The sequence below is a fragment of the Papaver somniferum genome, chromosome 5 (genome assembly GCF_003573695.1).
Source record: "Papaver somniferum cultivar HN1 chromosome 5, ASM357369v1, whole genome shotgun sequence".
NCBI classification, from domain to species: domain Eukaryota; kingdom Viridiplantae; phylum Streptophyta; class Magnoliopsida; order Ranunculales; family Papaveraceae; genus Papaver; species Papaver somniferum.
Window position 1 is genome coordinate 71,466,472 of NC_039362.1, and position 72,089 is coordinate 71,538,560.

The following is a 72,089-nucleotide window of genomic DNA, read 5'->3' on the forward strand; positions in this document are numbered from 1 at the left end:
GAAATTTCTTTTATTTTTATATTTAGGCTTATCTTGAATGTAAATTGGTGATCATTATGATTTTTACAGATCACATATCGGGTGAAAAGTGGAGTTTTTCTATTGGAATTTTTAACAATTTGTGAATATTAAAATTTCACTAATCGCGTGGATGATTCATCACTGGAATTTTCCCCAATGTTGGTGATAATTTGAGTTGTTTTTTTACCAATTTGTGAAAACTCTAATTCCCACCGGTTTCATACGGTGATAATTGGAGTTATTTTAGGGGTGATAATTGAAGTTTTTCATACAAGGGCGATAATTTGAGTAATTGAATTTGAAGGTAATAATTTAGGAGAGGTTTCTAAAGGAGTGTTTTCATGTCAGTTATTTCACCAGAGTATTTTATGGGAGATTTTGTAGGGATTATTTTTTTAAAAGTTAATTACCTAATTTAGTTTGTAAAAGTTTATTTTTGTAATCATGTCATATTATATCTAATTATAGGTTCTTAATATATAAGAATTTATCGATGGATTTCTGATATACCAAAAAAAAAAAAAAACTAGAAAAAAATTCCCCTTCCACAAATGTGTAAGGATGTTCCTCACTTGTTAGAGCATTGCTCAGTTGAATCCACCAAGCGTTGATATGTCAAGGTTGGTTGTCATATTTAAGTATCAAAACTCATAAGTCATTTGATTAGATTACTAAAGTCAACTTAAGTTAGACTAGGAAGTATAGAAATTTTGAGATATAAGTATTATCCGGAAGACCTGAATATTCCGAAGACGTATCGACATCAACGGTGACATCATTGATAGGTGCCAAATATTGCATTATTTCTTATCATTTTATTGGCACTTATCCCATTTTGCATACCATTAATTAGCCGTTTATAAGGAATTCTGTATTTTACTCTCCTCAAAGATAATTACTTAATATTGTTTAATTTTGTATTTTTAGGTGATAAATAAAGACTAGATGAGTTACGGAGCCAAAAGAGCAAAGACACGGGAGAAAGCCGGTGGAAACTCTAGCGGAAAAGAAGTGAAGAATGTGTTATGGAAGACTCAAGGATAAAAAATGGGCTTAAAAAGGAAGAAATTGTTCTTAAAGAAGAAGTGGGCTCAGCTTATCCCAAGCCCAAAGTCATTTCCCAAACTCAAATCCATTTCCTAATCCTAAATTCAAAACCCAAACCCGTTTCCCTTCTTAACCGTCAGATTGGATCCATTCCATCATCTAACGGTCGCTTCATCAGATTACATCGAGCTTTGAAGTTCTTGTCTAACATCATAGTACCTAACTCCATCTTGGACCGTCAGTTTTGATGTATATCACATCCAACGGTCGCCCCAAACCCATTTCCATCTCGCCGTTGGATCAATCCATCATCTTCTCATCCTACGGATTCCCCTCACCAATCATCAAAACTTGATGATCCCGCTCAACACCACAACACCCAAATCTATTTCACCCAAAACAAACAACCCCTAAAACCCATCGGGTTCTTCTTCTTCACCCATCTCTTCTCTGCAGAAACCCACGCCTCCGCCACCAACTCCTCCTGCCGCTTCTCCAACCACCACCAAAGCCATCAAATCCATCAACCACTATAACCCATCACTACCACCATCATTACCTGCTTCCTCAACCAATTCAGCAACCTAATTCACTAATTTTTCACGCCTCTTCTCAGAAACCTTAGGCGTGTGAGATTAGTAAATTAGGTTGAGAAAAAGCACGCAATTGGAGCAGCAGTTGGACGACAAGAAGCAATAGAAGCATGGGTGAAGATGATTGAGTGTTTTCAGAGATTAGATAAGAGTTAATTTTATTTTTATGAAACCCTAAATTCACTGTTTTGGGGATTTTTTGGGGAAACTCATGTAAACTATAAATAGATGCTTTGGGTGTTTGTATTGGGAGGGCTGGGACTAGTCAAGTACCAAATACTTGCGTTCTCAGTAGAAATTTCATCTTATTTTCTTGTCCTGTTTTTGGAGAATTCTCCATGTTATTCACAACTGCTAGTAACATGCTAGGAGCTGTGTTCATGTTCTAAGCTTCATAGCTAGGGTTTAGATGAAACCCTTAACCTTAATTTTAGGTTGTTTATGTTAATTGCTTTTGTTCCTGCTATGCTTTACTGTCTAGGACAGATTTAACCTAGTGTTCAACATATTACTTTCACCTTGAATGTCAAGCATCCTAGGTAGTTAGAATCATTCTATGTTGTACTTCACTTGTATTCAATTGAATGTTATTGATCTTTGATTAGTTGTTCTTTAAGCAGACAATTAATTCTATGACTTAATATATTAGTTGATGTTAAATTGTTCATCTAAGGAGCTAGAATAGTTGCAATAGCTAAACATTCTATTATAGGTTAAGTGGTGAATTCAAAAACCCTAGTTCCCCTTTATCAAGTCTTTATACCCTCAGTTCAACCATCTTTATTGCTGTTTCAACCCAAAACACTCTTTTGTCACTGTTTAGAGTCATACTTTAGTAGAGAACAAAGAAATAACATATTTTGCATCCTCCAAGTCCCTGTGGACTTCCCCTTACTTGCACACTAGCTGCTCTTGGCCTTGTGCACTTGCAAGTATCATTTGAACATAGTTTAGGATCTCTTTCTGTACCTATCAAGTTTTTGGCGCTGCTGCCGGGGAAAAACTTGATAGGTATAGAAAGAGATCCTAAACTATGTTCAAATGATACTTGCAAGTGCACAAGGCCAAGAGCAGCTAGTGTGCAAGTAATGGGAAGTCCACAGGGACTTGGAGGATGCAAAATATGTTATTTCTTTGTTCTCTACTAAAGTATGACTCTAAACAGTGACAGAAGAGTGTTTTGGGTTGAAACAACAATAAAGATGGTTGAACTGAGGGTATAAAGACTTGATAAAAGGGAACTAGGGTTTTTCTATTCACCACTTAACCTATACTAGAATGTTTAGCTATTGCAACTATTCTAGCTCCTTAGATGAACAATTTAACATCAACTAATATATTAAGTCATAGCATTAATTGTCTGCTTAAAGAACAACTAATCAAAGATCAATAACGTTCAATTGAATACAAGTGAAGTACAACATAGAATTATTCTAACTACCTAGGATGCTTGACATTCAAGGTGAAAGTAATATGAACACTAGGTTAAATCTGTCCTAGACAGTAAAGCATAGCAGGAACAAAAGCAATTAACATAAACATCCTAGAATTAAGGTTAAGGGTTTCATTTAAACCCTAGCTATGAATCTTAGAACATGAACACAGCTCCTAGCATGTTACTAGCAGTTGTGAACAACATGGAGAATTCTCCAAAAACAGGACAAGAAAATAAGATGAAATTTTTACTGAGAACTCAAGTATTTGGTACTTGACTAGTCCCAGCCCTCCCAATACAAGCACCCAAAGCATCTATTTATAGTTTACATGAGTTTCCCCCAAAAATCCCCAAAACAGTGAATTTAGGGTTTCATAAAAATAAAATTAACTCTTACCTAATCTCTGAAAACACTCAATCATCTTCACCCATGCTTCTATTGCTTCTTGTCGTCCAACTGCTGCTCCAATTGCGTGCTATTTCTCAACCTAATTTACTAATCTCACACGCCTAGGGTTTCTGAGAAGAGGCGTGAAAAATTAGTGAATTAGGTTGCTGAAATGGTTAAGGAAGTAGGTAATGATGGTGGTAGTGATGGGTTATAGTGGTTGATGGATTTGATGGCTTTGGTGGTGGTTGGAGAAGCGGCAGGAGGAGTTGGTGGCGGAGGCGTGGGTTTCTGCAGAGAAGAGATGGGTGAAGAAGAAGAACCCGATGGGTTTTAGGGGTTGTTTGTTTTGGGTGAAATAGATTTGGGTGTTGTGGTGTTGAGCGGGATCATCAAGTTTTGATGATTGGTGAGGGGAATCCGTAGGATGAGAAGATGATGGATTGATCCAACGGCGCGATGGAAATGGGTTTGGGGCGACCGTTGGATGTGATATACATCAAAACTGACGGTCCAAGATGGAGTTAGGTACTATGATGTTAGACAAGAACTTCAAAGCTCGATGTACTCTGATGAAGCGACCGTTAGATGATGGAATGGATCCAATCTGACGGTTAAGAAGGGAAACGGGTTTGGGTTTTGAATTTAGGCTTAGGAAATGGATTTGAGTTTGAGAAATGACTTTGGGCTTGGGATAAGCTGAGCCCACTTCTTCTTTAAGAACAATTTCTTCCTTTTTAAGCCCATTTTTATCCTTGAGTCTTCCATAACACATTCTTCACTTGTTTTCCGCTAGAGTTTCCACCGGCTTTCTCCCGTGTCTTTGCTCTTTTGGCTCCGTAACTCATCTAGTCTTTATTTATCACCTAAAAATACAAAATTAAACAATATTAAGTAATTATCTTTGAGGAGAGTAAAATACAGAATTCCTTATAAACGGCTAATTAATGGTATGCAAAATGGGATAAGTGCCAATAAAATGATAAGAAATAATGCAATATTTGGCACCTATCAATCATCCTTCTACTTGAGGTTAGTAATACATGACTTGACTTGTTTCCATTTCTATACCGAAAGCTTTCAAGTCGTTTTTGATTGAAAACATAACATGCGAAGTTATATACATGAAATTCTAATATAAGAGATTTGATCATCATATTATGATCAAATTGTCAAGGAACAATATATCAATAGTTTGAGTGTTTTATATTGGTATATTGAATTATAAAGTATAATGCTTATCTTTTGAACTTTGTAATTGAGACATCAACATAATCTTTGTAACTCGTTTCTAGATTTTGTAGTGAATATAGGTTTGATTTCATGCCTAGAAAACTATGTTTAATTACATGAGTTTAAGGAAGTAGATGTACGAACTTGTTTCGCATTTGAAAAAAAATCAAGAGGATTAAAGTCCGGTTTTCATTGAAGATCTTAAGATTGGACCGATCCTAACCTATATAGGGAAACAAGGTAGAATTGATCCTAGATTATGTTGGGATCAAGGTAGAACCGATCCTAACTTGTTTTAGGAGTCATGGTAGAACCGATCCGAATAGGCAAAACCGATTTCTCTAAGCCATGTACACTTTAGATGATTTGGAAATTGGATTTGCAATATAGGAAACTTCAAGATGTCTACATAATGAGTAATTTGAACATATGCTGAAATCTTATTTCTTAATTGTTCAAAGATATTTGTTGATACTCAAGGTGAGATCCCAAACCGAAATAGTAGAGAATCTTTTTGAGATTTTCGAATTAATATGTTTTGTTTTACCAACAAAAAAACATATCTCTGGAAAGATATATTAGTTAAATGGTAGCTAATATTGAGTTATCCATGGAGATTTTGGTTATACTGTTGGATATTGGTTGAAATTAGAAAAACTCGAATTTAGATGCTTTATTGCATATCTTAAGAACATTTTTTATTATGGAAATCAATGGTGTCCAAACTGCCTTGGTCTATAAATAGTGAAGTTTGTTCTTCTTACAAACATATCCCAAGGCAGGCACTTCGTTTCGTAGAGTCACTGCTATAACCGACTAATAAAATTACTTGTTATACTATCTTCGAGAGGAGAGTAACCTAATTAGGAGAAATCTCTTAAGTCCGCTAGTTTAAAGACGTATTTGGGATCGAGAAGCATATACTAGTACCGTTGGTAGGAAACTAGAATTGCATTGTCATTTAAGTTTTCGATAATTGATTTGATTGACTAACAGTTGCTAACACTTGATTGCACTTAGTTCGATTATTCTTGAGAGCCTTCTGTTCTGACGTAAGGTCACTCAAACTAGATCAAAAGATTAGCGGTAGTTCATATATGATTTTAGATATGATGTTGACTTGTGATCATCCATTGTTAACAGACTTCGTTCTGTGCATGATCGATCATAAGTCGAAATCGATTTAGTTATTGTGCAGGTACAAAAGACTATTGAAGATTTGAAGACAATAAGATTTTCCTTCTTGGTTTTGTATCTTTCTGATTTGCTTTGTGCACAAACTTGATCGAATGAGATCCGATTAGATCTGGTTTATCTTTTGATAGACTTGTTATTGCTAGTCGTATTTAAATCAACAAGCTATCATTTGGTGGTATTCTTCGGTATCCGAATCTGATAGTTCTGTTTGATTCGATCTTCTTCCAAGCAATTCAGTGTATCTATTGAATTTGCTTTTTGTATTTTTCCCTTTTGAGAGAATATACAGTTGAGAGAATATACAGAAAATAGATCACTAGACCCAAAATTGAGATGAGCTTTACTATTTCCGGCCATAGTTTAACGTGCAAGTCACATCAACAATACCGTGTCAAAGGACTCAAAACACACCTCAGCGGCTCTATCCCGTTTCTGAGAGAAGAAGATTCTACTGACGTATAAGCACGTGTAGACGGTTAACAACTATCTTTCTCGTGACTTATATCACGTGTTAGGTAGGACCCGCAACAACACCCTTTCTCTCAATGATCTTTCACTTCTCAATCCCACCACCGTCGTGCTATTTTTGAGTGGAGTTGAAGGGTGGTGGTGGTGGGGTTTGCATTGCTTCCCCACCACCTTACAACGACCTCCTCATCCCTATGGGTTACTGAAAGTGGTGTTTTTGGATTGGCCTTTTCTTGTTTCTGTTTTAGTGGTTCTCTCTCACGTGTTGATTCGCGTGCCATTTTCCCCCGGACCGAATTTACGATACGTGATCCCACTCATTGACTGACATTTGTTTCAGTGTCTTTATATAGCAGTGCACTCGCCACTAGTGCTTTCTTTTTTGTCATCTTATATTTTCATGGCATTTTAGGACTAAAAATACACGTGAAGAACTTTTTTTGCTTCTGCACTACTTGTGTTGCAAGCAAACATGACCCACAGGGTTGCTGTTCGACCATTTATATCCACACCGACATTTTCTTAGCAACGCCAGCCACAATCGTAACAGAGTTAACTGAATTTTGTTTTGTAGACACTGTGTGACATTTCGTTAGGTTTTGTTTTTGTTTTTGATTCATTAATTATCGATTTGTATTGCTGTTTAAGATTTTACTAGTTGAATTGAAAATGAGAAGCAGTTCAGAGTCTTATGAGTGCACTACGAACTATTAAGGATGAAATACAACTTGATATGAACTTTAGAGAAAAACAAACCAACATTGAATCATATTGTGAGAAAATTTTATGTATATTAGAATTATTTTTTATATTAGAATTATTTTTTATTTTCTAATGGAATTATTATTTTGTATAATATTTGGGACCTATTAACGTTTAAGGAGAATTTTTGAAATGTATTATATTATGATTTTATCGAATTTATTATTTTAGCATTAAGGGTCCTGATCGGGATTGAAATTTTTTATTATTTTAGCGAGACTATTATATTATCGAGTATTATTCTAAAAAAGTTTTACTGTGATGTTGTGCATGATAAGTTCATAAATATAACACTTCCTACACCTTTTCCATTTTAACTTACACCACTTAAGTGGTTTGAGTTCCATAAAGAACCCGTTCTTTAATTCTTCCATTTTTTTATTTTTTTTTTTGCCTAGGAAAGGAGAAATTTCATTGATAAAGCAGAAAGATTACATGAGATTTAGACCGAATGGAGTACTATTGTCCAACCGTTCTCTCGAGACATTAAATCTTCTATGATATCTGGCCGCTTTGTCAGCCCAGCCGTTGAAGTCTCTACTAACATACTCAGCTTTAAGATAATTAAAATCCTTAAGGGGATAAAGACAATCCTCTAAAATATAATGATTAAACCAGCTAATCTGGTCAATATTATTATTAAGAAAGGAAATAACATTCTTGGCATCAATTCTAAGACAAACTTTGCTTAGATTTCTTGCTTTTGCCCACTTCGCTGCTTCGAGCAAAGCTACGCATTCCGCCTCTTCTGGATTCATGGCACGACCTGTGACTGTCCTGCACCCTTTGCATTCATCTGTTACATTGTATATTACAATACCAACACCAGAGTTGTTAGTATTCTTGTCAAAAGATGCATCGCAATAAATAATATAACAATCTTGTGGCAGTTCTTCATTAGAAGGAGAAGCTTGCTCATAAATAACTGAAATTTGACTGTTATTCTGATTAGAGACTAAAGATTCATTAGTATCACTAACTAGATTACTGCTGCAGCATGAAGGCCGACGATGAAAGGGAACTGCTTTTTAATAAAATGATACTGAAGTTGATCGATTTCAATCGATCTGATGGCCATTTTAAAGAAATTTGAACTGTGAATCTGTTTGTTTAATGGTGTTTGACTGAAATCTGTAATCAATTTGATTGATGATCCCAAGTTTGAGCTTAATTTCATGAAATTGTGATTTCAAAAAGCCAATTTCAGTTTCTCTGCACAAACATTGTGACGGACAAACTCACCATTTTTTCATCACTAAGGAACTCCTCCCTTTGGTCGTCGTCCAATAAGTCTAACAACAAGTCTCGATGTACTCAATGCATTAATAGGCTTTTGTTGAAAAATATGAAAACATATATCCCTCCACAGACACCAAGCAGTAGTTAAAATTGTACAATAAAGGTCATTGTTGGAAGAGAGATATTTGTTAATCCAGTCATAAATATTCGTATTAGATTTAACATCTTGAAGAACAAAGTTACCAAAATGCATTGAAGTCCAAAAAGCTTTAGCAAACGTATAGTGAAGCAACAAATGTTCAGTAATTTCAGGAGAACTAGAATCACACATGCTGCAAATAATATCCTGATTAGGTTTGAAAGCCGCCAATCTAGACTTAGATAGGCAGAATGCCTTCAATACATTTCCACAAGAAAAGTTGGATTTTAGGCAAAAGAGCAACCTTCCAGAGACTCTTATAGATGGGAGTAACCTGATGATTAGTACTAGCAGAAGGTAGGTCACCAGACAGAAGTTTATAAGCAGACTTAACAAAAAAGTTTCCATTTTTCGTAAATGTCCAAATCATTCTATCATTACCTACCATGGGAATCCTAATATTCATTATCTTTTGGCTATTGTCTTGTGTGAAGTATGTTTACACTAGGTCAGGGTTCCAAGTTCTGGAATCTACATCTATAAAGTCATTCACACACATATTAGGATTAGATAAGAAATGCATAAAGGAGAAGACAAGTTTGGAACCCAATTATCACGAAAAGCATGAATATTAACTTCATTTCTGACTTCCCAAATAGAATGTTGCCTAACAATGTTAATACCATGGCTAATACTCTTCCATACCCATGAAGAGCCCTTGATTCCATTATGAGCAAGGGATGACAGTTTCTGAAATATTTGCATTTTAAAATTTTAAACCAAAGCTCATCAGAAGAATGAATAAGCATCCAGGCAGTTTTAGCAAGTAAAGCTTCATTGGTAAACTTAAGATTCATGAAACCTAATCCCCCTCTCATCTTATGAGTGTAAACGATGTCCCATCTTTTAGGATAAGAACCTCCACTAGAATTTTCCCCCCACCAGAAATCCCTTTGGGATTGTTCCATTTTATAGATAATATTATCTGGTATTAGGAAAGAGTTCATATGGTAAATGGGAAAGGAATGTAAAACATTATTAACCAAAACCGACCTCCCAGATTGGGTTGAATGTTTTGCCTTCCACTTGGCCACCCTTTTATCAGAATGATCAGCAAGATAGGAGAAAGATTCACTCTTGGATCTTTTCATGAATAGAGGAATGCCTAAGTGTTTGTCATTAGGATCAACTTTTTTAACATTAAGTGATCTAATGAGGAAGACACAATGGTCTGGATGAACGTTCTTACTAAAGAAGCATCCAGATTTTTGAAAATTTATCACTTGGCCGGAGATAAGACTAAAATCCTTAATGAGAGACATTAAGTTACTAGCCTCATCATGGGTGGATTTCGTGAATAAGAGACAATCGTCAGCAAAAAAGAGATAAGATATACTAGGCGCCTCTTTGTGGACTTTAAATCCGTGAATAAGATTACAACTTTCGGCATGCATCAAGTATCTAGAAAAATATTCCATACATAAAAAAAAAACAAGTATAAAGATAATGGCTCACCTTGTCGAAGACCTCTGCTAGGTTTATAAACTGGACAAGGAGACCCATTAAGTAAAATCGAAATACTAGCTAGTGGCGCTAATGCACTGAAAGATAAGTTCACACCATGAATCAAAAAAACCAAAACTTTTGAGAACATTAATCAAAAAAGACCACTCAACTCTATCGAAAGCCTTGGACATATCAAGTTTTAGACCCATTATACCACATTTGTCCTTTTTCCTTTTCCTATTCATAAAATGAACTAGCTCATGGGAAATGATCACATTATTCTGAATATTCCTATTGGGGACATAAGCAGATTAAAAAGGTGATATAATTTTGCCTAGAAGTGGTTTCATTCTATTAAAAATTATTTAGAGATGATTTTATAACTAGTGTTGCGTAAAGAGATTAATCTAAAATCAGCAGGAGTGACACCTGTTGACTTTAGGTATCAGAGATAAAAAATGTATGGTTTATTTCTTTGAGCAAGTGTTTAGAATGAAAGAAACTTTGAACAGTTTGAAAGACATCCTTCTCAACTAGCTCCATGTTCTATTTGTAGAATCCTGGTGGGAAACCATCAGGACCCAGGGAAGACCACGAAGCCATTTGCTTTATTATATCTCCGGCCTCTTGTAAAGTAATGGGACTCATTAACTTTTCATTATCATCATTAGATATACAAGGGTTTATGCAATTTAAAAATTCTCTATTTTGAAAAGGTTTTGAAGTGGTACTAATTGAACTGAAATGGGAAAGCAATAGATCTTCAAGTTGATCCCTATCCTTAGACCATTGGCCATTGTTCAATTTGAGGGCATTAATATGATTGAAATTCCTTCTCCTATTCACATAAGCGTGATAGAAGTTCGTATTTAGATCATGACCCTTAATATACTCAACTCTAGACTTTTGGGCATAAAAGTCCTCTTGGATTTTTTGCCAATACTCTAACTGTAACTCAACTTGTTTAACAACATCAAGGTTCTGGATAGTATTAGTCTGACTACTCAGAGCTTGCAGTTGAGAGCCAAGAGTTCTCACTTTATGATCAATATTACCAAAATGGGAAATTTTTCTACTTTCAAATCATGCTTAACATTTCTAAGTTTATTAACAAACTGATAAGCATGAGACCCTCTGAGTGATATAGAAAAAGCGTTTTTAATCACATAATGCGAGGAAGAATCGCTAAACCAAGACTTGTAATATCTGTAGGGCCTTTTACCTTGGTAAGTATTAGTATTTGTCACCAAGATAATTGGCAAATGGTCTGAGCCTATAGAGTCAATATGGAAAACTTTAGAGTTCACATAATGACTTAGCCATAAACCATTTACCAAGGCCCTGTCCAATCTTGCTCTAATATTATCATCGCCAGATTGTCGATTTGACCAAGTAAATTAAGATCCCACAAAACCTATATCAGATAAGTCGGATCTATCAATTATTTTTTGAATTATATGGAATTCTTCAGTTGTGGGGCTGGTGAATGTAGACCTCTCATGGGAAAACATAGTTATGTTAAGATCGCCGATGAGAACCCATGGGATATTATCACGTTCACGAATCTCACTAATGTAATTCCATTGTTGTAACTTCTCATCATGGTATACGAAACCATAGAGAAATGTTACAAGGAATTCAGGCTTGTTTTGGTCATAGGAAATGATTGCATTTATCATCTTATCGGTATTCTGCATAATTTCTAAATCAAAACCACTATTCCACATTAAAGCTATGCCACCTGAGAGACCAGCAGAGGGGAATATCCAGTTATTAGGATAGTTGAATCTTCTCATATATTGGCTCATTTTAGTGGAGACATTTTTGGTTTCGCATAAGAATATCACATCAGGATTCTGACTCTTAATAAGATTACCTAGAGAAGTTCTAGTTGTAGGGTTGTCGAAGCCCTGACAGTTCCACGACAAGATTCTCATGATGATCGGAGAATAAACAATGAGACTAGAACTGCTAATAGGTGTCACTAATATAAACCTATCGGGGCACAACTGCTGATACCACACTATGAATGAACAGAGAAATATGAACCAACTACCAATACAAATAGAACTACTTATGGGTGAAATTAAGCTAAGACTATCGATAGGCAGTTGGAAGGTAACAAAACTCCACAGAATTAATAAACACACACAGATGAACCAATAATAGAGAACAACAAACCCACAGAATCAATTGAACAAGTTATTAGTGTGAACTAGAAAATTATCATACAGATTAGAGTGTTTACCCATGACAATTAAATCAAGGGGAGAAAGGTAAACAGAACAAATACTGCAATTGAACAAATTTTGGGTCTCAAAAGATGACTGAATTAAAGAAAGCAAACAATCAAATCGATCAATTGTTCTAATTAGGTGTATCAATTTTGAGGATGGGAACCCTAACAAAAATTGTAAAACCCTAAAATTATAAATTTTGAACGAAGAAAGGGAAGAATTTAAGCGAATTAAACACAAAATCAAGATGTAAATATTAAGGGTTTTGAAGAGTACCTAATTTGCAGCCACCAGTTGGACCTAAGTTACTCGATTCTCAGTGGTGGATTCAACTCCTATTCCTTCCATAGCGTCCATATCAATATCAGTACTATTGAGGAGGAAATCAACATCTTCTATACGGAAACAAGAGTCAATAGTGCCCTCTCTGTCAACTGGAAGCCTATAGAGAAACCAATAAACTGTAAACCCTAGGCTATCATCTTCACTTCTAGCGAAAAGGGGATTTTCAAGAAGAAGGGTGTGATTTTGATGGATGGAGTTTGTATTGAGGATTTCTCTGAGAGCGGTTGTGGTTTGAGAAGAATGAGATGGAATCGATGCGGTACCATTTCTGCTTCTTTTATTTCTCTGTTCGGCTCAGGCTTGAGAATGTTGAGGCCCATCAGAAGACCCTACTACAAAGCTTTGCGATTCAATGACCATACACTCATTCACAGAGCTATTTGAGTTTGCAGATTGATTCAAATTAGCTTGTTGAGCTTCAGACTCTCGTTGTTCTTCCATAAAATGTTTATGTTTAGCATAATAATTTTTTCATTAATTCCTCTGTACTGAACCTCAAGATCATGTGTTGATGAGCTAAATCTTCACAATCTTCTTCCTTATGAATTATGAAAAAGAATTTAGGACATATTTTCCTTGGCTGCTTGTCACAGTGGTATCTTATCCAGACTTCTTGCTTCCTAGCATTTAGTAGCCAGGTACCTCTTTTGAGCGGTTTACTGAGATCAACTTCAATCTTAGCAGCGATAGTTTTTCCCACTTTACTTCTTCCTCCCAGGTGAATTTTTTCCATTGGTCTACCAATATCTTTGCACATCTTCTCAACGATATCACTATCCAGATGTTCCAACTCCAGATTTTTGAATTGAACATTAAAAACTTGGAGCGTGAATTTGTAATCAGATAGAATCGTATTAGAGGTGTAAACTTGAAGTACCAGAAAATGGTCAAGGATATTCCATGGTTGATTACTCCAAACTTCATCCATATCTTCTTTATTGCTAAACTTGAAGACAAAGAGATTTATATCCATTAATTTAATCTCTAAGTTTTTGTACCTTCTCCAGATTATTGCAACATCTTTCTTTATTTTCTGAATGTCTAGTTTACTATTTGATATGATTTTTCCTATGAGGTTGTGAGACCAATTGGATGCAACAACATCTATTTCCTCATAAGAGTTAAAAGTTCTTCTTGAAGGAATTGGTAAATTCCCATGGATGGTATTTCTTTACATGACTTTTGAGATGGTTGCAATTTGGGATTGAGAACTTGAAGCCATTAAGCACAATGTATTTCATGTGTGATCAAGTTTAAGATGTTCTGGCCCTAATAAGAACTTAGGATTGTGTTTTATGAGATTGAATGGGAAGGAGAAATTTCGAGAAGGAATATGGAAGGATTTTAGGTAACTAACATGACATACATCCAGATGATTTGCCTTTAGTTTAGTAACTGAAGTTTCACATTTATGGATTGGCCATAATTGCGGCAAGGGAGGATTGCCCAATTTACCCTTGTCTTGAACAAACATGCAGATGGAGGATGGATTCATGGTGAAACTCCCAATGGTACTAAGAATTTCATTTGACTGATTGCTTTTGAAGAAAAAATCATGAGCCTTGGAGTGGAGATCTAGGTGGTTGATAGCATAGAAAGATATATTAGAAAATAACACAATTGTTATTACTGAAACACTGTCATCAATAATACTTTTGTTGAAGAAATGGAGTGACACAACTGTTTATGAAAGAAACACAACTGTTTATGAAGGAAACACAACTGTAATAGGAAAAGCACCACTGCTGCAAATCCACTACTGGAAATACCTTCTAAGGCAACAACTGAGGCTACAAAGCAAGAGATTAGCTTTCCATTAAACCAGAATTAAAAATAAAATGATAAAAAACAATTGAACAAGTAATTGATAGTAAGATCAAGTAACTTCCCTATAGAGTTCTTAAAGGAAATAATTAGTGTCGTGCTTAATCAACATTAAGACTTCACTGTTCAAGAACCAATCAATGTTTCAAAATAGTTGAAAACCATATATTCAAATAAGAGGTATAAGTTTAAATCTATGTTGGGACTTACTAGTTGCACTTTTGTTCATATGTCAATGGCGAAAGTTAGCCCTTGTGTTTTGGAGATATTATCGGAGGTATTATTCTTCCATTTGCCCTTCCTTGTTAGCGAGAGGATTTTTACTAGCCTAAAATGAAAAAGTAATACGGATAGTGATGGCATCTTTTTTTTTCTGGTAACCGAAAGTGTATTAAGTAGAATAAGAAAATATGTATTTTAGTTCTCGGTTGATAAAGGTGGGTAGCGCTATTAGAGGGTCAAATACCAATTTGTATAATATAAGATATTCCTGGATGTTGGTTCTGCATTGGTATCCGTCTTTAGTAATCGTGGCACCCGCCTTAGCAAGCGTGTTTTAGTTGATCATCAAAAAAACAAGATGTCTCTTAGCGCATCTTGTAGCGATCTTCATAACAAGGATGAAATGTTTTATCACGAAGAAAAGCACCCACCTTTAGTACAAAAACGGTATAGTCGAAGCTCATTGCCCATTTTGGAATGTGATGTGAAGGTCGTCTGGTTTAATAAAAAAAAAGCTTTACTGATAACTTTTTTCTTTCTCTTTGACTTTTTTTTTGAAGCATTTTGTTATCTTTGACTAGTGATGTGGAAGGATAGTTTTATTATCTTCTTCTTGAAAGTGTTACAACATGGAAAAATATGAAAAAAAAAATTGTTCTTTGAAAGGAAAAGAATCCGTTGACATAGTTATTGTTACGTTATCTCACAATTTCAAAACATTTTTTTTATAAAACCCAAACAATAATGTTAGCGCGAACACTTCGTGAAACCCGCAAGAATTGGTATGTCAAGTTTATTTTCAAATTTAGATGCCAAAACTACTTGTTGATTCAGCCTAGTGTCAGCTTCTGTTTGGATTAGAATAGGTAATAGGGTTTTAGAATTGTTCAAGTTACTCAAAAAGATTGAAGACCGAAGATCACTCGATGACATCAATTTGAAGAATTTCATCAAGGTAAATGACGAAGAATCTTTTCTATTTTATCTATCTATTGTAGCAAAGTCAAGGACTTTAGTAACATATAAAGAAGATCTTATCACGGATTAGCATTTGCTAAGTCCAGTGAAGTTCCGACTCCAAGCTCTTACTTTTTGAGAACTCGAAACTAAGGTTGAGAGAAAGCATAAGTATTTTAATGAAAATTTAGGGCTCGCAAGTTCATCCTCGAGTTTGTAAAGTTTTAGTTAGTAGATTACTACCAATGATTTTCAATCACTTGAGTTTACAAACCTAACTGTAGAACTCAAAGGTTTTTCGGTCATTTGAGTTCGTAAACATAAAACAAAAAAACTTCCACTGATGGAATTTAGTCATTTGAGTTTACGAACCTATTATAGAGAGTTTCATTAACAACTTTTTAGTCTACGAACCTAACAAGATTTTTATGTTGATGTTTGCTTTTGTCATATGAGTTTGTGAACCTATTAAGTCTTACAAATTTCTATTAATTGTCTGTTGACACTTGAATTCGCAAGCGTAAATTCTTGAGTTCGTGAACCTACTAACTTTTGAACATTTCTTTTTCTCTTGTAAGTTCATGAATCTTAAAGATATATGGGCAAACCCAATATTTTATGGGCTTTGGGCTCATTCGTTTTTTTGTTTTTTAAGGCTAACTTTTCTGTCTTCACACTCTTAAGAATTATTATTCTTATCTAATTCCTTTGCTTGGAAAGTTTTAGTTTTTTACAAGAATTGATCTAACTTGAGATTCAAGTTCTTTCTTCGTTTGAGCAATTGCCACATTTTGTGCACATCGTCTACTTTTGGTAGTTTGAAATTATCTTTGGTCGTAATTTTTCATAAAAAATTTACTTGAGCTAAATATTGTCTACTACTTCAAACTATGTAAAGAACATATATGCAAGGCAAATTCTAACTAAAGAAACTGATTTTCTGTATCTTAGGATATGGCAATTGAGAAATAACTTGGCTTGAAAAAAAAAATTCATTGCTACATGAAGACGTTAGCAACACATAAAACTAAATCCCTATCTTTGAGATCTAAGGTACGACTTTGAAAGACTTCAGTTGGGATTCGTGAAGCACAGGTTCATATATCTTCTACAAATATATTTTCAAAACATGTATTTGTTTGTGATTCTTTTCTATTCTAAGGTACTTACTTCTCTTCTGCTATAAGGTTACCCAAGAATTACTGATCAAATTCATAATCGATAGCAAATTTCAAACACGATAGAGTATAACTCTTATCAATTAAAATAATATTTAGAAGCTTTCCACAAGAACTTATCTTAGATTAAGTTCTATTTTGAAGTTCTTGTGAAAATAATTGATTAGGTATATTAATAACTTTTGAAGAGTGTAAAGTCTTGTCTAGATCAGGGAATAAATTTTTGTCTCTTTGATCTTGGATCAAAAAAAAATCACCAGATGTCTTGTTTGAGGTGGGATAGTGCTAGTCTTCACGACATACTGTCGAACAACTTCTAGGCATGTAAAGGACATCATATAGGGGAATCAAGTGAATAGGTTCTTATAAGAATGAAGAGATATGGGAAACAAATGCAATGGAGTCGCCTAGAGGCTTTCTTCTATCTCAACTATATTCCAAGCCGAAGTCATGTAATAGGCTAGTGTTTGTAGTGGCATAATGTAGTGTGTGTTCAAATTGGACAAAGACCCGTTGTTTTTTTTTGCTTTGTAGTTTAATTTCCTTGTTAACAAAATTTCTAATATCTTGCTTTACTTTTTATTATAAATATTATATTATTTATAATTAAAAGCATAAACGGGCTCTACGTCAATCAATTCTTGGATTTAAAAATCTCATATTGAGATCATCCAAAGATATTCATTATATATGTCTTTAACTATGATTAACCTACATGCAAGGAATTGTCTATAGTTATCGTAATGACAAAGTTGGTGGTGTACTTGGTACCATCTAGATGAGCGCTAAATATTTTCTTACTATGTGATATCATCTAAATAAAGTTGATATGAGGAGTTACATTTTAACTATGTTATTGTGTATTATCTCAAACTTCCTTAAACCTTGAAATATCTTTTGGTTGAATTTATTACGATCCCATCATTTTCGTACCTTTGCCAATTTTTGTTGACAAAAAGGGGAGAGAATTAATTAGTAGTTTCGCACTGCATACATATGGTTTACAAATCAATATGTAAGGGGAAGAGAATCAATAAATCTATAGGTTTCACCTATTATGCAAAATATGTAAGTATTAATTAAGGGGGAGAAACATATCACCGTAGTATTACTTCAAAGTTGTGATAAAATTGAACTTTGCAGAAGATAATAATACTATGTTTTTGTATAACGACGATTGAGAATATCTGTTTTCAAAAGTTGTTATCGCTATGGATACGGATCTTCAACAACAATGAGGCTGAGTTGAATACGTTCAGAATCATTGCAACTTAAAGTAATAAAGAATTCAAGGAATTGAAGAAACCAAGGAAATCAAGCATGATGGATTCGAGAAGTTTTTAAACCTTTATTTTTATCCATATGTATTTATAGTTTTTTCACTAAAATTGACAAATGGGGATATTTTTAGAGCATTGCTCGGTCAAACTCACATGTGTTGTTATCTCAAGCTTATTGTCAAATTTAGTTGTCAAAACTATATGATGATTTCTAGTATACAATTAGTTAAGTCTCAGATTAGGATAAAAGATGTAGCTGAGAAACAAACATCACGAAAGTCATCATTGAGTTTAACCGTTTGAAGGCGAAGACCAACCTAAGCTTTTGGAAAACTTCTTCAACAAAAGGTAAGTGAAGACTGAACCACCTATATCTCAAGTTATATTCATCTCTCTATCTATGAGACGATGTCGCATAACTAATTAGACTATGGTAAGCATATCAAGAATTACGCCAAGTTTATCTTGGTAATTAGTTCTCGAAATATATGACTAAGCTTAATAGACATTTTCATACTTGATGAATTTCGGTTAAGGAAAATCTATTGTTCGTAATCTAAATTATGATTCAAGATTAACATTCGAAAATAGTCTGGAACAACGATATGTATCACTGATGTTATTTGGGAATGTGTAGAATTGATTTAGAGATAAATATGGAACTACTATTATTCTCGGATACAAGTCTTACAAACTAGGAGAACTGTTATAGGTCTGAAATCGTAGTACATGTACCTAGTATACGTACTGAATTAGCTATATGTCGACAACAACTTTTTGGTACGCATACCAGTATGCATACATTGAAAGATCTGTGAACTCGTGAACCCGGAACGGTACACAAACCAGTGCACGTACTGAAAAATATTTGTCGGTTTTGGAACAAGTGTGGTATCCATACCAGAAAATTTATGTATGTCCGGAACTTTAAATTGTCTTAAGGGTACACGTACCCGGTATATGTACCATGACAAATAAGTTCACGAACAAGGTTTAAGTATATGTACTTTCCTTGTCGAATAATTTCAGGTGCACATAAAATTATTTTTGTGAAATAATTAGTGTTTGAACAATCTCTAAAAACACCATAAACATATTTGATCACATGATTGCAACTCAAGATTAAAGTCTTAAGTGGTATATGAAAATGCTCAAGCTCATAGTTCAGTTGCTAGTCTCGGCTAACCATTCATGAACGTTGTCTTCGTACACGGTTCGGTTATGGTTCATCCTAACCAGAGTATATTTCTTGATATGTCAATCATATTTCAAAGATTCATCTAACAGTGAATATTGATTGCTTAGTCCCAAAGCTATCTTAGCTTAAACCTAATGCAACCTATGATTTGAAAGTCTATAAAAGGGAACCTCAAGCAACTAAGATCTTTGAATCCCGATACTACTTTTGTGTGTGTCCTAGTTGTAAACTAGAGTCGTCCTCTTCCTAAAATCCTTTTAGGGTTTAGCGACTACAAAGACTTCATAGGAATTCGTGATGTCAGGTCTAGCTATTGTTTGTCTTGAGATCTCGAGTATCCTGATATTGATCCATTGTTGAGATTTCTCCATCAATCAAGATAGATAGAAATCATCAAAGTTCTCTTCATCTCAGACTTTGTTGATTCCACAAGTTTAATACTTAGTGAATAATAATCTAGGCTGTTTTTCGGGAAGCATAAGTCCGCATTTTGAGGTTATCTAGACTTTGTCTATTTTTATTATTTTCCAGTCTCACCTTGATCTATGATCAAAAAGGAAATCACACATATAGGCTTATCCGTGGGAGGAAGTTTGGTTGAAAGTCTTCAATTGAGTTGAAGCAACTCTTAGGATGTAAAGGACATCAGCTAAGGGAATCATTTGCGCGGAGTCCTGCTGGGATTCAAGAGGCGTAAGGAGCGCGACTGTAACTGAATTGCTGTGAGGGTTTAATTCGGTCTCAACTACATTCCAGTCAGAAGTTAATTGGTAGTAGGTTAGTATCTATAGCGGCTTAATACAGTTTGGTGTTCAATCTGGACTAGGTCCTGGGGTTTTTCTGCATTTACGGTTTCCTCGTTAACAAAACTTCTAGTGTCTGTGTTATTACTTTTCCACGTTATATTGTTTATCTTTATAATTGAGATATCACAGGTTGTACGTAAATCCAATCAAGTAGATACATTCATCATTGTTTGTTGGATACGACTTGATTGATTACTTGGAAATTGATCTTTGGAATCTCCCAAGTACTCTCACACGTAAATCAAGTTCACGTACTAGTCTCTGTAAACTTTCTGATTGTGAGAGAAATAGATATAACTCTAGATATTATTTCTTGATTGAGATTCATTAAGTTGAACTCTCAAAATTGTATTTAAGTTTGTCCATACAGATTTCCTAAGAAAAAGTTTGTGGTGTATTTTGGTACCCCCAGTGTTTTCAATTAGTATCAGAGCAGACAAACACGTTAGGACCTAATAAGTCTGTATTTGAAGCAATCTGGATATTACCAACGGGATATGTACACATGTTATTATCATGATAGTCGGTTAAAGCCGATGTTACAAACCCATATCTAATTTCTGAGCCATGCACTATCTTTTTCCTTCTTATTCTTCATCCATAAAATCTTTTCCTTTTCTATATAATGTGTTTGAGATAAAATGGATTTTTTTTGAAGCATGCATTTTATTGATAGGAGATTAGGTTACAATTTGTCGTTGGTATGTGGTACCCACTGAATCAAGAAATAAAATTTGACTAGTAAAAAACGGGATTGCCCGGTCCCATATTTTGGTTGATAAGTTTCCTATTTGGCTTCCATCTACTGCATGATTGGAAAAACCGTCTGCCGCTTGGTTTCCTTCCATGTAGTTGTGTTGAATGGCCACCCGTGGGATCTGTCTGAATCTCTTCTTTATTTCCTCAAGCATCACTGAGATGTGCCAAGGAGGGGGGGGGGGTAGAGGATGTGATGAAGCGCAAAAGATTTTCTGAGTCAGTTTCAAAGAGAACTTTTGTCCATTGTCTTTTTGTTGCCGTTATTGAAGCCAAAAGAAGAGCCCAAGTTTCTGCGATTAAGGCAGTCGTAATTCCTAAAGGTTGAGCTAGAGCCATTAAAGTTTGTGCGTCAGAATCTCTGCAGATGAATCCTGCTCCCGCAATACCTGGGTGCCATATGGATGCTATGTCTGTGTTAATATTAATCCAGTTGATGTTTGGAATTGACCATCCTACTGATATTGTAGATATTCTTTTGTCTCCTCTTGGATGGTTATATATTGGTGCATCTCCTGGTAGGACTGGTGGTAGGGAATCTTGTGCCGCAGTGAATTCTTGTTGTAGCTTTTGAGCCCAGATTAAGATTTCAGCTGAAGTTGTTTGTTTTTGGCGGTATATTAGGTCATTCCTAGCTAACCATGGGGTCCAAAAAAGGAAGCAAAAGGAGGAGATTACGGCTGTTGGTGCGGATTGTTGTAGGATTTGTGATATGGATGTCTGAGGGGTTAAGGTGAGATTGAGGGGATAGTTGGAGTTTGGTGTATTTGTAAGTTGAGTGATCAGGGTGTTCCAGGATGTAGTCGCCGTTGGACAATGAATTAGAAGATGACTCGCCAATTCTGGATCAGCATTACATCTGGGGCATATGTCGGAGTTGGTCAAGTGGATATGATGTGGGAGAGAGAAGGTTGGTAATCCTTCAATGATTGCTTTCCACAAGAAAAGCCGAATTTTTGGTGGACATGGTAAAGTCCACAGGAATTTGGTGGGTGGAGAGGGGAATGAGTTGGTTGACCGTGGGTTAGACATTTGTATCCCGAAGATGTGGCGTAATTTCCAGATTTTGAGTGTGGCCAGATAATTTTATCTTGTGCGTTGTTTTGGGGAAGGTGGATGTTTATGATTTTTTGGGCTATAGGATTTGGAAGGGTGTTTAATTTTTCTTGATTCCATGTATGAGAGATTGGGTCGATGATTTCTGCTACCATTCGGATTGGGTAGAGTTGTGCTGGGTCTAGAGGTGGTGAGTGTGGGATCCAACTGGCTTTTATTGGAGTTGATAACCCGTTTCCAATTTGATGGAAAATTAGTTTTTGCATGGCAGGGACAATTGATGCTAGTTGTCTCCATTGGGGACTGGAAGAGGAAGGTATGGTATGGATGCCTTGTAGAATAGGTTGTTGATCAAGATATTTTGCACTGAAGAGACTTCCACAAATGGAGTTAGGTTGTTCATGTAAATTCCAAGTTCTTTTCATGAGGAGAGCCTTATTATGATCACTGCTTTTCCTTATGCCTAGCCCCCCTTCGGATAATGGTTTTGTTACTTTATCCCAACCTATAGGGTGAAGCTTTTTGATTGTTGAGTCATGTCCCCAGAAAAAATTCTTAGTGATACGATCTATTTGTTTGTGAACAATATTGGGTAGGTTTTGTGTTTGCATAATGTGGTTTGAGGTGGGGATAAGTGAAGTTTTGATGAGAGTGAGTCTTCCAGCTGGAGTTAGGCATTTTGTCATCTATCCTTTAGCTTTTCGGGCTAATCTTTGTAGAAGGGATGCGAAGGTTTGATTGGAAGTTCTTCCTTGTTTGAATTGGATGCCTAGATAGGTCGAAGGTTTTGATGTTGTTGACATATCGAAAAATTGTTGTAGTTCACTTACCTTGATCGGGTCTAGTCTTGGGTAGTGAATTATTACTGATTTGGAGGTATTAATTACCTGTCCTGCAGAATTGCCATAGGCTTGGAGAAGGGTTTTAAGGTGATGGTTGCTCTGATTCTAGGCTTTATAGGTAATTAGTAAATCATCCGCATACATTAGAGGAGAAATGGATGGTGATTTTTTGGAAATGTTTAGTCCTTGAACTAACTTTCGGTTTTCAAGATTTCCTAGATTTGTAGATAGGATTTCAGCACAAATGATGAAAATATAGGAAGATAATGGGTCGCCTTGTCTGATACCTCTAGTTGGGTTAATGTATCCATGGGGAGTACCATTTATGTTGATCGAATATGTAACTGATGTGACACATAGCATAATGTAATCTATAAAGGATGAAGAAAATCCAAGTTTTGTAAAGGAGGTTTTGATGAAACCCCAATCTAAATTATCATAGGATTTCTGGATATCTAGTTTTGGATCCTTGGTGAGGTTTGAGGTTCTGATATGGTGGAAGAGTTCTCCGACAATTGCTATGTTATCGTGGATTGATCTTTGTGGCACAAGGGCACTTTGGTATGGGATTATTAAGAAAGGAAGAAGGGGTCTAATTCGGTTGATTAGGATTTTTGAAATGATTTTATATGTGATGTTACAGAGTGCTATGGGTCTAAACTGTGAAGGTTTTGAAGGATGGTTTACTTTAGGTATTAGTGTTATGTTTGTGCGATTCCAGAAAACTTTGAAAAACTTACTTGTGTAGCCATATGGACCACGAGCACTTTCAGAGTTTATGGAGAAAAGAGCTTGTTTGACTTCTGTTGTAGTTACTTCCTTCGTAAGCAGGTTTGATTGTCTGGGAGTTAATCTTGGCCTAATATTTGTGAAAATATCTTCATTTATCACCATAGGTGGGGCCATATATTGTTGAGAATAATGATCCAGAATGAGTTGAACAATGTCTTCTTTCTTGTCAACCTAGTTGTTTTGTGGGTCTTGTAGTTGTTGTATATTGTTACAGGCTCTGTGAATGGTGGCTTTAGTATGGAAAAAAGTCGTATTGAGATCTCCCGATTGCAACCATTGTATTCTGGATCTTTGCTGCCATTATGTCGCATGACATTGTAGTAGCTCATCATGATCGGTTCTTAGTTGTTTTTCTTGGATCAGCCAAAATTCCAGATCGCCGCCCGATTGTGTAGCACATTGATATTGAGCGTGTTTTATCTTGGCTGTTGATTTCTTGATCATGGTTGGTAGGTGGCCAAAAGTTTCTTTGTTCCATTCCAATAGAGTTTTTCCGGTTGATATGAGATTTAGTTGGAGATCAAGGGTAGGTTCGGTATCTTGTTGTTGTTCCCAAGCTGTTTCCACCACTTGTTTGAGCTGTCGATGAGAGAGCCATATGTGTTCAAATTTGTAGTTTTTTGTTCCCCGCCAGTCCATTGCTTTCTCTTGTAGAAGTATTGGGTCGTGATCAGATGTTATTCTTGGAAGATGAGTAACTGCTGCATGCGGATTTGCAGTCCGCCAATGTTGTGTCGCCATTGTTCTATCTAGTCTTTCTAGAATGTTATCCTGACCCATTTGATTGTTTGTCCAGGTGTAGGGGTCTCCTCGGAAGCCCAAATCAATAAATCACATCTGGTCCATTAAAGAGAGGAGAGGTTGAGATTGAGCATAGGTTACTTGCCTTCCTTTTTTTTCTGATTGATCTAAGACGTCGTTAAAGTCTCCTAATAAAATCCATGGCTTGGACGGGTTGATGTTGTTGAAGATTGTTGGAAATTCTTACCATAGACTTTTCCTGATATCTGGGTGTGGCGGGCCATAAATACCCGTGCAGAGCCAAGGTTGTCCAGGGGGTGGTGGTGTAACTATTGTATGAATGAAGTTTTGAGAGTGAAATAAAATCTTGATATTTAGGGAATCTTTCCAAATTAAACAGAGACCGCCTCGCCTTCCAATTTTTGGGACTATGGAATATAAAATGGATAATCTTCTTCGGTCAACGGAATCTATTGAATATAAAAAGGAAAAAAAAAAGAAAAAAATATTGCAGAGAAGACCAATTGCATGTGGTTACGATTACCCCTCTAAATAAACCACTATAAGCGATTGTCATCATCACTCTCTTACAAAACATGGTAGAAAATAATAAGCGAGAAAAAAGATCCAATAGCATAAGTAACACATTTGGAGCGAGTTGACACTAGAAAGAAATGAACGATTTTTTGGGGGGACCATGGTTCTATTTTTAGTAAGACATTTAGAAGTAAATCTAGGTCACCCCTTACCTAAACTACTCTCCTGATTAATTTTGGGTAATGATTAGTTAGTGTAATGATTAGTGAAATGATTAAGTTAAAGATAATTAGTGAGATTAAAAAATCAGGTGAGTTTTCTTAAAAAGAAGTAGAATTATTGAGTAAAGTTAGGGAAGATGAAGAAGAAAAACATGGAAAAATAAAATAAAAAATGAGTTCACTAAGCTTGAGTATTCAAGTGATGATTCAATTGAGGGCTCATCTAAATCATGTAACCGAACAAAACCGGAGGAAGAGTATTTGGGTACCCAGGTATGCTTCAAACTTAGATAATGTTGGTTGAATTGCTCCAAATTTTCAAATAAATGTAAAATTTTGAAGTAGATTTGGCCTTGTTCGGTTACCTTATGTGAAGAACATGTAACCGAACACATCTGAAAGTGTAATTTGGTTACTTTTTCCAAACATGCAAGTTACCGAACTTGCTCGTTAATGGAGGTTTTTAGTCGTTCGGTTAACAGACATGTTACCGAACTTTGTTTATAGGATTTACAGAGTAATGTTCTGTTTGCCCGCAATGTTACCGAACTTTAGGGTGAAGAAGTTCGGTTGGTTCGCAAACAATATCTAACCGAACTTTACATGAACATAAGGCTTTACCAAGTGTACATAGTTCGGTTGGTTCGCAAACTTCATACCAACCAACTATCTAACCGAACTTTACGTAAAAAAATTTTATACCAAGTGTAAGAAGTTCGGTTGGTTCGCAAACTTTTACCCAACAACATATCTAACCGAACTCAATATCAAAGTAAATTTCGGTTAAAGTAAAAACTTAACAATTTTTGCAATCCAACCGAACTGAACTTGCAAATGCCTATATAGAATTAGCCCATAGTTCGGTTACAAAGAAAGCTTAACATTTTTGCGAACGAACCGAACTTTTGGACTTTTCATTATTTTTGTAAACTAAAGTTCGGTGATATCCTTATTTTGCGAAGGAATCGAACTGATGGACTTGTGTTGTTCTAATACAAGGAGTTCGGTTAAAAGTATTTTTTGCGAATCAACCGAACTGTGAGTTCGGTTAAGAAAAAAATTAATTCGTGGTAACCGAACTTTTTGCGACGAAACCGAACTTTTTGCGACGTAACCGAACTAAAAGTTCGGCTGAGACTTGTTTTTTGCGACGTAACCGAACCTTTCTCTGGAAAAAAAACCTCCATTAAACCTCTTTGCAACTTCCATTTTCAACTCATTTTGATGATTACTTCTCATTTTTCAATCAAAAACAAATTACAAGTAATGGGTTTGTGAGAATATCTTTGTTAATAATTTAAATTAAGCTATATATATAGCGGTGGTGGTGGTAATCGGTGGTTGGTGGTGGTGATAATCGGAGATGGTGGCGGTGGTAATCCGCGGTGGTGAGCGGTGGTGGTGGGAGGAGGTGGTTGGTGGTGGTGATAATCGGAGGTGGTGGTGGTGGTAATCGGCGATGGTGGGCGGTGGTGGTGGGAGGAGGTGGTGGGTATATATATATATATATATATATATAAGTGGTTATTAGGTTGATTTTAAATTAAATTAGGTTAAGGGTAGGTTAGTCATTTCAACGCTTTAGGACACCCCTTATAACTATAGGGTAGCCTAATAAAACCATGGTCCCCTCAAAAAAACCATGGTCCCTAAAAAATCGTTCAAAGAAAGTTGTATCCAATAACCAGTAAACCAGGAAAACTTTTGCCCAAACTTTACTTCTCAGGCCCGCAAGTCTTTAAGCCATACGGTAATAGGCCCAATCTTTTTCTTTCCTTTACGAGAACTTTGCTGTTTAGTCCAGTAAACTCGACCCGAGTTACTGGCTAGTCCAGCGACAAAATATATTTACTCCCTAATCCAAAAAAGTTTTGAAAAGAGTAAAATTACTCTACTAACCCTAACCTATAATATTATGTATATTAATACATATGTTACTACATATGTAGTGTGTAGTAATAACATATGTAGTATACTTAGTTACTAGTATACTAGTATAGTATACTACTAGTATATACTACTAGCATACTAGTATAGTATACTACTATAGTATACTAGTATAGTAGTATAGTATACTACTAGTATATACTACTAGCATACTAGTATACTAGTATAGTATACTACTAGTATATACTACTAGCATACTAGTAGCAATATGTTATATATCGTCAATATGTAGTATGTAGTAATAACATATGTAGTATGTAGTACACTAGTAGTAATATGTTATATATTGATACTACATATTAATATGTTCTATGTTATATATTAATACTACATATTAATATTGATACTGCATATTGATATGTAGTATGTTATATATTGATACTACATATTAATATGTAGTATCAATATGTTATGTTCAACCCTGTTATGTTATGTATTGATACTATATATTGATATGTAGTATGTTATATATTGGTATGTAGTATGTTTGATATGTAGTATGTTATATATTGATACTACATATTGATATGTAGTATGTTATATATTGATATGTAGTATGTTATGTATTGATACTACATATCAAAAAATTGTTATGTATTGATACTACATATGTTACTACTAGTAACATTTACATGCGTTGATACTAACTAGACCTGAAAGGGTATTTTAGGCATTTAAAAAATACACTTTATAATTTCCACAAGTTTTTGGACTAGAGAGTAAATAATCTAGTACTAGGGAGTAAATGTTTTTCACGGGTGGACTAGCCATTAACTGGGTCATGAAAAACTGGACTAAACAGTAATTCCTACTTTCTTTTATTCTTTCTTCTTCTTTTTTGTTTCTTTTGGAAACTTTCTTATTACTACAGTACTCGTAATCTTGTTACAGAAATAACAACTTTCTTAACCGTAATCTCAACCCCTTGATCACCTTCTCAATTAACCGTAATCCAGCCACGTGTCCCTTTTCCCGCCCAAATTTTTTCTCTCATTGCATAAATCCCCAATTTCTTCTTCTTACTCTTCATTCTCATTCTCATTCTGTAACAGAAAAAACCCTAGAAACGAAAGAGCTTATGAAAGGTTTCATTAATGGTGAGTTTCTCCTTAGCATCACTGATACTCTTCACACTGTTTCCACTTTCAGTACCAATTCTTCCTTCTGAAGTCATTACCACCGCCATTGAAACACTCTCTAGTTTAGGTTTCGTTTCCATGTCATTAACACTTCCAATCGTTGCTCAAACCCTAATATTCCCATCACTAACAACAACAATCTTTGCTCCATATGATATTGTTTTTATTGATTCAGGAAAACCGAATCTAAATATTCTTCAATACCATTTCTCACCACTCAAATTCACAATCAAATCCTTAAAATCGCTTCCATATGGTACTAAGATTCCTACATTGATCCCTAATAGAACCTTGATTGTTACCACATCACCAGGATAAACTGATCAAATCTCTATTAATAATGTTCGAATCAATGATTCCGTTGTTCTTGATATTGGATCTTTAACCATTTTCGCTATTGATCGTTTCTTTGATCCTTCTTTTGAAGATTTCTTTACTCTCCAGCTGTCTCCGACTCCAATCCCTAAGTTCGATCTTGGATGCAAGAATCCATTCCCAGATGATATTTCTTCTTCTTCAAATTCTTCAATGGCTAATGTTACTTCATCTGTGATGAGGTTGTGAACACATAAATCACGAGGGCTAATACGTGTTCACAAACAAAGTTCGCACATACAAAAAACTCTTGAATTAAATGGCACATGCATAAAATGGATGATACTATCGGTTCATCGACTCAAAGCCCTCGGGCTCATCACTGCCTAGTCGAATAATATCAGGAAAATGATCGTATGAAGAGTAAGACTACAAATACGAACATAAATATGAATCATAAGGGATATGCGATGAATATAAAAGTGCTGAAATATAAATAAGATGGAGATATACGTGGTTCGGCACTAAGGCCTACATCCACGGGGGTTGGTGTTTCACTATGTATTGAATGTTTACAAAGATGAATGAATTTTGAGTATACATTAGTCTGCGGAAGCAGGGGATTTACTTACTCTTCATATTTCTCTCTCTTATGTTCTCTTCTAAGGATTGTGGATTGGTCGACCCCTTCTCTCTTAGTGGAGAGGGGTATTTATAGGGTTGAAACATGGGTCCTACTTCTGAGATGCCGTTGCAACCTTATCTTCTTGTGCTTTGTGCCCATTACGCAGAGGTCTTCGGTATATGCTGCGGTCTAAGCTTGAATACGAAGAGCTATCCTCGCTTATTCCACGAGATGATTGACGCATGTATATCTCTTGGTATTTAATGTGGGCAGTTGGACGTCCGCTCGTGTCAGACAAGTGTCTCTTAGTCTGGTCACATTCGTGTCAATCAATCCCTCTCTCAGCCGTTGATCTTGGATCTTCCTCGGGATAGGATGTACTAACACCCGAGGGGTATTATCTGTTCTCCTCTTTGCCATCATACCTTTGTGATCCTCAGTCCTTGACCGTCAGATCTGCTGACCGGTGATATTTTCTGATGAGATGCTCCCCTAGGTTATGACTGATTGTTATCATGTTTTGATGTCTCGCTTTGCATGCTTTCCACGTGTCTCTTCCTGTATACGTGGTGGATAATGAAATGTGTACATACAATTTGCCCCTCTTCTTCTGACCTGGGCGTATTTTGCAGTTTAGAAGAAAAAAGATCGTCATACACGTTTTATCTCTCCTGAAATAACTTCCCTTATAAATACGAGCACGTTTCCCACTTTTGCATTAACTGCTCCTTGGTACGAGGGACATTTATTGTCTTCTCTAGCTTTATAAATAGGAAAGAGAATGTGAAAATAACTTTCATTCTCTTCTTGTCAGTGTTCATCCTCTTCTTGTCAGTGTTCATCCTCTTCATGTGGTTTTTGTTTTCTATTCTTGTTCTTTAGTCATTTATTATCGTCGTCCTTGTGAGGAAGATAACCTATTTTCAATTTTCTGACTCTTTCGCTTTCGACAGCTGCTGCCCATATATTAAAGATAACTTGCTTTTGATATCTCTGATATTTCTATCTTCGACTGTGGTTGGTGCTTGTCGTCCTCTTTTATACAGGTATGGGGTTTTTCATTATTTCCATCATTGATTTATCTATTTTCTGTTGTTGTATTTACCCGTTTGTCTTCTGCTGCTGTACTTTTGGCTTTGTGACGAAGAACACATATGTCGAAGCATATATGCTTGCCCCTGTTCCTTGTTACAACGTCTATAAGTCTGTATCTAAGTGTCATCTCTGGAGTCTGATGGGGTATTTCTGATTATTTTCAGATTTTAGAGTTTTTGATGTTAATCCGGATGAACCATCAGTTTCTGGGTTTTTTGATCTTTAGTGATCCCCTCGTATTCTCCTCTAAACTGTTTTTGTGTTTCCTTGTAGCTATGTCTGATCATCCGCGGGCTCCTTACCAGACCCCGCCGTCTAGTCCACCAAGATCTCCTCTGCGTAGGTATTCTGATAGATCTCCACTTGGGGGAGGTTCCTCTAAGTCTTCGCAAATGGATCCTCGCGGTCATAGGGTTTCATCTTCCTCTGGTACGAAGGTTTTGCCTACTAAGAAAGGGGATCCGCCGAAGGGTCCTTCTAGGTCTAGGTACGCTGTTAACCGCGCTCCTTCTCGTCCTCGTGAAGATTCTAGGAGTACGTAGGCTCCTCCTCCTCGTGATGATTCTAGGAGTGCGCTGGATCCTCCTCCTCGTAGAGAAACATTGGATGTTCCGCCCCTTCATTCCATGGCTCCTCCTTCAGTGTCCCTACAAAGTTCTTTGCCGCCTCCCCCAACAGTTTCTTTCAAGGGGAAGTACTCCAAGAGTACTACCTTGAAATCTGATCCACCTAAAAATCTTCCTTCCAAAAGGAAGGCTTCAGAATTGAGTCCTACGCCAGATTCCGCAGACGAGGGAGAGGCTGCCCCAGTGATACGCAACGTTTCAGTTGGTAGGAAGAAGGTCACGTTCAAGCATATTGATCTTGAGATGTTCCAGGAAAAACATGAGTTTCAAGCCTTTGAGGTTCTCTTCTATGCCCCTGATGATAATATCACTTACGAACTCATCTCAAAGTATCAGTTTGATGAGTTTCATCTGTTGACTACGGTTGGAGCCTTCGAGGCGGGTCTCATGTTGCCCCTATATAAGTCGGGTGACTCCTTTTATTATGATGTGCTGGCTATTCATGAAGGTTCTTCCACAAACACTCATAATCGTTCTGTGTCGCAATTGTCTGGGAATTATCTTCGTGCACTGAAGGAATGTTATCTGCGGAGCAAGGGGGAGACGACGATGACCTGCTACGTTCCAAATCCTGCTGAGAGAGAGTGGTACACTCCTCAAAATTTTAATAGCTCCTTTGGGGATTATGTCAACAGTTGGAACCGTAAACCGTGGAGTGTTAGTCTTCGTAACATTTTCGCTCCTCGGGGTGAAATTCGTCTTTTAAGTGAGGTGAGCGATGCCAAGCTGAAGTATGTTCCTGGCACTGAGGGATATGCTAAACGGAAACTATTTCCTGCTCGTTAAAGGATTAAGCGTGATCATGATTATGAGTGGCATGCTACTGTCATTGAAATTGTTGGCCCTTGGGCTTACGGTTGGATTCCTGGTACGCGCGGTTGGCATCCTTCTGAAAACAACAAGCCTCGTGAAACTCCTCCTGCTCGTTATGGAGATTTCTGTCCTTGGCGTCTGAATTTTGCGGGCATGAATTTCCCTTACGCTCTTGATGTCGTTGATGGAGATGAGGAGGGGGGTTCTGGTGCTACCCTTCCACCGAAGAGTGCTGCTACTGCCAAGGTACAGTTTCTTCTTATATTCTCTATTCTATTTGCCCCCTTTTTTTTCTTGGTTGAAAACATTTTTTAAGTGAGGGAGAAAATGAGCTTTTTTTGGGACATGTACTGGTTTGTTAGGTGTCGAAGAAGAAGAAAATTGGACCCAAGCAATCTTCTACTGTTATGACTGGTGAGGCTGAGGCTTATGAGGAGGTTACTAGTCCTGTGAATGAAGGGTTTGCTGAGGATGAAGAAATGTCCGATGGAGAAGAACGCACTGATATTTCTCCTCCTGATGACGAGGGTGGTAATGGTGAAGAAGAAGTTGTCACTGGTGGTGATGGTGAGGCTGAGGGTAATATTACCACAGGTGGTACTGGCGAGGAGGGATCTGCCCCTGTTGGCGGTAATACTGGTGGTGTGGGTGGTGAAGGTTTTGCTGCTGGTGGGAATGAGGTTGTGGGTACTCTGCCCGTTATTTCCATGGAGTTTTCCTTTGGTAGGATATATTCCTCAGGGGAATCCTTTGATGTAAATGCCGCCATGGGTCTTGCCGAAGACTTCTCATTGCTTTCCCCCAACGATGATTGGGATGTGCTTGGGAATCTTGGTAAAGAGGGTGCCACTGGTCAGCAGGCTGAAAACGCAGGTGATCAGGCTTAGGGTTGTGATGTCGAAACTTGCGCGGATGAGGAGATAACAGCCAAGGAGAAGTCTGCGGTTGAGTCTCCTTCGGAGGATTTCCCTCACTCGATGATGCCTGAGGGTGAAGATGCCATCTTAGCTTGGCTTAAGAAAAAGAATCTGATGTTCGTCCCCAATCCTGCCCCAGTAGTCACTGGTGAGAAGAATTCTGACGCCTATACTCGTCAGATGATGCAATTGTCTTCTGAGGACCGTGTTGCTGAGATGTGGGAGAAGAATTTGAGAGCTTCGGAAGCTAACCTGGTGGTTGACCCTCCATCCTCTGTTGCGGATATGATGGCTATAGCTGATGAGTACCAGTACGGTTTTCCCCAGCAGCGTGTCTTGGAGGTAAATCCTTGTACTTTTTTTTTCTTCGTGATATCCGAACCCTTTGGTGTAATAATGTTTGTTGTTTAAGACATAGATGATGAGGAGCGAATATTGTAAACATGTTCTGTACCAATTCTTCAAAGCAAAGTCTTTAAAGTTGGAGGCTAAGCTTCGTCATAGAGAAGAGGAACTGTCTTCGGCTGAAGTGGAGATAACTGAACTGAGGGGCCCTCTTAAGAAAAAAGAACAGTTGGGTAACGCTGAGGAGAGTCTTCGTCCAGAGCTTGTTGCAGTCCCCAATGAATTGGAGCAGACTCGCATAAATGTCTCGTCCTTCACAGGTTCGTATTTTACCAATCTTTCACTCCTCGTGATTCCCTATTTGTACTTTGGTGTTCTGTCTGAGTCTCCCCACCCTATCTTCAGTGGGTGGAGTCCCCGAGCTGATATGGATTCGGAAAGAAAGGGAACGATAGAAATCCCGTACTGCAGAGTTGGGGGGGAAGTTGAAAAGCGAAGCCGTAAAGTGGAACGCTCGTGCTGATGAGCACAACGCCTTAGCAGCTAAGTGGCGTGAAAAGCGAACACAAATGGTTGATATGCAAAATAAGTACAACCATGACCGTCGTCTGTTCAATGGTACGCTGTTATGGACGCGTGATAACCTGCGGGAAGCTCGAGGACATGCTTCGGACTTAGAGGCTAGAGTGCGCCTTTTGGAAGAAGAGTTACGACATGCTCGTTCCTTCTTAGGCCCCGAGGTTAGGGATAGTATGCTGCGTCTTACCGAATAAAGAGATAATGCTAGGGCTGAGGTCGACGCTCTTAGTAAAGCCCTAGCAGCGTCTCGAGCTGATGTTGCCCGCCAAGTGGAGTCTGAGAGAGATCTTGAAGTAAATGTGTATCGACTCCATAAAAGGATGGGGGACGCAGTTGTTAATGAAGCAGGTAGACTTAGATGCGAGTCAATTTGCTCTTACGAACCTTCAAATGAATTATAAGAAATTATCCGACGAGTATGACTTTCTTGATGAGGCACGGGACGCAGTTGTTAATGAGTATGAAGAGGCTTCGGCTAATGTCTAAGGTATAACCTCGTTTTATCGAGTGTGATTCTGTTATTTCTTTTTTTTAACCCCTTGGTATTTCTTGTTTTCAGCGCTCGAGGGACAGCTTCACGCAACAAATGATGAGCTTAAAAAAGCTCAATCTGCCTTAGTGCAGCAGGAGGGACAAACCAACTATTTCAAAGGGTTGGCCGCGTCTCGTGAGGAAGCAGCAGAGATTGCCTCTTAAGAGATGGAACGCCTATCTTCATTGCTGTCTCAGGCCCACCAGCGGACCGTTGTTATCACATATAAAGCTCGATGTCAGTTAGCTGAGGAGACCAACAAAGTCCTAGACAAGATTGAACTTGATCTTAGAGCCGAACATGGTCTTCTCAAGAATTATCCGCGTCGTCCCCCACCCGCGCCCTTGTCTGGTTCTTCTGGGCCTTCTTCAGGTGGTAGTGTACCTTCATCTCGCAAAGACAACCCTGCTGATGGAGCTGTATCGTCCAAGTAGATTTCTTTTATTAGTCATAGAAAGTTGATCCTTATTGATTATATAGTTTCAGATCAATTTTTGATGTGTTTCTTGCTCTATATTATTTGCTGAACTTGTAATCAACTCTTTATGAAATGGATCATCCTTTTGGCATACCTGCGTTATCAATTCATTTTTATTTTAAGTATTGTGAAGCGTTAAATTAGAAATAACTTTCTTTGTAAAAAGTTAGAGTGTTTGGGTGCGACACCGAAGGTAAGTACCTTCGTGATCGTCTTGAGACCTGTCACCCCGCTGGCGAATCCTGGGCCAGAGGATTCCCAAACGGTGGGGGCCGAGGCAGCGTTCTAGGATATGGGATGCTTTTGAAATATTTACATGCACCCATTCCGTCGACCCGCTGCCTTAAAATTGGTTGGGTATCTCTTTCTGCTGGGTGCCTTCCCCATGGTCATACACTCATAGACACTGATAGGGGAGCCCTGAGAGATTGTAGATTAACTACTTTCCGCAATATTGTTAATTTATTATGTAATGTACATGCGTTCACCCAGCGGGCCTTTTGACCATTTCGTTTGCTTGAAGATTTTGCAAAAAGTTTGTTTGACCATTTCGTTTGCTTCCTTATTTTGAAAGTGTCGAAGAGCATGTCTATATTTTTCCCCTGTAATTGTTTACCATTATCGGACACGATTTCCGCTGGTATGCCGAACCTGCAAATGATGTTTTGGAATATGAAAGTAAACACATCCATGTCTCTGATCCTGGCTAAGGCTTTAGCTTCCACCCATTTACTGAAGTAGACCGTGGCTACTATGAAAAATCGTCTTTTCCCTGACCCTTCGATGAAAGGCCCAACAATATCTATGCCCCATTTTATAAATGGCCATGGACTATCCACAAAATTTAGCGTTGTTACTGGCGCGTGTATCTTTTTGGCGAAACGCTGACATTCTTCACATCGTCGGGACATTCTTGCGGCATTTTGTATCATTGTGGGACAGTAATATCCTTGCATTTTTGGTTTGTCGGCTAGTGATCTCATGCCGCTATGATTCCTTGCGTCACCATAATGGATGTCGTTTAGAATTTGATGCCCCTCTTTCCTGGATAAGCAACGTATTAACGGTCTGAGGAAAGATTTCTTGTACAGGACCCCATCCCGAAGATCATATCTTCCTACTTTGGAGAGTATTTTCCTGGCTTGTTTATGATCCGCGGGTAAGGTTCCATCCTTGAGAAACACATGAATCACCATTCTCCAATCATCTTCGTTGTTGAAATCTTCGTCTTGATTTGCTCTTGACAGGATATCTTCTTCGTCTAAATCGTTATGGATGTCTTCTCCCACCTGATCTTCGATATTTTCTTCCACTGTATCTTGATTGGTAGCAAAGGAGAATTGTGATGCAATTGAAGGCTCGTATACCCTTGTTATTTTGATAGCTTCGATATTTTTGTCCTTCAACATGGATGATATATATGCTAGGGCATCCACGTGCCTGAGATCTCTCCTGCATAAGTGCCTGAACTTGATGTTAGGAATTTGTGATGCCAATGTTTGGACCAAGGCCAAGTAAGCTGAGAGGGTGTCGTCGTATACATTGTATTCGAACCCTATTTGTCGTATGACAAGCTGCGAGCCACTTGTCAGTCTTACATCAGTTACCCCCATCTCTATTATCAAGCGGAGGGTATGTGAGACTGCCTCGTATTCGACGATGTTGTTAGTATGCTCTTTGAATTCCAACCTGAGTGCATGTACGATCCTTTCTCCGGTTGGGGTGGTGATGACAATGCATATTCCCACCCCTTCCTTATTTTTGGAACCATCGACGAAGACTTCCCATCGTCTTTGGCTCGTGGGTTCGAGGACATCAACTGGGTCCTTGTTTTCCTCGTCAGCTTCTGGTATGCCCCTAATCTCTTCATCGTTGTCCAGGGGGAGGTATGCTAAGAAATCCGCCAATACTTGGGATTTTTGGGAGTGTTCAATTTCATGGATGATGTTGAATTGGTCCAGGTGGGTGTTCCACTTGTCTATTCTTCCTACTTTCCCCGCGCTTTTGAGGACTGCTTCCAATGGTGCTTTGCATGGGACGCAGATGAAGTGAGTTAGGAAATAGGTTCTCAGCTTTTGAGTAGCCCACACTAATGCCAGGATGAGTTGTTCGATCTTCGTGTAGTTCCTTTCCGCAGAATTGAGGGTCTTGCTGACATAATAGATAGGCTGTTCTATCTTCGTATTGGTTTTGACCAGCACTGTGCTAACTGCGTCTTCTGTCGCTGCTATGTACAACACCAAAACCTCATCGGGATCAGGTTTTTTTAGGATCGGAATTGAAGCCAGGTATTCCTTGATTTTTTGGAAGGCTTCTTCACACTCTGCGGTCCATTCAAACTTACTCCCTTTTTTGAGAATATTGAAAAAATGTTTGCATTTGTCCGAGGATCGGGCAATAAATCTGCCCAAGGCTGCTAAGGATCCATTGAGCTTTTGCACTTCTTTCAAATTCTTCGGAGATGGCATTTCCACTATGGACTGAATCTTTGCGGGGTATACCTCAATGCCCTTTTTAGTTATCAGATATCCGAGAAACTTCCCTGAGGTGACACCGAAGGTGCATTTTTCTGGATTTACTTTCATGTGATGTTTCCTCATTACTTCAAAAATATCTCTCAGATCTTGGTGGTGATCTTTGCGCAGCCTACTTTTGACGAGCATGTCTTCAACGTAGACTTCTAGGGTACTACCAATCCATGGCTTGAAGATAGCATTGACCATTCTTTGGTAAGTTTCCCATGCGTTTCGAAGTCCGAAGGGAATTCTAGTGTAGCAATAAAGGCCGTGCGGGGTGTAGAATGTTGTGTGTTGTTGATCTTCTTATGCCAGGGCTACTTGGTTGTAACCAGAATATCCATCCATGAATGGTAGCTCTTCGTACCCTTCCACTGCTTCAACCAGTTGATCTATGCTCGGTAGTGGATATCTGTCTTTTGGACATGCCTTGTTGAGGTTAGTAAAGTCGATGCATATTCTAACCCCTCCGTTTTTCTTAGGAACGATGACCATGTTCGAGATCCATGTTGGGTACTTGACTTCCTTGATGAAGCCTGCTTCTAGCAATTTCCGGAGCTCTTTCTCTACTGCCTTATGATACTCCGGTGCAACTTTTCTTATTTTCTGCCTGAAAGGTGGCGTGCCTGGTTTGATGCGTAGCTCGTGTTGGATTATTTTTGAATCAATCCCCGACATGTCTCCTAACTTCCAGGCGAATACATCCGCGTATTCTTTAAGTAGTTTGGTTAAGGAAGCTTCTGTTTCTTCGTCCATTATGGTCCCTATTTTGATCATCTTCGGATTTTCTTCCGTTATTATGTTGATTTCTTTTACGGGCTCCACTGGTGTGAACATCGACTTTGGGTCCCCAAGGATAGGGACATTCTTTTACGTTCCTGTTCTTCGCTGGCTGCTGAAGTACTTGCCTCTCTGTTAAGAATATTATCATTCTTTGTCAAGCCCTTCCCCGCGGTTTCCTTGAGGAACAGGTCTATGGCCTTTTCTTTCGCAGCTTCTTTGTTTTTGGTCCTTCGGGTTTTCGCTGCTCTTCTTGTTCGTTGTTAATACGATCCTGAGTTGCCTGGCACTCCTTTGTAGAGACTAAATCTCCCTTGATTTCCATTACTCCCTCGGGTGTAGGGAATATGAGATATTGGTAGGAAGTTTCTGCCACTCCCTTGAGTTTGTGTACCCATTTTCGGCCAATAATGGCGTTATAGGGGGATGGGGTGTCTACCACGCTGAACCGTGTTTCTACCTTCATGGTACCGGCGTCCACCTGCAATACGATGTCTCCCAATGGCTTTGTGGGTGCTCCGTTGAACCCGTAGATGGTGTAATAAGAGGACATCAGCTGCTCATCATTGAGCTTCATCCGTTTGAAGGTGTCGTAGAATAGAACATTAACTGAGCTTCCCCCGTCGATGAGGATCTTTTTGAGGTTACATCCGGCTACTGGTAGTGTGAGGACCAAGGGATCGTTATGGTCTTCCATATCTTCATCGATATCTTCAGTATCGAAGATGATAGGCGCGTCCATCCACTCTTCGTGCTCGTCCACCTCTACGCCATTAATCTTATATAACTCGCAGTGATCTTCGAATTGCTTTCTTAGCCTCTTTCCTATCTGCGCTGTAAGTGAGGGTCCTACGGCTTCGGAACACGAAATGGTGTTGATTGTGCGGTTTCCCTCTGGAAGTTGGACTTGCTTGGTTCGTTTGGATCTATCCTCGGTGACTTCCTTTTGTATGTATTGCTTGAGTTCGCCAGCATCAATCAACTTTTGGATCATTATTTTGAGTTTTTTGCATTTCTCGGTCTGGTGACCATTGAAGCAATGATACTCACATTAATCTTTTAACTTCTCGGTCCTTGGGGGCTGCTTTCCCTTAGACCATGGCCACTCCAAATTTTCCCTTCCTTTGATCTCTCGCAAGATCCGAGCGTAGCTATCATTGAGCTTCGTATAAACCTGATCTTCGAATTTTCGATCGCCTTTTTGTCGATCATCTATTCGTTCCTTCCTATCTTCGTGCGGTCGTACCACTGAGCTATTCCTTTTGGCCCCGCTGGTTTGTTCTGCGGAATTGGTACGGTGAGACCTTTGCGTTTGTGCCCTCGGGTTCTCACGCTGGATTTCTTCAAGACGAGCATATTTCTCAATAATTATTCGAAGGTCTCCTTCTGTCTTAGGTATGCTTCCGTGGATCTCAACAAACAGTGGACTCATTCGGTTTAATCCCCATTTGTAGCAGTTGATGCTTACTACGGGATCTACACTCCCTATAGCTTGGCAGATCTTATGCCATCTGTTGGTGTAGTCCCTTGTATTCTCCTTGTAACCAATTGTCAGTGAAAAGAGTTTATCCATTCCGGTGTTGACAACTGGGTCATGAAAAACTGGACTAAACAGTAATTCCTACTTTCTTTTATTCTTTCTTCTTCTTTTTTGTTTCTTTTGGCAACTTTCTTATTACTACAGTACTCGTAATCTTGTTACAGAAATAACAACTTTCTTAACCGTAATCTCAACTCCTTGATCACCTTCTTAATTAACCGTAATCCAGCCACGTGTCCCTTTTCCCGCCCAAATTTTTTCTCTCACTGCATAAATCCCCAATTTCTTCTTCTTACTCTTCATTCTCATTCTCATTCTGTAACAGAAAAAACCCTAGAAACGAAAGAGCTTCTGAAAGGTTTCATTAATGGTGAGTTTCTTCTTCTTAGCATCACTGATACTCTTCACACTGTTTCCACTTTCAGTACCAATTCTTCCTTCTGAAGTCATTACCACCGCCATTGAAACACTCTCTAGTTTAGGTTTCGTTTCCATGTCATTAACACTTTCACCCGTTGCTCAAACCCTAATATTCCCATCACCAACAACAACAATCTTTGCTCCATCTCATATTGTTTTTATTGATTCAGGACAACCGAATCTAAATCTTCTTCAATATCATTTCTCACCACTCAAATTCACAATCAAATCCTTAAAATCACTTCCATATGGTACTAAGATTCCTACATTGATCCCTAATAGAACCTTGATTGTTACCACGTCACCAGGATAAACTGATCAAATCTCTATTAATAATGTTCGAATCAATGATTCCGCTGTTCTTGATATTGGATCTTTAACCATTTTCGCTATTGATTGTTTCTTTGATCCTTCTTTTGAAGATTTCTTTACTCTCCAGATGTCTCCGACTCCAATCCCTAAGTTCGATCTTGAATGCAAAAATCCATTCCCAGATGATGTTTCTTCTTCTTCAAATTCTTTGATGGCTAATGTTACTTCATCTGTGATGAGGTTGTGAACACATAAATCACGAGGGCTAATACGTGTTCACAAACAAAGTTCGCACATACAAAAAACTCTTGAATTAAATGGCACATGCATAAAGTGGATGATATTATCGGTTCATCGACTCAAAGCCCTCGGGCTCATCATTGCCTAGTCGAATAATATCAGGAAAATGATCGTATGAAGAGTAAGACTACAAATATGACCATAAATATGAATCATAAGGGATATGCGATGAATATAAAAGTGCTGAAATATAAATAAGATGGAGATTTACGTGGTTCGGCACTGGTAGGACTTTAAACAATCCTACAATAAACTGCAAGTGCACAGTGCCTTATTGTGTATAGTGCAAATACAGGTCGATCCACAGGGACAAGGTGGGTGTAGAGTTGAAACTATGGCCTTACTACAACTGATTCAATCCAAACAGTGACAAAAAGGGGTTTTGCTTTTGCGTCGATACGACAAAGATTGATGATTATACTAAAGCAACAAATGTAAAACAAATAGAAAGATAACTATGGTGTCGAATATACCGCCTAAATGCATAGAATTTCTTGATTCAATATACTAGTTCTCATTTAATCAAGGATCTATGGAATTTCTAGCCTCAAACTACCTTGAAGAAGTGATAAATCACTTGCACAAATGGATGAATTAACCTCAAGCTAAAAATCTGTCAAACCCAAGCATTGGTTGTCTTGTTATGGCACAACCAATCAAAGACTGAACTATAAGTGTCAATTCCTAGCATTACCTATCTGTTTAAGGCATAGGTAATCACAAATTGAACTAAATCACTTTACAAAGCTTGAATACACATCAAAGAATTGATCAAACTACCAAGGATGCATGACATACAAGGTGAGAGTAAATTGATATGAATTCAGAGATTAAATCATGATTTTCAATGTAAATTCATGGAGAAAAAGTAGAACCAAATCAAGCAATTCTTATTATTTAGGGGTTTCATCTCAACCCTAGTTAGAAAAGAAAACAAAAACATGGAGAAACTGAAATTAAACCTAAATTATTACTAAGGCTCGGTGCACCGGCTACTCCGGGCATGCATTTTTCATCACAAACCCACTCCAAATTTATACACAATTTTCACCAAATGTCAACAATAAAAAACTATGAAATTAGGTATAATAGTTGTGCTGCTTACTAGTTGTCTGACATCAATTGAACCACTTGACTCTTGATTGCTCACTGTCTTCAGTATGGTGCTGTGATGAATACATTGATTTCCTCGACACTCAAGCTCCATCAATACCCATTCCTCTTTCACTGAATGCGTACGGCTAACCCTAGAATCATATAAGTTAGCAAAAGAAATTTGAGAAATTGAGTTGCTGGCAGAATGAATGGATGAATAAGTGTTTTATAAGGGAAATCAATTGGATAGAGGTTTGGGAAAGGTGGAGTAGATGGAGAGGGGTGAGGTCGTGGTGGTTGGAGTACACAGTAGAGAGCATGGAGTGAATTGGGAGAGAACTTGAAGCTTCTGGTCGTGAAGATATTTTGGGAGAAAAAGGAGGGAGGCGATCTGGTGTTGAGCAAGAACACCAATTTCGATGAAACAGGTACAGAAACGGGTCAGGCCCTGGGTTTGTTTGAAACTTCTTCTATCAATCCCACTTCTTCTTTTAAGCACTATGCAAACGGATTGCAAAAGGAATTGGCGGAATGCAACCATCTTCTATACTTCTCACAACCATTCCGCGAAGCTCTTGCTTTCTGCCTCTGACCCCCAATTATCTGCTCCTTTTGCTTCTCTAAGTATCCAAGCTTTATTTACTACCTAAAAACATAAAATAAATTAGCAAAAATAATTATTCTCTAAAACAACAAAAATACAGAATTTGGGATAAAATGGAAAATTAAAGCACAAAAGATGAGATAAATGCCAATAAACAGATATAGGATTATGCAATATTTGTCACTCATCAAATACCCCCAAACCTGAATTTTACTTGTCCTCAAATACAACAAAAACTAAGGAAATCCTACCTATACCACTGTCGCTGGTTTCTCGATTGCATTTAGCGAATGCCATAAGCCTTTTAAACCACTAAGTGTCCCTAGTGGACGAGTTGAAGTCTCGTGAGGGTTTGCTTAGAATATACCCACAAAGTTCTAGGTCAAAAGAGAGCTCACCTTCTATGATGTGTAACACCTGCATTTCAGTTTAATCTCATAGAAAAATTGATATGTCAATCTAGATTTCAAAGGTACAGGCGACACACACTGATTCCAGCACAAAAAATATTTTGAAATCCAAGAGTTCGAATAGTTAACATGTGATAAGAGTGTAAAGTGTAATTCTATCATGAGCATGCATAGAAACTGATTTATCAACCTAAGTCATGACTGCCAATACTAAGAGATAGTTGGGACGATTTAAAGACAAGCTAGCTTTATGGGAGATGTGAATGTTCACCTAAAGTGTTGGTGATATTTCAGCTTACCCGTTTTGTATATCGATGGCATACACCCTCCCTTGCTTATTACAAGACTATTTACATGAGATATACAAAGACTAATTACAACATATGCATTGACTAACTATTTACTTTGACTACTTTGAAACAAAAAGTAAAGAAATACTGACTTAAGAGAGCACAAGATGAAGAACAAACTCTCTTATCATATTCTTTTGATTTTTTTTCTTTTTCTTTTCTGAATTTTTCTAACATTTTTATTTTAGATGAAAGAGTCACGAAGACAAGATGATACAACGACTTTACATAAAACAAACAGATACATTGAATTAACATTATAGCAAGAGGAATCCCTTTTCGATGCACAAAGTAACATTCAATGGTCGTTTTTCATAACGTATACACCAACTACTATCCCAGCCGACCAAAGAACAAGCTAGTCAAGTCTCATCAGTATTCTAGATGATTGGCAGTCTACTGGATTACGCAAATCAGACGTTATACATGCTTGATAGACCGTGCAAGTGCAAGTTTCATATCACATTCTCAAAAAGTTTCAAAAAAAATGTAAATCGAACTCACATGTTGTAGTGCTAGAATCAGAAAGATATCAAACTTGTATCTCATCATCTAGATCGAGAATCCTTAAATTATTATATATGCAGATACTACAAATCAAGGAGGATGAGCTCAACAATTTATTCTTTTTTTTTAACATGGCAGAGTTCAGTTTCAATTATAGCACAGTGACATTCACATGGTATCTACTCTTCACCCCCAAACCTAAACTAAACATTGTCCTCAATGTTTCTAAAGATGATCAGAATTATACCACAACATACCAAGAGAACCATGCTGCGTAGAGGAAAAGGAAAGAGATTACCGGGTATCGGCGAAAGCAAGCTTTGAACTCCATTATTCAATTCTAGAATCCAACATTTTTCAGCTGATAGCATGTTGGATTAACACAATATATACAAGAAAAGAAAAATAAGACTCGACTGACTCGAGATAGAGAAATTGAACATATACCTACTGGATTATATACAAAGAAAATTCACCATATATATACAACCTAAAGAGTTGAGGATCAACCCGGAAAACGACATGCAGAAATATCGACAGCCTCAAGCATATACAACATGACAAGGTAAGTAAGACTGCAGATATTAATGACCTACCCCCAAACCTGAAATTTTCAACAGGTGTGCTTTTGGACACAAAATCTAGCAATTTTAGGGGTGTAGCATGCACAAGGTCCAATTCAAAATGGACTTGTTCAGGGACGAACGGAGAGACATGAGTAAACTCCAACTTTGGATCCTCAAAGACATTATATTTTGCCGAAAATAGTCCAAGAGGACTTGTGAAGCATATAAATCTAACCCAAGGCTTGGAACTGTCCACAAAGTGGGTTTAATAAGCTCTCGGCCAACATTAAGGCAATCATGTTGTGACTTAAGCAGGGAATCAGATCTGTCTAGGTTATTTTCATCTATATCATTACACGATTCAACACTCCCTAAGTCAGAAACAAGTGCAATATCATGCTCATGTTCATTGAACAAATCAACAAATCCCAACTCAGAATCATCATCATCAAAAATTTCAGTCTCATGCATAAGGAAACCAGAAGAAACATCATGTTGTAACCTAGGTAGGGAATCAGACACATCAAAGTTATTTTCATGCATATTATCATTGGTGTCGACAGAAAATTCAGCATTCCCTAAGTCAGACACAAGTTGTCTGTCATGCTCACTTTCACAGAACAATTGCACAAGTCCCAGATCAGCATCAACATCACATGTATATGTATATGGAATACTAGAAAAAACATGATTCATTAAGGTCGAGGCAGAGAGGCCTAATGTTTCTGAACCCAAAGGTTTAAAAATATTTTCAGCATAAACATGTTCTTCTAACATAACATCCTCATCATCAAAACAGGAATGCCATTCCCTATTCAAAACTATAGTGTCTCTAGTCCACTCATTTACCTCTAGATTATATCCATATTCAGTATTAGTTGCATGAGTAGGATTATAAACACTATTTTCAACATTTACCTCATTAGGAATAACAAACATCTCATCATGAAATTCCTCCCTTCCCTCCTTTTGTACATGAAGCAAAATCTTATCTAAGTATGCATTAATTTTTTCCATGGAAGGAGAGTCTTCAACAGTAGGTATTCTCATTTCATATGGATATTCAATACATGGTTGAGCATGAGTGTCACTACAGAAAGGAAATTCAGAAACATTGGTATATGGTTTATTATGCAATAAATTCAATTCAAACCTAGCATTATTTTGTTCGATGAGTATGAGATTTTCCTCCACATATTGCCTACACGAGGTCGGGGAAGTACAAAGTTGTTCAACTTACCACTGTGGTGAATGATACATGTGTGCATGGTCATTGGGATCTATAAAATACTTATCGTAACCTTCGAAAGGTTGATTATGGTCCCAATGACTACTAGTGTCATAACCTGTGGGCATTTCATACCTTGGATTTTCCTGTCCTTCTCTAGATTGCCTATAAGCATACAAAATATAGCAGTTCTCAACAGGATGGCTTAAGCTACCACACAAGGTACAAGCAGAAACTTCAACTTGCCTAGATGAATTAGATGCGACAGATTTCTCATATATTTGCATTTCTAAAGCATTAATTTGAGCCTCTAACTGCTCCAAAAGTGACGACTGTGTGAGTTTGGCACTGTAAATATGTTCATTTTCACACAATGGTGGATGATACATGTGTGAATAGTGATTAGGTTCCATGTGTTGAGGCTCAGGACTATGAAAATGTCCATAACAATCCCTAAAACTATTGACATCATGGTCTGTGGGAGGCTCATAACGTGAAGCATGCCCGTAAGCAAGTTCTCTAATGGATTTGTCTTCATCCCCAGTTGCAGACCAAAATCCTGACATTTTTTTTAGATAAAGCAAAATAAAATAAATCTATTCTAAATGCTTCTACTCAGACCCTAAACAGAATGATGAAAACAAGTATATAGGCTACTAAACACGACAGGCTAAACACACAGTAAAAGAATATAATTACAAAAACTAGCAAGAAAAATTACGATTGATGTTGTTGTGACAATGGCAGAGTGTTGTGACGTCTATCAATCTTGAACTGTGTTTCTATTGGACTATAAAAATATGGTCAACTAACGAGAGGCCAACTCGTATTTGTTAACAAAATATGAAGCTCAGTTGTTAAACCCAATATTAAACCATTCAGGCTAAGCAATTACAAAGCAAAAACGTCAATTTATTGTTGTGTTTAAGAAACTTACCTCCAGTGCGCATCCGGGAAAAGGCTACTCGGAACTGAAATGTTCCCTCTTTTCTTTTGATTCTCCTTAGTCTTACCTTTTTGTGGTAATTTCTCTAACTACAAACAACTCCAGCGACATGCCACGCAGCTTGGTAAGTACCTGATAAGCTCAAGAGAACCGTTCAGTACCCCGAAATGTGCAGATAAAACAGAGAAATATGTACACTAACCTATATATATCACAGTGTCACGACAAATTTCAAACAGCAAACAAAAATCTTAGCTAGCTATTCTATATTTAAATTATTAACGACATTTGATTTACACTAGTGTATATGAATTAGGACCACTGTGAAAGACTAATGATCTATATGCAGTACTAAACAGCTACAGGACAGAAGTAATTACAAATACAAAACTTAACTGAAACATAAGTGAAATGCTAAAACTAATCAAAGTCTACAGATTTGAAAATAACTAAGCCTATATGACATGAAGACAACTAGAACGAAGGCAACTTGAACTAAGATAATAAAGCTACGGTACAAAGAAAAATTAATAAACTAAACACAAGCTAGGAATCTAATTTGCTAATAACCCATACAACCAAGACACAAAACTATAGAAATACCAAGAGAACGTATGCAATTCCTAACTAACAACTAACTAACAAAGGAACAATGGAGCAGTGAGACACTAATGCAGTTACATTACTAACAGACCTGTAACAAGATGAACTATTGATTCTTATGCATTTTATATGAACACGATGTACTACCGTTAGGACAAAACTAAAACAATGACTAATTATGCTAGTATATAATTTACAAACAATACTTTAAGTGGGGAATGCAAAAATAAGAAGATGTAACTATGCAAAGTAAAAGATAATGACTAAAATCTATGTACAGTTTCTAAACTAAGCACCAATCCAAAATCTACAAGACAGAAACTAACCCAACATGAAAATGCTACAGGACGCTGAAAACTACAACACTAATTCATAATCTAATACCACTTTTATGCTACAGACTAGATGCAAGGACAGTTTCAACAATGCAAGATATATAGTGAATTGACTAAACTACAATACAACAACAAAGTTACAGATGATATTATGCTTTAAACTACGAAACCAAGAGATTCAATACACGTGCAGACTATTATGAGATGTAGCTAACTAATATTTACAGGCTAAAATGCAGATGATAGAATATACTAATTACATAGATTGAGTGAAAGCAGCTTTAACTAATCAAGAGAAACAACATGAAGCTTTAAAATTACAGCTAAGCTACAGAATGCTACAAGATGTTTTATGATGCAGGATGCAGGTGAACTAGCTTGAAAGAAAAAGAAAAGATGCTGACTGTATTCACAGATGGATTAATGCTTAACAGTTAAACTACTATGGCAAGCTACAGAATGCAATATTCAGGCTACAGATTGCAGTAACTAATGAACTGAGAAAGAAAAAAGAAAAACTGGTTACAGAATGCTATTGGACTACAAACTGAACAACTACAAAAGATCTAATATGCTGAACAAAGTACAGGGATAATATTATCTTACAAAAACAATGATGCTGGTAAGATAATGCACTAAAACAGAATGCAACTAAACTAAAATTGGAAGATGCAAATGACCGAAAGATTAAAACTACCACTGACAGAATGCAGGTTATATACATAGATGTGGTTAACATCTAAGTTACACTAGCAATGACTAAAAATAAGAAAATTTCAGACACATATATACAAGGATGTATGAAAAATCAGTAAGTGGAGCCAAAGAAACAATTACACCGCTGCCGAGTCCCCGGCAGCGACGCCAAAAACTTGGTAGGACTTTAAACAAGCCTACAATAAACTGCAAGTGCACAGTGCCTTATTGTGTATAGTGCAAATACAGGTCGATCCATAGGGACAAGGTGGGTGTAGAGTTGAAACTATGGCCTTACTACAACTGATTCAATCCAAACAGTGACAAAAGGGGGTTTTTCTTTTGCGTCGATACGACAAAGATTGATGATTATACTAAAGCCACAAATGTAAAACAAATAGAAAGATAACTATGGTGTCGAATATACCGCCTAAATGCATAGAATTTCTTGATTCGATATACTAGTTCTCATTTAATCAAGGAGCTATAGAAGTTCTAGCCTCAAACTACCTTGAAGAAGTGATAAATCACTTGCACAAATGGATGAATTAACCTCAAGCTAAAAATCTGTCAAACCCAAGCATTGGTTGTCTTGTTACGACACAACCAATCAAAGACTGAACTATAAGTGTCAATTCCTAGCATTACCTATCTGTTTAAGGCATAGGTAATCACAAATTGAACTAAATCAGTTTACAAAGCTTGAATACACATCAAAGAATTGATCAAACTACCAAGGATGACATACAAGGTGAGAGTAAATTGATATGAATTCAGAGATTAAATCATGTTTTTCAATGTAAATTCATGGGGAAAAAGTAGAACCAAATCAAGCAATTCTTATTATTTAGGGGTTTCATCTCAACCCTAGTTAGAAAAGAAAACAAAAACATGGAGAAACTGAAATTAAACCTAAATTATTACTAAGGCTTGGTGCACCGGCTACTCCGGGCATTCCTTTTTCATCACAAACCCACTCCAAATTTATACACAATTTTCACCAAATGTCAACAATAAACAACTATGAAATTAGGTATAATAGTTGTGCTGCTTACTAGTTGTCTGACATCAATTGAACCACTTGACTCTTGATTGCTCATTGTCTTCAGTATGGTGTTGTGGTGAATACATTGATTTCCTCGACACTCAAGCTCCATCAATACCCATTCCTCTTTCACTGAATGTGTACGGCTAACCCCTAGAATCATATAAGTTAGCAAAAGAAATTTGAGAAATTGAGTTGCTGGCAGAATGAATGGACGAATAAGTGTTTTATAAGGGAAATCAATTGGATAGAGGTTTGGGAGAGGTGGAGTAGATGGAGAGGGGTGAGGTCGTGGTGGTTGGAGTACACAGTAGAGAGCATGGAGTGAATTGGGAGAGAACTTGAAGCTTCTGGTCGTGAAGATATTTTGGGAAAAAAAGGAGGGAGGCGATCTGGTGTTGAGCAAGAACACCAAATTCGATGAAACGGGTACAAAAACGGGTACAGAAACGGGTCAGGCCCTGGGCTTGTTTGAAACTTCTTCTATCAATCCCACTTCTTCTTTTAAGCACTATGCAAACGGATTGCAAGAGGAATTGGCGGAATGCAACCATCTCTACACATCTCACAACCATCTCGCGAAGCTCTTGCTTTCTGCCTCTGACCCCCAATTCTCTGCTCCTTTTGCTTCTCTAAGCATCCAAGCTTTATCTACTACCTAAAAACATAAAATAAATTAGCAAAAATAATTATTCTCGAAAACAACAAAAATACAGAATTTGGGATAAAATGGAAAATTAAAGCACAAAAGATGAGATAAATGCCAATAAACAGATATAAGATTATGCAATATTTGGCACTCATCAGGCACTAAGGCCTACATCCACGGGGTTGGTGTTTCACTATGTATTGAATGTTTACAAAGACGAATGAATTTTGAGTATACATTAGTCTGCGGAAGCAGGGGATTTACTTACTCTTCCTATTTCTCTCTCTTATGTTCTCTTCTAAGGATTGTGGATTGGTCGACCCCTTCTCTCTTAGTGGAGAGGGGTATTTATAGGGTTGAAATGTGTGTCCTACTTCTGAGATGCCGTTACAACCTTATCTTCTTGTGCTTTGTGGCCATTACGCAGAGGTCTTCGGTATATGCTGCGGTCTAAGCTTGAATACGAAGAGCTATCCTTGCTTATTCCACGAGCTGATTGACGCGTGTATATCTCTTGGTATTTAATGCGGGCAGTTGGACGTCCGCTCGTGTCAGACAAGTGTTTCTTAGTCTGGTCACATCCGTGTCAGTCAATCTCTCTCTCAGCCGTTGATCTTGGATCTTCCTCGGAATAGGATGTACTAACACCCGAGGGGTATTATCTGGTGCTCCTCTTTGCCATCATACCTCTGTGATCCTCAGTCCTTGACCGTCAGATCTGCTGACCGGTGATATTTTCTGATGAGATGCTCCCCTAGGTTATGATTGTTTGTTATCATGTTTTGATGTCTTGCTTTGCATCCTTTCTACGTATCTCTTCCTGTACACGTGGTGGATAATGAAATGTGTACGTACAGAGGTTGCTAGGTTATTCAGTAATGGCTTCATTTCTTGATCTTCAATTACCAGATCCAACAAGAAAGTTAACAGTCTTCGCACCTACTGATGCAGTTTTGGATCCATTCTCGATGAATTTCAGTTCTTCATCTGTATTTCATCGTCATTTTCTTCCCTGCAAACTCACAGCGCCAGATATGCTTAACCTAGTCTTGTATGGAGAAATTACAGTGCCGACGCTTTATGAGGGTTTTACCGTGACATTCACTGTTGTTGGCGATGTATTGTTAGTTAATGATGTTCCATTACTATATCCAGACATTTATGTTAGTGATTCCATTGCTGTTCATGGTATTCAACAGATTCTTACTCTCCCAATTGGCTCTCTATTTGAGGAATTTCATGGAAAAGATACTTCTCCTACTCCTAGTCCGTCGATTACACAGCAGCCTATTGTTCTTGCCTTTCCTGCAGCACAAACTGTCATTACAGATTCAGTGAGCTCGAAGGATTTTGACTCTATAAACGGTGGTTTTCATGGGAAAGATACTTCTCCTAGTCCTCCTTCTTCGACTACAAAACAACCTATCGCTGCCGCCGCTGCCATTCCTGCAGGTCAAACAGTCATGATAGATTCGGAGAGCTCGTCAGATTCTAACTCTATGTTCGATGATTATCACGGAAAGAATGCTAACGACTACGACTGAATTTCGAGCCTGAAGATAACTTTTGTGATTTTAGCAGTTCAGAGCTTTCTTGTTTTTGCTCATGAAGGCTTGTATTGATCAGTTCAAGTTGCTTCTTATTGAACTTCATCCAAATTAATAACGGTATGTACGTATAATCGTTAGTGATAGTTTTGTCGATTTATTGGTTTCATTCAAATCTCCAGAATAAAATGATAAGGGATGTAGTGATAAATCAGTTTAGTAGCCTGTTTGTCATTGGGGTAAATCAGTCTAATGTTGATACTCTGCTCTCATTTCTGATAAATGATTATAATTGTTCACAAGTTTTAACTACTATGAAGAATTCCCAACTTTATGAATGCTTGTTAATTTCATTTGTTTCCTGAGTTTTAATTTCTGAACTAAGCTAAGTGAGGTTCCTTTATGAGCATTAGTTTCTGGGCCAAGAAATTAGTATGGCATTTTATGTAATGGTGTGACTCCGAGTTATCTCCTTTTCTTTTTGTGTTCGAATGGAATTTTGCAGTTAAATATCTTGTCATTGCCAGCTTTTACTGTGATTAGTGTTGTGTAAGTGGGTGAAAGGTATCATGGACGGCTACTGGCGATGCACATGTTGCTTCTTTTAGTTCTCCTTCAACTATAAAATACCTAGGATCTACTGTAATTGGAATAAGAATTATTCTACAGAATGGTACCCCTGTCCGAGCAAGGAACTAAATTGAAGAAATTCTATGGCTGTTATCTCCAGATTAATGTACACAGGATGTTTCTCATTAGGCATAGGTGGGATACCATGGGCCATTTTGTCAGAGATACTTGATATACATGAAGGGATCAGTAGGAAGTCCGGTGACATTAGTGAGCTAATTTGGTTATACTTTCTGATATGATGGAATTTAGCAGGTTATACATGTATTTAAGTACTTGTAACTTGACCATAAAAAAAAAAGCACTTGTAACTTGACCACTCTCTGTGCAACAAAGTTTTTACCAGCAACCATTTGTCTGACATTCGCAAAAATACAAGTTTCCATGAATAAAATAGCCTTGTTCGAGGATAATGGGGAATGGACTATACAGGGTATTCCCCTTGTATAACACAAAATTGTTGTAATAGAAGGGGCCTAATGATGTATTTGTAAAACATAGACATAAGATCCATGAAACCAATGCAAACTTATATCCATGATATGAGTTCTTGTCTAATAAAATTGCATTCAATGAAAACCAAAATTTCCAAGTTCTTTTCCATACAATCATACATTCCCCCTTTGAGGGAGGATTGTCGAACACCACACTCACCAGCTTTTAACTATAGCTGGTGCAATCAACCAAATGTTCCCTTCCCAAGCGCGTATGACTCTCATTCCCTGGTTCCATTGCAGGTGAGGCGTAACACTTAAAAAAGGGCCTACCCAAGCGTTTGAAATGCCACTAAGTGTCTGCCCAGATTAATTATGACGGCGGCCTATAACAAGTCACTAACCAAAAATCTGTAGCCAACTTATCTGTAGTCTGTACTGTTGTTTCACTTTCTCCTTCACTTCCAAAGCAAGGGTTTCAAGGGAGAGTCTCGTTTGCTAAGGTATTTTAATTTTTTTCTTCCACTTTGAGTTCCCCAAAATTTTGAGGTTCTCTCTCTGATTTCAAGTCATTTTTCAATTTTAATTTCTCTTCTCACCTTTGGAAACCTAATAATTTTATTTTTATTTCACGCTTCTATGGTTTGATGCGGGATGGGGAACCGCGTAAGACCTTGTTCTTGTTATTGGGCTGAATGGTGTTAGCGGTAAACAATTCATTTCTGAGTAATGCCGCGATGCAAACCGGACGGGTTTGGACGCTGCATTGCTCGGAAGTGGATTTATTTGCTCAGCTTCTGGTGCAAATGCCAAGTGAATGTGCAGAAAAAATTCTTCATTCAGGTATGTTGCTCATGATTGACTGTATTATTGCGGACCAACAGTTTCAATACTTTGATAGCCTGTCCGTGTTAGCTCAAAGAAAGTGAATAAATAGTGTATTACAGTTTACAGCCACTAACTTTTGCGGTTTACAAAATGTTAAACACGTTGAATTACAATGTACTGCTAAAACTTGTCTACAACAAACTATATATAAGTCCATCACATCACCTTGTAATGAAACTCTCTCATTCTTTCATTCTTTTCCTCATTGCTTAAAACTAAATCGTCAAACTGAATAAGAAAGCCTGGTTACTTCGCTGGTGATTGATTCTCTACTCATTACTACTCCATTGATCAAAATCATAAAAGAAAAAGAAATGGATTTCTCAAGTACATGTTTCATAAATGGTTTATAAGAAGAAGTAGTGTACTGCTTGTACTCACCTCTGAATGTCTGTTTGACTTCTGGAGATTTGCATAAGAGAGACGTTACTCAACCCGGTCATTTCTTTGATGCTTTTGGATGGGCGTAACTTTCATTATCATCTTATGTTCTGTCTGAGTTTTTATCTGTATTGCTTCTAGTTTTCAGAATGAATAAAATCTCCCAAGTAGGATTAAAACCTACGGCCAATCAGTTAACAGACGACCGCTCTACCACTGAGCTACTGAGGAACAATGGGAACTCGAACAATGAAAAATCAACAAGTGAATTCCGTCAACATTTATTGTTTTTGGTATTTCTTTCAGTTATGATATATTGTTAAAATCTGTAGAGTCATCATAATGATGTTAGGGCTGCAATCTTGGAAAGCAGGAATAATGTAACACAAGAACTCCAATGGGATGCTTCATTCATCCAAGTAAGTTTATGATGACTGTAGAGTATTTGTTAGGGTTAATATGAATTTCAGTCTTTTTTGGCTATTTTGATGACTGTAGAGTAACTTCTAGTCAGTTTATTATTCTGTTTGGATGTTTTATAAGTATCATCTAGCTCCTTAACAGGAACAGAGATACTTACTGCCATCACCGTTTCCTAAGAGAGACCGGGATACGCAGGGTATACCATTGTCAGATGCCAAGACTTCCTGATTAACTTCAAATTAGTGTGATATAGGTCTATCAGTTGAGGAGTTTGTGCAAGTTCTCGTGACGTTTAAACTCACAGGGGGTTAGTCGTGGGAGAGTTTGAGAGATTTTAATGTATTTAAATCTCTAGGGATTTAGAGGGAGTGTGAGAGAGTCTAGGCAATTTGGGGGGTTTAACCCAAACTCCCCAGAAATCTCTTGTTTTTTGAGAGATTTTGTCCAAGCACAAAAACATCATGAAACTCCCTCAAACTCCCCCAAATTATAAACTCCCTATGACTCTAGTGTTTTACGACTAACAGGGAGTTTAAAAGATTCTAATCAAATCTCTCACCACTAACAGAGAGTTTAAGGGATTTTGAGGTAGTTTTAGAAACTCCCTATAAATCTCTCACCACTAACAGAGATTTTAAAAGATTTTGACAAACTCTCTCACGACTAACAGGGGATTTGCTAACTCCATTAAAATCTCTCAAACTCTCCCACGACTAACCCCCTGTCAAATAAAGTCTTGTCAAAATACGCTATCTATTTCCAAACTGACACTTGAAGCTTAATCCTAACACTAAGAACTGTTCACCCTTGTAGTAACTTCCTCGCATCTTTTCTTCTAATATTTAGATACAGATCTGTACACTAAATCTAGGTGATGTGCTAGTGTACAGTTGACATATACAATAGTTCTATAGAAATGAAACAAGATGGATAATAAGATTTAGGAAGACGTTGAGGCGATGCGAAAGCAAAGTGCTAGGGAAATAACTGATAAACATAACTAAACATAACCCGTAGCTTATATGAGTTAACAAATCATGATAGTCAAGCTGAGAATTGCTTAATTGGCTAAGCAACTCTTTGACGGATGAAGAGCTTAAAGTCCTGAAGGAGGTTTATCGTCAAGCTATGAAGCTTGGAGTGGAGGTTTATGCCTACTAAACTCATCCCTGTATCACTCATGCATGATTGTGAGGAGGAACGTCTGTTGCTTTTTTTTTTCTTTTCTGATTTTTAACTTTACATGCTCGAATGTGGAATTTTTGCACTCGTTAGTCAAATGACATTGTCAACTACCCCAGAGAAGACCATAGTTGCACAGCCTCCTCATCCTGATGTTTATCACTATGGAGTATATAGCATGGTTTAACACTTTAACTGTTAGTAAATACATAGCTGCGGCCTGAGGGATTTGTCTACGACAGACATTGCAAAGTACTTGAGCAGCTCTCAGTTATCGATGAAAATGGAACTTCAAGAATAGTCGAGACAGGTGTCCTGAAGGGTCTAAGCTTGTCATGAATGAAGTTCGTCGGGAAAAACATGCTTCTCCATTATGGTTGTATGATTTTTTTTTGAAAAGGTTTTAATGAACACAGCACTGAATGCATCAGTCCATGTAATATCATGTTGGTGTGAGGATCTATAGAGGTCAGCACTTCCAGGTAGGTACTGAATTTTATTTATAGAAAGTCTTAAAATTCATATCCTATTTTTGTTTTTTCTATGCTTTAGATAGTGTTCCGACTTCAGTAGATTCAGTAGAGCATGACTTCCAGAAATTGGAACTCTGTTTTGTTTTGTCATAAATGTATTTAGTGAGATCAAATTGTCCCTATTCAAATATATGGTGATTAGAAAAGGTATCAGTCTGTCAGATATTTATATGACTTCATGTTAGTTACCTGGTTAGGACCTTTTTTGTGTCAAAGTCTTCATTCCTTAAGTGTTTATTATAAGTATCTTTTGAGCTAAAATCTATGTGTCGTTGAACAGGTTAATCAGACAGGTTGAACTTATATGACCCAAAGAAGAAAAGGTCTAGAGACTTGAATGCCGTGCAAGGAGAATAATGGAAAAAGCAGTGAGTTTCACCTAACTCGGGTACTTACTTGCATGGAGAAAACGTATTGCAGGTTTGATGCTAATATGAGTTCTAGAAAATGACTTCAAAATATAGGTTTTTGTTGATTTTTCATTTCCGAATCATTTTTGTTCATTTGGTGTGTTTATTGTAGCACATCTTATGTGAAATAGTTCTGCACCTTACATAAATTCTTATCCTTGTTGTTTATGTAATTGAGCTCAATTCCATTTTATTTGCAGTCACCAATAACACTAATAACGATGTATCATTAGAACTGCATTAAGAACTTCTGCTAGTAATAAAAGACACAACCTAGTTTAAGGATGACAATCTGTTTTGATCGGAATGAAACACCAATTGATAATGAAGCCTGACAAAACGAAGGCAAAATGTCATATTAAGTCAGGCCGCAGTGTTGATGACAACCCTCACAAATCAATGAAATTTTGAGCTGATCAAAGTGTGATTTTCTGTTTTGCCTCAGCAGTTGAGAATATACAAGGACTAAACAATTCTTCGTGTAGTTTAATTGGCTTATGGGCTGTTTTTTCACTTACACCGATAAGCTGCAACTGATACTTGATCTACGTGTTGATATCAAAGAACCAAGGCGATGTTCACATTTATTGACTCTGGTCAATTATGAGTCTCCTTCGTAATCTCAGACTTTGGGTTGTCGATTGTTAGTGAACCCATCGAAACAAGCTTTTAAACAGAAAGGAAAACCAAGCTCTTGAATACGCATAAGTGAACAATAACAACTTGCAACAGAAAACACTCATTTGATTATAGTAAGGTCACATCCCATGCTCCTCGGTTGCTCGTTCATGTCGAATTGTCAATCACCCAAATCCCAGTAGGAAACATAGCTTCACAGTTCATTACACAAGGGAAACAGAGCACTAGAGCACCAATATTGATGACAATGACATAACATTTTTTTCACATATTTTATCTGTCCATTCGTCTCCAAAATTAAAAAATCTTGTGTGGATACAAATAAATAAATATGAGTTCTTCATATATGAAATCTTAACGGTGGGTTTTATATATAAGAAAGAGAGAATTTGGGCTACAAAAAAAGTTCCGCAATCTCTATATATTTCCTACACCGATTGAAAAAAGAAACCACATATTTATTTATTGTAAAAAAAGAAACCAATTCTTTTTTATCTTATTCCAAAAATCACACTAATTAAATCATTTTAAAAGCCACAATCGACTTCTTTTCGGCCATGATACTAATTATGAAAGTCAAATGCAGCCATTTCTCCCTGTGTCAAAAATTGGTGGCCATACTAACCCCTATATATGACAATAAAAGATAAAGAATTTAACTCAAATTTTGCTAATATGTATTTATAAACACCTTGAGTTAAATTGATTACTTAAGAATTGAAATAGACATGTCAAATACCGGAACCGTTTGATTGAAAACAAAATGGTATTTATGTCTCTCATGTAACAAAATAAATGTTTCATTTAACAAAACAATGTTTTATTTTGATGAAACATGGGTACCATTTTGTTCCCAAAAAAACAAGTCCGAGACCTTCCAGGTGTGTTTCAATTGAATGTAATAAATATTTGTTAAGAATTAAAATAGACATGTCAGATACCAGACCCGTTTGATTGGAAACAAAATGGTATTTATGTCTCTCATGTAACAAAACAAATGTTTCATTTAACAAAACAATGTTTTATTTTGTTGAAAAATGGGTACCATTTTGTTCCCAAAAAAACAAGTCTGAGACCTTCCAGGTGTGTTTCAATTGAATGTAATTAATATTTGCTAAGAATTGAAATAGACATGTCAGATACCAGACCCGTTTGATTGGAAATAAAATGGTATTTATGTATCTCATGTAACAAAACAAATGTTTCATTTAACAAAACAATGTTTTATTTTGGTGAAACATGAATACCATTTTGTTCCCAAAAAAACAAGTCCAAGACCTTCCAAGTTTGTTTCAATTGAATGTAATTAATCTTTGTTTAGGTATTTAGAAAATACATTATCAAAATCCGAGGCATGCTAATTTCATTTTATTGTCATTGATCACCGATTTTTTACACATGATGAAGTGGCTATTGTTGGCTTTCATAGCCAATGTCACGACTTAAAAGAAGTCGATCATGATTGTCAAGATGATGTTATTAATCATTTTCAGATGAAGTTGGAGTAAGAATGAAAGGTCGCGATAACCAAGTTTGTTTTTTATTTTCCAATTTATGCAGGAAGGTTGCAAAAATAAAATATGTTATTTATTTATTTTCGAGAATGAAGATAGCAACATCAATTATTATATTGTGATGGTCGAAGTTTTACAGTATTTATTTATGGCAACAATCTTAATTCTTATTCTAAATCCATTGACCATTAAATGAAACCGTAAAATACAATTGGAGTTGCAATTTATTTATTTTTTGCTAAGAAAGAAAATTCATTACTAATTAAACCAGGTTACAGTTTTGATCCTTCTTAATAGAGTTAGAAGGAAATCAGGTGGATTTGAGTTCCAAATTGAACTACCATTAATTCTGGCATGTTTTGCCATTACGTCTTCTACTCCATTAGCTTCCCTTTTGACATGAGAACAAGTCCAAAAACAAAAGGAATTTAAAAGATGCCTACATTCCTGGATTGTACTATTTGTTGTCCACTGGATACTTCCAATGGCTCCATTTATTGCTGATATTACATTTCTATTGTCTCCTTCTGTATGAAGATTAAGAACTTCGTTTTCTTTTTCCCATTTGATAGCTTCTAGTGCTGCTACTGCTTCTCCTTGTTCTTCATTTATTGCCTTGAACATTCCCCTTTGGCTCCCATGAATTTTCCTGCAGAATCACACATAATTAGTCTGATTCCAATAGGTGTGTTTTCATCTATATAGGAAACATCAAAGTTCACTTTCAAATCATTCACTTTTGGAGGATTCCATCTGTGTTCCTGAGCCACCTGATTAGCAACTTGAGTAACATTCAGAGAGTTTTCCCATTCATATATGAACAGTTTTATATTGATATATTCAATAATTCTGATTTATGCATTATCAAATACTACTGAACATCGTAATCTCCATATATGCCACAATATGTAGCCAATTAACCTTACCTGTTTTTAGATATCCGTCACAAGGAAATTAATAGATTTAAACATATTCTCAAGCCAGATTTTAAAATCTCCATTTTTGCAAGTATTGATTAGGTTATTATCTATTGCATTCCAAATACTAGTAGAGACAGGGAAATCTATAAACAAGTGATGCATTGTTTCTACATGGTTTTCACAAAGAGGACAGTTACAGGGTATGCTATCAACATATCTAGAAATCTTTTCTCTTGTGGGAACACGATTGTGTAAGCATTTCCATAGTAGATGATGGATTTTTGGGGGCAATTTAACCTTCCACAACCTCTGCCAAGGAAAAGCAGTGTTATTAGTTACATTCACACCCTGAGATTCATCTAACAAAATGTTGTAGGAAGATTTCACTGTAAATATACCATTTCTATTTCCTATCCACCTTATCTGGTCATTACCTAACATTGAAATTCTGATTTTACAAATCTTACCACTATAGCTTTTGTGAAAAGAGCATTTAAAGTACTAAGATTCCAAGTTATAGTATCTTTATCAATCAACTGACTAACAAATTTCATATTAGAAGACATGTAAGTTGTAGGAAGGGTTGTACAATTTCTGGAACCCATATGTCTTTCCAAATGTGAACATTGTTACCATTAGCAATTTCCCGACAATGATGTTTTTTCACAATTTCCAGACCATCTAAGACTCCTCTCCAAATACAAGAACCATGACCACTTACCTCAGCTGATAAAGGATCACAATCAGGAAAATACTTATGTTTTAGAACCTGAACCCAAAGCGCATTCGGTTCCTGCAACATTCTCCATGCCAATTTGGTTAGTAAAGCCAAATTAAATATACCAGTCTTCCTAATATTAAGACCTCCCCTATGCTTAGGAGCTGCTACATTATCCCAATTAATGAAATACAAACCTCTTTGCTGGTCAAACTTGTTCCACCAAAATCTTCTCTGAATAGTATCAATTCTATCAGTAAGTTTCTTTGGCATCTTAAAAACAGACATTTGATGTGTTCCTAGAGTACCTAGAACATTTTGAGTAAGAACTGTTTTACTTGGTTGGTTGAAAATTTTTGATTTCCATCCTGACAATCTACCACTATAACTGTCTAACATGCCAGAAAAAGGCTTTGTTTTGTTTTTTTGCAGTAATAATGGAACTCCTAAGTATTTGTCTTGAAGGCCCAACTTTTGTATACCTAGGATATTAGTGACAGAGTTCTTGACATGTTCATCAGTCTTAGGGATAAAAGACATACCTGATTTCCCAAAGTTAATAGCTTGGCCAGAAGCTTTGGAGAAATTATCAATAATAGCATATAGATGTTGTACCTGAGAAGGATTAGCTCTAGTAAAAATAAGCATATAATCCGCAAAAAAGAGATGTGATATAACAGGACCCTTCATAGAAGCTTTCATTCCATTTATCCTTTTGTTCCTTTCAGCTTCACTCAGCGCTTTAGAAAAAACATCTAAGCAAAGAATAAATAAATAGGGAGACAGGGGATCTCCCTATCCCAAACCTCTAGTAGGGGTGAATTGTTTACCTAGAGCTCCATTGAGAAGAACAGACGTTGAGGTAGTAGTAACACATTGGATAATCAATTGACACCAATCAGCACTGAAACCAAGAGTCTTAAGACAGTTCATAAGAAATGGCCACTCAATTCTATCGAAGGCCTTGCTCATATCTAGCTTAATCGATAACAAAACTTTCTTAGTCTTACTTTTTTCATTGTGTCAATAATATCATGGGCAATAACTATGTTATCAGCCATTTGCCTACCAGGCACAAAAGCTGCCTGATAAGGAGAGATTATTTTACTAAGTAAAGGCTTTAACCTATTGGTTATTAACTTAGATATAATTTTGTAGGATGTATTACACAAACTAATGGGCCTGAAGTCAGCAACAGTCTTGAGACAGTTTATCTTAGGTATTAAAGAGAGGAAATTATGGTTATTTTCTCTCAGCATATGTTTACTATGAAAGAAAGATTGAACCATTTTCACAGTATCATTGCCAACTATGTCCACATTTTTTGATAAAACCCTGGAGGGAAACCATCTGGACCATGGGAAGTCCAAGGTTTCATTTTGAAGACAGCATCTTTAATTTCATCATGAGTTGGTATTCTGGTCAAATCAGCATTATCACTATCAGTAATACAAGGAGTTAAGCAATTCAGTAAAGAGATGTCACCATTAGGATTACTTGTACTACTCATACTAGCAAAGTGATTATAGAGATTATCAGCAATATTATCTCTAGAAAATAACCAATTTCCATTATTATCTTGTATAGCCTCTATACTAGTCTTTTTCTTCCTAAAATTAGCCCTAGTATGAAAATATCATGTATTTCTATCATCAAATTTCATGCTATCATCTTTAGCTCTTTACTTATGAAAATCTTCTTCAATGTTTTTCCAGTATTCTAGTTGGTTGTGAAGACTAACCAATATAGGATGCATACTATCTACGACCCCTTTTTCATGAAGATCATTAGCAAGATTATTGAGTCTAGAAAGATTGGTTTGAATATGACCAAAATTTTGGATGTTCCACTGGCCTAAAGCATTTCTTACTTGTCTAACAGAACATTTATGTTTAAAAGCTATGGAACCTTCATCATTTGGTTTCCAATTATCCTTGATAATAGTTCTACAACTATCATCTCTTAACCAGCATTTGTTAAATTTCCTAGGCTTTTTCACATTATTATTGTCTCTAGAGTTTTTGAATAGGATATGACTATGGTCACTGGCTATAGTATCCAGGTGATAGATATGAGAATTGGGATACAATTGATTCCATGAAGCATTTCCTAAAACTCTATCAAGTCTTTCCTGGATAAATTCACTACCATGTCTTTTGTTAGACCAAGTATAGGGACTACCAGAGAAAACAATGTCGTGCAATCCTAGAGTCTCTATGAAATCCACAACATCATTAAGAGCAGTTTGAGAATGAGGTATACCACCTGACTTCTCAGAATTACACAGAATTACATTTAAATCTCCCATCAAGATCCAAGGAGTATTTATACTAGTACCAAAATGCTGGACATAATCCCATTGAGCAGTCTTATTGCCATTAGGAAGTGCTCCATACATACAGGTGAGACATATCTTAGTTCTAGCATATCAATGTTTAGCTCACAATTAATAACATTAAATTTATAGTCTAAAATTTTCAGATTAATACCATCTTTCCATAACAAGCAAAGACCCCCAGACAGACCTACAGGGTTTATGAAAATCTTATTTGGGTAATTTAATGGCTTAATGAAATTTTCCATTTTTGTTCCTTGGTCTTAGTTTCACTTAAGAAAACTACATCAGGATCATTTATCCTAATTAAAGTTTTTAATTGAGACCTAGTATCGTTGTTGCTATACTTTTATACATTCCAGGATAAACACCTCATATTAATCACTATGGGTTTTTCCTGAGCAATCTCACAAAATCTATACCTAACCCAATTTATATAACTATTATTGCAATTCAAAATAATAATACTAAAATTACCAGAAGACCTAGAACTATAGGTTGAAATCAAAGACACACAATTAATAAAATCATCCCAATAAATCCAGTGAAAAAAGGTAGAATTAAAACAACCGATTAAAAGAGGGAAAATTCAGAGGGAACTAAGTTTTTTCGCAAACCTGATTTGCAGTGCGTATTTCAACAGTGTTCTTATAATTGGTCGGACATCTTTGTTGATTCTGTGCAACGAAACCTCCAATTTGAGTAGTCAAATTCTCAATTGCTTTCATAGCCCCATCACTGTGTTGATAATCCATTTGAAGATCCATGGAAGATCTGGTATCATCAGCTCCGGTTCCTTCCATCATCGAGTCATCACTCTGAAATATTGGGTTATTATGAGTGAAGTGATTTGGGTTGGGATTAGATTCTTCCAAAGGCTTATCATCTTCTCTGGTTCTTTTGCTTTTCCTTGCTTCTCCTTCATCGAGAATTTCAGTTTCTGAATTGGTCATAGTTGATGAAGCGCCTTCTATAGTGTCCATATTACTATTCACATACGATGATAGGATATAGGTTGTGGTCGCAGTCGTATGCATCAAAAATAATTTCACTTTCTTACTTAACTAAAATAAATGAAGTATGTAACAAGAAAGAGTTCGTTTCCACAGAGAGGCAATTGTTGTTATGCAATTTTCAGATTCTTAAGTAACCAAGGGGGGATTTTTGTTTATCAAAGAAATAAAAATAATTGAAAGCAAAGTAAATAATTGGAATAATCAATAGAAGAAGATATTGGTCACGGGATAGTATCATTCACAAACATGTATTTTCATCAATGACTAGAATTGGTATTTTATTCTCTCATTTATTAAAAGTCCTAGGATATCTTGATCGCAAGCATATCCCGCTAAATGATTCTTTTTGCCTTTTACGCTCCAAATGGACGTTTTCTCCTTCTTTTGCTCTCAAGGACTCCATTGCACCTAATAACTCAAAACTAAACATAAGATATGCAATTCACAAGGATAATATAGCAAAGAAAGCATAAATACTAGATATAAAATCGAGGTGTTTTAGACACCTATCAAATCCCCCCACACTTAGACTTTGCTAGTCCTGGAGCAAATCAACCAAAACTTATTCTAAAATATACATACAACTCTCGTGAGGGTTTACTAGAGATATACCCACAAAACCTACTTTTCCAACTTACTAGTTCTTCATAATGATAGCATCCAACGCAGTAAGAAGACATAGAGATTCTGCACGCTAATAATAAGAAGTTAGACACATAAATGAACACAATCTCATCCTTAAAAGTTGAGAGAGAGATAACCATCCCTTATCGAAAGAAATTCGGGTTCGGAGTGATCGAAAGTCTCGACTCTGCCTCACAAGAAAGGGTTTTATGAAGTTGCTCTCAATAATAAACAACTTTTTATGGGTCACACATGTGTCCAGGTAGGAGTGAAGAGAGAATCCTGCGACACCTTGAATGGTAGGAAGGCAAAAACCTTCCGAATTGTTTTGAAAACCCACATCTTTTATTCATTTTGGAAACCCTTTTTTTCTGACGATCTCTAAGAAAGTAAATCAACCACTTAACGAAGTTTGGAATATGCTTACTTACCTCGTTATCCGTTCGACATGCAGTTAGCACCACTCTCACAGTATCCATAGAAAGTCTTCGGTCTTAAATCCTTGTCTTCGGTCTTCAACTAGTGATGATAACTCTTGAACTTCGTAGAATCTTGACAATGTGATTCTTTCCTCTAATTCCTTGTTGCTTGAAAACTCCACTATAAATATTTCTTCTTCCATTGGCTTTATTGAATGAATACAAAACCAAAAACGAACTAAACTAACCAAATATGATGCAATGGATTTTTTTTTTCACTTTTTTTCTGTTTTTTTTTAGATGCAAAATAAATAAAGTAAATACAAAACAAACAAAGTACTAAAACTAATGATGGACCTAATAAACTTTTCTCTTTTTTTTTTTTGTTTTTTTGAGACAAGAGAAAATAAAATACAAATTAACAAATAAAAATAATGATAAAATAAAAATGCAAGTACAAAGGCCATGGTGTAAGTACTTTACCACTCAATTCTTCACAATTTGTATGTCTCGATATCATAAACTTCTTGAATTCTCATCTTGATAATCTTCACTCTTGTACAATAGTCTTCAACTTGTAAAAATTCTGCTCCTTGTCTTGTTGAACTACTTGAATCTGAAATCTTCTCATCTCTATATCGTTGCTTGTAAACCTTGAACGTATTCAACTTTCCTTCGAATTTGTGATGCTCCTCTTGTTGATGATGATAGTGTGTCTATGGACCTGTTGGTGTAGAGAGAGATAAAGTGGATGGGGCTAACTGCGAACAAGATTACAAGTGGTATGTAAGTTAGCAATTCGATGTCACCATCATGATTGATAAAATAGCACTCAAGAGATCAAAATAGTGCTTCTATTGGTGGGAGGTTGGGTAGCTCACCATTCTACCCGGAATTAACGTACGGTGACACACACTCTAAAAGCACATATTTAGACAGGTACAAAGAAATGAAGGTCGGTACCTCTCATGATGTAACATGGGTAGTCTCCACTATAGGGGACCACAACTCTAATACCAGATTCAATCTTCACCTTATTTGCCACTGGCATGGTTAAATCCAACTTTAACTCTCATACAATTAAGAAACCCGACGTTCTCTGTCATCTCTAAGTTCAGTCACTCTTATGAGAATCTCGATGTAATCTTAGCGACATGTATACTATGTGACTCTAAACTAACTACAAGTTGGAGTTTTTTATTCACTATTTTACACAAAAGTTGAAAATTTTGAAAATTTTACAATGCAAATGCTTAACCACTCCCCCACACTTAAACTTTACATTGTCCTCAATGTAAATTGAGTCATCCAAAGTAAGTCAAGGTGGGAAATCCTACATGATAATGTGACAAGAAATCAGAAAAAAAATAAATGCAAGACAAGAAAAAGCTAAAAACAAGACAAGAAAATAAAAATAAGACAAGAAATACTCATCCTATGGGTTGCCTTCCATTTAGCGCTTGGTTTAAAGTCGTCAGCCCGACTATCTCCTTGCTTGCTAAGCCTCCTCCAGAGGGAGTGCATCAACAAAATTAACTCCTTCCACAACTTTGGAAGTGAAGTTCTCATAATATGGTTTAAACCGGTGCCCATTCACTTTAAGTTCCTTGCCTGTAGCTATGCTACGAATTTCTAATGCACCATGAGAAAACACATTAGTAACAATAAAAGGTCTGATCCATCGTGACCTTAATTTACCCGGAAATAAATGCAAGCGAGAATTAAACAAAAACACTTTTTGTCCAACACAAAATTATTTTCTAGAAATCATAGTATCATGAAATGTCGTCGTTTTCTCCTTGTAAATGCGTGAGCTTTCAAATGCATCATTGCGAAGTTCCTCTAGATTTTGGAGTTGTAACTTCCTTTTCTTTCCATCCCCATCCATCTCCATTTTGCTTAATATACCAAAACTCCTTATGCTCAATTTCAACGGGTAAATGACAAGGTTTACCATACACAAGTCTAAAGGGAGACATCCCGATAGGTGTCTTGTATGCGGTTCTATAAGACCACAAAGCATCATTTAGTCGCATGCTCCAATCTTTCCTTGTTGGATTCACCGTCTTCTCTAGAATGGATTTCACCTCTCGATTAGAAACCTCAGCTTGTCCATTTGTTTGGGGATGATACGGTGTTGAAATCTTGTGCGACACATTGTACTTCTTCAACAAGTTTTGTAAGATCCTGTTTTGAAGTGAGAACCCCCATCGCTAATTATGTCTCTTGGAATTCCAAACCTTGCAAAAATATTAGCTTGCGCAAAATCTGAAACCACTTTAGAATGATTAGTTGGGGTGGCCTTAGCTTCCACCCATTTGGAGACATAATCAACAAAAAGTAAGATATAAAAATTCCCATGAGAGTTGACAAAAGGACCCATAAAATCAATACCCCATACATCGAAAACTTCAATAAATTGAATAAAAGTTTGTGGCATTTGATTTCGGGCACCTAGATTGCCTGTTCTTTGGAACCTATCACAAGTTGTACAAAATATATATGCATCCTTGAACAAGGTTGTCTAATAGAAACCGCTTTCAAGTACCTTGTGAGCGGTTCTCTTACTCCCAAAATGTCCTCCGCAAGCATAAGAGTGACAAGAAGACAAGATAGAATGAAATTCATATTCAGGAACGCACCTTCTTATTACTTGGTCACTGCAATGTTTCCATAATTATGGATCATCCCATATGTATTGGTTTCCTAACTTCTTAAGTTTGTCCCTCTCAGCACGAGACAAGTTCTTTGGGATTTGTTTAGACACCAAGTAGTTCACAATGTCAGCATACCATGGTTCTCCAAAGGCAATTGAGAATAGTTGCTCATCCGGGAAACTTTCACGCAATGGGATAGCTTCCTTGTCCACAACAAGACGGCTCAAATAATCCGTAACGGTGTTCTCAATTCCTTTCTTGTCCTTGATTTCAATATAGAACTCTTGAAAGAGTAGAATCCATCGTATGAGCCTCGGTTTCGCTTCTTTCTTCATTAGCAAGTACCTAAGTGCTGCATGGTCAGAAAAGACAACAACTTTTGTACCAATTAGATAAGAGCGAAACTTTTCCAAAGCAAAAACAATAGCTAAAAACTCTTTTTCAGTGGTTGTGTAGTTTTGTTGGGCCTCATTTAACGTTCTAGAAGCATAATAAATAGCATGAGGTATCTTACCCACACGTTGCCCAAGCACCGCACCAACCCACTCAAAAGGCTTGCTCCAATCCGGTGGTTTAATGATAGGGGCTGAAATCAAAAGTTCTTTCAAACAATTGAGTGCCGTCATACACTTCACATCAAAGTTAAAGACCACATCGTTTTGCAATAAGTTGCAAAGTGGTGATGCTATCTTAGAAAAATCTTTGATAAATCTACGATAAAAACTTGCATTACCAAGAAAAGAGTGTATCTCCCTCACCGTAGTGGGAGGGGTTAAAGCACGAATAAGGTCTATTTTAGATTTATCGACTTCCAAGCCTTTAGAAGATATTATATGGCCTAAAACTATGCCATGAGTTACCATGAAATGGCACTTCTCCCAATTCAGCACAAGGTTTGTTTCAACACATCGTTCAAGGATTAGTGACAAGTTGTTCAAGAAAAGGTCAAATGAATCACCAAAGACACTAAAGCCGTCCATGAACACTTCAATTATATTTTCAACATATTCTGAAAAAATACTTACCGTACATCTTTGAAAGGTAGCTGGAGCATTGCACAAGCCAAAAGGCATCCTTCTATAAGTGAAAGTACCGAAAGGACAAGTGAAAGTGGTTTTCTCTTGATCCTCTGGCGTTATCACAATCTGACTGTAACCTGAATAGTCATCAAGGAAGCAATAATAAGAGTGTCCAACTAAACGTTCAATCATTTGATCAATAAAAGGCAATGGAAAATGATCTTTCCTAGTGGTGGAATTCAATTTCCTGTAATCAATACAAACCTTCCAACTGGTTTGCACACGAGTTGGGACAAGTTCGTTCTTATCATTCTCCACCACTGTCCCACCTGATTTCTTTGGTACTACTTGTACCGGGCTCACCCACTTACTATCGGATATGGGGTTGATAACACCCATGTCCAAAAGCTTGAGTATCTATTTTTTCACAACTTCCATCATGGGAGGGTTCAAACGACGTTGCGCTTCCCTTGTAGGCTTTGCATCATCCTCCAAACGAATCTTGTGCATACAAACGGCAGGGCTTATACCCTTGATATCGACAATGTTCCATCCAATGGCCGTCTTGTACTTCCTTAGCACCCTTAGAAGTTTTTGCTCCTGTAAATCACTAAGCTCGTTAGAAACAATCACAAGTAAATCTTCCTTGTCACCCAAGTACAAGTACTTTAGGTGATCGGGAAGAGGTTTCAATTCTAACTTTGGAGATTTAACAATAGAAGTTACAAGCTTTTCATCACTGCATGGTAAAGAAATAAAAGATATATTATGATATTCTGTGCATCCTTGTAGTGAGTTAAGATCACTAAGGGATTTCTTGACTTCACTACCACACTCTACACCATTATCCATGGATGTAGTTAAAACGGTTTCCAAAGCATGATCACCATTCAATTCAAATACTTGTTGCGCCAATGTATCCATAACATCAATGGAGAAACAAGAGTAGACATCGCTAGAATATCTCATCGTCTCGAAAATGTTGAAACGTATTGTTTCTCCATCAAACTCCATAGTTAGCGTTCTCTTGTCCACATCAATAATGGTTTTCGCCGTTTTCATGAAGGGACTCCCAAGTAGCAATGGAAGAGACGATTCCGGTGAACCTTCATTTATCTCTAACACACAAAAGTCAGTTGGAAATACAAGTTGATTAACCTGCACAAGAACATCCTCAACAATACCCTTTGGGTAGACATTAGAGCGATCGACTAATTGCAACACAATTCCAGACTTTTTAAGAGGACCAAGATCAAGTGAATTATACATTGATGCAGGCATAACATTAACGGATGCACCTAAATCCAACATAGCTTTTTATCAAATGTAGTGTTACCAATTGTGATTGGAATGTCAAAACTACCGGGATCCTTACATTTCAGTGGGAGTTTGTGTTGTAAGATTGCCGAATCATTCTCCCCCACACTTAACACTTCATTACCTTTGAGCCTTTGCTTATTGGTACACAAGTCTTTCAACACCTTCGCATACTTGGGAATTTGCTTGATAGCATCAATGAGTGGTATGTTCACATGGATCTTTTTAAGAACGTCTAAAATCTCCTTTTCTAGTTCCGCCTTCTTGGAACTTGCAAATATGCGAGGGAAAGGTAAATGAGGAACATAAGTAGAAACCGAAGTTTTAGAGTTAGGAATAGGTACCTCAGAAGTTTGGGGAGAATCATCACTCTTCTCCTCCAAAACAGGTTCCTTTGGTGTTTCCACCTTTCCCGAATCAGTAACTTCGGGTTGCACAATTTGTGTACCGCTCCTCAACATAATAGCATTGACACCCTCTTTTGGGTTAATAGGTTGAGAAGGGAGTTTCCCACTATTTTGTGCCTTCAATTTGTTTATATCAACCGCCATGGAGCCCATTTGTTTCTGCAACTCCTTGATAGCACTCTTAGTTTCTTGTTGACTTTCTTTAAACATGGTAGAAATGCCTTGCATAAACGTTTGAAACTTTGCATCGATATCTGAACCTTGATTTTGAGTTGCTAGTTGTGTTTGTGGTTGCTGAAATTGTTGTTGTTGCGGTTGAAATTGTTGTTGTTGTAGTAGAAATCCACTCGAACGGTTGAAAGTAGGTTGTTGGACCGCTCCTTGCTTGTTGGCATAGATAAAGTTGGGATGATATATCCATCCAGGATTGTAAGTGTTGGAATAGGGATCATACCGTCTTTGCTGGTTTGGAAAAACCGCACTAGCTTGCTCCAACTCTTCACCATATGAAGGTAAAATAACTGCAGCTATATTTTCCATCATTTGCTCCATATTATCCATCATTTGATCACGGTGTGATGATGAATCCGTAACTTCATGCACTCGCCTAACCATTGGTTCACCTCTTGTGTAGAATTGTTGCGAGTTTGCAGCTATACTTTCAATCAACTCGGTAGCTTGAGTCACCGTCTTGTTCACTAGAGCTCCACCACCCGCTCCATCAAGAAGATACCTATCACTTTTTTGGAGGCCTTCATAAAAGTATTGGATTATCATAGTGTCACTGAATTGGTGGTGTGGACAGCTTGCCACCAATATCTTGTATCACTTCCAACATTCATACAAGGATTCTCCTACGTGTTGCTTTATCCCACAAATGTATTTGCGAATTTGAGTATCCTTTGATGCAGGAAAATACCTCTCTAGAAAGAGTTTCTTCAACCCGTTCCATGTAGTGACACTTATGTATGGTAAATAATACAACCATTCCTTAGCATTGTCTGCCAAAGAAAACGGAAAAGCTTTCAACATTGCACCATCGGCATTAGTCTCCGGTGGTAGCATGGTCGTGACTATGGCATGGAAATCCATGAGATGCTTGTTTGGATCCTCATTCGCCATGCCATGAAACTTCGGTAACTCTCTAATCAACCACGTCTTGATCTCGAAGGTTGAATTTATTTGGATACACCATCGTTATGTATCAAGCCTATGAGAAGCCAAGTCCTTGAGTGTACGATCACCCATTGCTTCTTCTTCTATTAGTGGTTCTTCTTCAACTAGTGGTTCTTCTACGAATGAAACCTCTTGTTCTTCTTCTAGTTGTAAATCTTCTTCCACTTCTAACTCTTGTTCTTCCGCTGTGTCTTGACTTGGTTGGAGTATTGTGCCTCTTCGAGTATCTATCCCGCACCTTGGATAGTTCCAATCTTTAGAAGCCAGGGATTAGGTACCTGAAAACAATTCTCGCAAACAAGTGAAAAACAAAACAAGAAAACAAAAAGCAAAGATAAAAGCAGAAATTATAAAAAGAAACTAAAAACTTAATAACAAGTCGTATGCCTCCCCGGCAGCGGCGCCAAAATTTGATCGCAGTCGTATGCGTCAAAAATAATTTCACTTTATTACTTAACTAAAATAAATGAAGTATGTGATAAGAAAGAGTTCGTTTCCACAGAGAGGCAATTGTTGTTATGCAATTTTCAGATTCTTAAGTAACCAAGGGGGGGGGGGGGGTTTGTTTATCAAAGCAATAAAAATAATTGAAAGCAAAGTAAATAATTGGAATAATCAATAGAAGAAGATATTGGTCACGGGTTAGTATCATTCACAAACATGTATTTTCATCAATGATTAGAATTGGTATTTTATTCTCTCATTTATTAAAAGTCCTAGGATATCTTGATTGCAAGCATATCCCGCTAAATGATTCTTTTTGCCTTTTACGCTCCAAATGGACGTTTTCTCCTTCTTTTGCTCTCAAGGACTCCATTGCACCTAATAACTCAAAACTAAACATAAGAGTTCACAAGGACAATATAGCAAAGAAAGCATAAATACTAGATATAAAATCAAGGTGTTTTAGATACCTATCAGGCTGCCAGAAATTTTTGCCTTCCTTAGTCAGACTGTATTCAACAAATTATGATTCGGTCATTGCTTCCACCTTATGTTCTTGAGATAACCTCTCACAATTCTCCTCAACATGTTCCACCACCCAACACTTTTTACATAATTTGTATGGCTGCCTTTCAAAATGATAGATCACCAAACCTTATCACCATTTGGTGTATATGACCATCCACCTCTCCTTAATGGTTCCCTCAAATTAACTTCAATAAAGACAGTATTAGTGACATGTCCTCTAGGAATCCTCTTCCTACCGATTGGAGATACTTTCTTCCCAATATCCAAACAAATACCATTCACCAGTTTTTCATTCAAAATAATTTGTTTAATGTTTCGAAGTTGCACACACCAGACTAGACTTAAGAATTTATAAACTTCAAGAGGAATGTCAGATTTATATTCCTGCAGACATGGAAGATAACCCAACATAGACCATGGCGCATTGATAAGAATATCCTCATAAGCTTGTTTCCTTTCAAATTTGAACACAAAAAGGTTAACTCCCTTGGAAATAATATGAAATCTCCTGTAACACCTCCATTTAAGATTCACCTCATCCTTAACTTTTCATGGTTTAGAGGGTCTTTACAGATGAGTTTACCCAACATGCTAA

General features: G+C 37.0%; 2 protein-coding genes across 2 annotated transcripts; both read left to right on the plus strand.

Moving 5' to 3' along the window:
* The first annotated feature begins 30,416 nt into the window (after nucleotides 1-30,416).
* LOC113279165 (proline-rich receptor-like protein kinase PERK2) lies at nucleotides 30,417-32,467 on the plus strand. The gene is made up of 5 exons (XM_026527870.1): nucleotides 30,417-30,628; nucleotides 30,710-31,046; nucleotides 31,943-32,111; nucleotides 32,175-32,267; nucleotides 32,421-32,467. The coding sequence occupies exons 1-5, from the start codon at nucleotides 30,417-30,419 to the stop codon at nucleotides 32,465-32,467; spliced, it is 858 nt and encodes a 285-aa protein (XP_026383655.1).
* Nucleotides 32,468-40,189: 7,722 nt separating this feature from the next.
* On the plus strand, nucleotides 40,190-51,214 carry LOC113277513 (putative fasciclin-like arabinogalactan protein 20). The gene is made up of 2 exons (XM_026526589.1): nucleotides 40,190-40,239; nucleotides 50,193-51,214. The coding sequence occupies exons 1-2, from the start codon at nucleotides 40,211-40,213 to the stop codon at nucleotides 50,875-50,877; spliced, it is 714 nt and encodes a 237-aa protein (XP_026382374.1). The 5' UTR covers nucleotides 40,190-40,210; the 3' UTR covers nucleotides 50,878-51,214.
* Nucleotides 51,215-72,089: the final 20,875 nt, after the last annotated feature.

Coding starts and splice junctions, on each gene's coding strand:
- LOC113277513 (XM_026526589.1), top strand. CDS start 40,211: ATGGCTAATGTTACTTCATCTGTGATGAG. Junction 40,240..50,192: donor GTTACTTCATCTGTGATGAG/GTTGTGAACACA, acceptor GTACGTACAGAG/GTTGCTAGGTTATTCAGTAA.
- LOC113279165 (XM_026527870.1), top strand. CDS start 30,417: ATGTCTGATCATCCGCGGGCTCCTTACCAGACCCCGCCGTCTAGTCCA. Junction 31,047..31,942: donor ATGAGTTTCAAGCCTTTGAG/GTTCTCTTCTAT, acceptor CTGGTTTGTTAG/GTGTCGAAGAAGAAGAAAAT. Junction 32,268..32,420: donor TGGTGGGAATGAGGTTGTGG/GTACTCTGCCCG, acceptor ATCTTGGTAAAG/AGGGTGCCACTGGTCAGCAG.